Source organism: Sciurus carolinensis, chromosome 4 (genome assembly GCF_902686445.1).
Source record: "Sciurus carolinensis chromosome 4, mSciCar1.2, whole genome shotgun sequence".
Taxonomy (NCBI): domain Eukaryota; kingdom Metazoa; phylum Chordata; class Mammalia; order Rodentia; family Sciuridae; genus Sciurus; species Sciurus carolinensis.
In genome coordinates, this window is record NC_062216.1 from 128,211,615 (window position 1) to 128,283,703 (window position 72,089).

Consider the following 72,089-nt stretch of genomic DNA (forward strand, 5'->3'; position numbering starts at 1 on the left):
AGCCATTCTAATTGGAGTAAGATGAAATCTTAGAGTTGTTTTAATTTGTATTTCTCTAATTACTAGAGATGTTGAACACTTTTTCATATCTTTATTAATCATCTGTATGTCTTCTTCTGTAAAACATCTGCCTAGTTCTTTGGCCCATTTATCGATTGGGTTCTTTGTATTTTTGGTGTAAAGTTTTGTAAGTTTTTATAAATTTTGGAGATAAGTGCTCTATCTGAAGTGCATGTGGAAAAGATTTTCTCCCACTCTATAGGCTCTCTTTTCACATTCTTGATTGTATCCTTTGCTGAGAAAAAGCTTTTTAGTTTGAGTCCATCCCATTTATTGATTCTTGCTTTGATTTCTTGTGCTGTGGGAGTCTCATTGAGGAAGTCTGATCCTAAGCCAACATGATGAAGATTCAGGCCTACTTTGTTTTCTATTAGGTGCAGGTCTCTGGTCTAATCCCTATGTCCTATTCCTTTGATCCATTTTGAGTTGAGTTTTGTGCAGGGTGAGAGATAGAGGTTTAATTTCATTTTACTGCATATGGATTTCCAGTTTTGCCAGCACCATTTGTTGAACAGGCTATCTTTTCTCCATTGTATGTTTTTGGCTCCTTTGTCTAGTATGAGGTGACTGTATTTATGTGGTTTTGTCTCTGTGTCTTCTATTCTGTACCATAGGTCTGCCCGTCTATTTTGGTGCCAAAACCATGCCATGTTTGTTACTATTGCTCTGTAGTATAGTTTAATGTCTGGTATTGTGATACCTCCTGTTTCACTTTTTCTGCTCAGGATTGTTTTGGCTATTCAAGGTCTCTTGTTCTTCCAGATGAAGTTCATGATTGCTTTCTCTATTTCTATGAGGAATGCCACTGGGATTTTAATTGGAATTGCATTGTATCTGTATAGCACCTTTGGTAGAATGGCCATTTTGACAATGTTAACTCTGCCTATACAAGAACATGGGAGATCTTTCCATCTTCAAAGGTTTTCTTCAATTTCTTTCTTTAATGTTTTGTAGTTTTCATTGTAGAAGTCTTTCACCTCTTTCGTTAAATTAATTCCCAAGTATTTTTTTTGAGGCTATTGTGAATAGAGAAATATTCCTAATTTCTCTTTCAGAGGATTCATCACTTATGAATAGAAATGCATTAGATTTACGTGTATTGATTTTATATCCTGCTACTTTGCTGAATTCATTTATTAGTTCTAGAAGTCTTCTAGTGGAATTTTTTGGATCTTCTAAATATAGGATCATGTCATCAGCAAATAGTGACAGCTTTAGTTCTTCTTTTTCTATTTGTATCCCTTTAATTTCTTTGGTCTGTCTAATTGCTCTGGCAAGTGTATCAAGGATGATATTGAATAGAAGTGGTGAAAGAGGGCATTCCTGTCTTGTTCCAGTTTTTAGAGGGAATGCTTTCAGTTTTTCTCCATTAAGAATGATGTTGACTGTGGGCTTAGCATAGATAGCCTTTACAATGTTGAGGTATGTTCCTACTATTCCTATTTTTTCTAATACTTTAAGCATGAAGGGGTACTGTATTTTATCAAACGCTTTCTCAGCACCTATTGAAATAATCATGTGATTCTTAAATTTAAGTCTATTGATGTGATGAATTACATTTATTGATTTCCTGATGTTGAACCAAACTTGCATCCCTGGGATAAACCCCACTTGATCATGGTGCACTATCTTTTTAATATATTTTTGTATGTGATTTGCCAGTATTTTGTTAAGGATGTTTGCATCTATGTTCATCAGGGATATTGGTCTAAAGTTTTCTTTCCTTGATGTGTCTTTGTCTGGTTTTGGTATCAGAATGATACTAGACTCACAGAATGAATTTGGAAGGGTTCCCTCCTTTTCTATTTCCTGGAATACTTTGAGTAGTATTGGTATCAGTTCTTCTTTTAAAGGTCTTATAGAATTCAGCTGAGAATCCTTCTGGTCCTGGGCTTTTTTTGGTTGGTAGGCTTTTGATGGCTTCTTCTATTTTGATGCTTGAAACCGATCTGTTTAGATTGTGTACGTCTTCTTGATTCAGTTTGGGAGGTCTCTAAAAATTTGTCAATGTCTTCAATATTTTCTATTTTGTTGGAGTACAGATTTTCAAAGTAGCTTCAATTATGTTATGTATTTCAATGGTGTCTGTCGTGATCTTTCCTTTTTCATCACCAATTCCAGTAATTTGAATTTTCTCTCTCCTTCTCTTCCATTAGTGTGGCTAGGGGTTTATCTATTTTGTTTACTTTTTCAAAGAACCTACTTTTTGTTTTGTCAATTTTTAAAAATTGTTTCTCTTGTTTCAATTTCATTGATTTCAGCTCTGATTTTAATTATTTCCTGTCTTCTACTATTTTTGGTGTTGATCTGTTATTCTTTTTCTAGGGCTTTGAGATGTAATATTAGGTCATTTAGTTGTTGACTTTTTATTTTTTTAATGTATGAGCTCAATGCAATGAACTTTCATCTTAGTACTGCTTTCATTGTGTCTCAGAGATTTTGATGTGTTGTGTCATTGTTCTCATTTACCTCTAATAATTTTTTTATTTCTTCCCTGATGTCTTCTGTTATCACTGCATCATTCAATAGCATATTATTTAGTCTCCAGGTGTATGAGTAGTTTTTGTTTGTTATTTTATCATTCATTTCTAATTGCATTCCATTATGGTCTGATAAGATACAGGGTAGGATCTCTATTTTTTTGTATTTACTAATGGCTTCTTTCTGGCATAGCATATGGCCTATTTTGGAGAAGGATCATGAGCTGCTGAGAAGAAAGTATATTCGCTCGATGATGGATGAAATACTCTGTAAATATCCATTAAGTCTATATCATTGATTGTATTGTTTAGTTCTATAGTCTCTTTGTTCAGTTTTTGTTTGGAGGATCTATCCAGTGGTGAGAGCAGTGGGTTAAAGTCCCCACTATTAATGTGTTTTGGTCTATTTGATTCTTAAAATTGAGAAGGGTTTGTTTGATAGATGCTCATTGTTTGGGGCATAAATATTTCAGATTGTTATATCTTGCTGTTTTATGCCTCCCTTTACCAGTATGAAATGTCCTTCTTTATCCCTTCTGATTAAGTTAAGTTTGAAGTCCACTTTATCTGATATGAGGATGGAAATCCCTGCTCTTTTACTGGGTCCATGTGCATGGTATGTTTTTCCCCATCCTTTCACCTTTAGTCTATGGATGTCTTTTTCTATGAGTTGAGTCTCTTGAAGGCAGCATATTGTTGGGTCTTTCTTTTTAATCCAATCTGCCAGTCTATGTCTTTTGATTATTGAGTTTAGGTCATTGACATTCAGGATTATTATTGAGATATGATTTGTATTCCTGGTCATTTTGGCTTATTTTTCATTTTTTACTTGACTTGGTTTCTCCTTTGATTGGCTTTTCCTTTAGGGTAGTTCCTCCCTATGCTGACTTGTATTGTTGCTTTTCACTTCCCCCTCACGAAATATTTTGCTGAGAATGTTCTGTAGGGCAGGCTTTCTATTTGTAAATTCTTTTAACTTTTGTTTATCGTGGAAAGATTTTATTTCATTGTCAAATCTGAAGGTTAGTTTTACTGGGTATAGGATTCTTGGTTGGCATCCGTATTCTTTTAGAGCTTGAAATACATTGTTCCAGGCCCTTCTTGCTTTTAGAGTCTGGGCTGAGAAATCTGCTTATATCCATATTGGTTTCCCCTTATATGTAATCTGACACTTTTCTCTCACAGCCTTTAAAATCCTATCTTTATTTTGTATGTGAGGTATTTTCATTATTATGTGTCTTGGTATGGATCTGTTGTAATTTTGTGCACCTGGTGTTCTGTAAGCCTCTTGTATTTGATTTTCCATTTCATTTTTCAGGTTTGGGAAATTTCCTGATATTATTTTGTTGAACAGGTTGTTCATGCCTTTGGTTTCTATCTCTGTGCCTTCCTCAATCCCAATAATTCTTAAATTCAGTCTTTTCATGATATCCCATAATTCTTGGAGGTTCCATTTATGACTTCTTAACATCTTCTCGGTTTGTTCAACTTTATTTTCAAGATTAAATATTTTGTCTTCATTGTCTGAGATTCTATCTTCCACAAGATCTATTCTGTTGGTGATGCTTTCTATTGAGTTTTTAATTTGGCTTATCATTTCTTTCATTTCAAATATTTCTGTTTTTTTTTTCCAGAATCTCTATCTCTTTATCCCATTTGTTTTTAATTTACACCTCCTTGTGTTTAGCCCTGAACTAGAGTGACTTGCAGTTGTTACCTGAGAACAGTATTAACTCCCACCTATTGGTTCTTATATTTAAAATCTGCATTTTAACATCTTAGCAAGTCAGTACCTGCATTCTTATAAGATCTGTCTCTTGGCAAACCAAATAACTCCACTGAGGGGCCTAAAATAGAGTTGTGTTCTCTCACGCCTTTTCATTTTTTATGGTAAACATATGATACACACACACACATGCAAAACCTCCAGTTTGGTCATCTTACTTTTAAGTGTACATTTCAGCAGTATTAAATATAGTCACAATTGTGCAACAGGTCTCTGGAACTTTTTCATCTTGAAACACTGAAACTATCCCCATAGATACTAAGTCCCCTCACCTGCAGTTCTTGTTAACTACTGTTCTATTGACGATACTCCTTCAGTGCACCTTTGAAAGGAGAGGGGTGTGACAGAGCATACAAAAATGTTACCAAAATGACTGCAACAATATTTCTGATCTCACCTGCTCTTTCAAAACCTGTTATTTTCCCAGAAACACATGGAATCTATTTTTCTCCCTTTGAACCTGAGCAGACCTTTGTACATGCTTCAATGAACAGAATATAGACACTGACAGCACATGACTTCCTAGGATATGTCATAAAAATAATGACTTCCAGCTGGTTTTCTCTCTCTCAGGACATGTGTCTTCAGAATTCTGAGCCACCTCATAACAAGTCTAGTTGTTCTGGATTCCTATAGCTGGAGAAGCCACTTTCATATATTACATACTTAGAGAGTTGCCCAGGGAGCCTGCTATTCCAGATTCCAGCTGATTGAGTCTTCTCAGCCTGGCAGCAGACACGTGAGTAACTGTTCAGTTCAGATGATTCCAGCCCCAACCACTGTTGGATTGTAACTACAAGAGAAAAACTGAGCACTTGTTTTAAGCCATATGGTGGTTTATTAGGCAGCAATATAATAGATAACAAGAACAAAGGGCTAGTCATCATTCTGAAGAAGGTTTTGGTGAGATGCCTCACTTTTCATAAAAGCCTATAAAAATATCTCATTTGATTGCCAAAGTAGTGCCACCAGGCAACCAATCAAACAACCATCCTTTAGGTCTTGATAGAGAATTAGGTGCCAACAATCTGTTCCCCATTTAGTAAAGATCTGGTTCAAAGAGGTGATCTCAACAGAGAATTCTTTTTCAACAATTCTTGCACCCCTCTGGATTTTTCTAGATGCATTCTCAGATTTTAAATTTTTAGAAAGCTTCAATCTTGAACAATATTTACTTGGGATCTAATCAAATTGCTTTCAATGAGCTGAGCTATAGAGGTCATGCAACAGGTTTCATTCTGTAGGACATAGCTGAAGGGAAGTTCTATTAGATTTGCTAAAAGAATATTATTGAGGACACTGTTTACCATACTCTCAATGTCTCAGATATAAAGCTCCATATCAGAAATTTCCTTTAGACTTAAGTACCAATAAAAGTTTTAGAAACGAAAGCATCTCTTGCCTTCCTACTCAAGAGAATCATGATTGACCTTCACTTCTTTCAGTAGAAAACTCAATTCATACCTATAAATCAGTTTAGATAATTAGGTGCAGATCTATTGCTAGTTTATCTCATCCTACTCCACTAACTTTTTTTTTGCCTAACGTATGCTTCTAATGATGGTGGCTTTATTTATTGTTTATATTTTTCTATTCAATTATGTATTGCCATAAGTTTCTGCAAATACCTTGCACAAGAGGACACAATAATAATTATAAAGAGGTAGATGAATATACAAGTAAATTACCCTTCTGAGATCCCACCAACATATAGGCCTCCCTGCAAGCCTATCATTCATTTACTTCTAAATATGGATTAAGCATCTACTATGAGCCAGGCATTGTATGAGGGAGGATCAGAACTGAAAAGTATTTTTTAAAACCCATAATCCTTGCCCCTGGGGAAACAGAATGCCTGAGGGTGGTCCAAAAGTTTGGGGGCCAGTAGCAATAAGTAGTAATTTCAAATAGCGGTATCTCTAAGGTCCCGTAGTTGTCACAAAGCCACTCTTGATCATTTTCATAAATAAGCCAGATAGAAGGAGCAGATATTAGATGAATATGCTCTTTAGATTCCTGGCCAGGGACTTCCCCAGGATTCATACCATCTCAAAATTTCCTTCCAGTTCTGGAGAAACTGTTGGCAAAACCTGTCCTCAGACCTGGATTTCCATTTCCATGCTGACCAATTCATTTATCCTCTACTAGGCCAAAGTTTATAACTCTGGTTTGTGATTTGGGTTAATTTTACTTCATACTGATTCTTTGCATCCTCCTCTTTATGTCACCTGCAGCCTTTATTTGTACAGTTAGGTAAACTTTTACACCTGTCTTTCAGGGCAAGCCAAGTTCCTCCAATTCTACAAATTCTCCGTTTCTCCATCTGTCAAGGATAAAAACAGAGGTAATCTACATTATCAACCTTAAAACTTCTAAAACCTAAATAAACTCTCTAGCTTCACTTGCTGTTAGCTGACTTAAAAATCACTAATTTTGGAGGTCACACAGCTGGACAATACATTACTAACCTCCCACTTACTTTGCTGTAGACAACATCTCTGATGTGTGGGTTATGATGATAATGGTTGCCTAGGTTACCATTCGGGGATCTGAAAGCTGTTGCTTTTGCTAAAAACACTGACTTTTCATTTGGGCCTACAGCTATCCAGTGGGTGACTGGAAGAGGATGAAAATGCTTAGGAGCTCTGTCTTTATATTATATCTGCCTCTTTTGTTGCCTTAATCTTTGGGTCAGAGTCCATTCAGTATTGCATGTAGACAAGTTGCTCATTTGAAAAATGTTTTGCCCAAAATGGTAACAGAAGGTTAAGTTGACCTAGACTTGCCAGTCTTTCCCCTTCCCCCTTTTCAAGATTAAAAATACCTACCAGTCACCACAACCAGAAACACCAGACCATGAAAAGTGAAAAGAGGTAGTACCTGAAAGATCTTTGCCTATTCCCAGAAAAGATATGATTATTCTTCCCCTTTATTAGTGTTAGGTTGGAATTTGGGCGACTATGTGAGGGAGAGCAGAGCAACTGGGGCAAAGGGCAGCGTACCACACCGCGACCAATCAAACCGGCAGAAAACTCCACTGACCCTTACCTCCACCTGTCACTCAGCAGGACCCCCGCCCATTCCGGCCTATAAAGACCCTGGGCAGGCCGGGCCATGTGTGATTTTCTCCAGCTCCCTACCCTGACCTGTACCCCAGTGGGCTGGGAATTTCACCGGGCGAAGCCAAATTCCAATAAAGCTTGCTTGGCCGCTTTCTGTCCAATTTTACTTGGCCACTAGCCGTGCCCCCGAGCTTACAATTAGCTTATATGTTTCCTTCATTGTTCCTATCCTATATCTGCACCATCTCGATCTCCTGGAGTTGAGAAACTGATTTCTGAACAAAGCTCTCGCTTCTTCATTCTTTTGCCACTGAATAAAGCCTTTCTTTATCCCCAACACTTGTCTCTTGGACTTTGGCATGAGCTTCTGAACCTGGGTTCAGTAACACTTCCAGTTCTGACCCACATCTTTTCTGACAGGGTTTCTGGGAGTTTCTACTGTCCTTCTTTGCTATTCTTTCCAGCAGGGGGCTCTGTATTCTTGCCACCTGGAGTTCTTCCTGCCACTTAACGATATTCTTGGTCTCTTTTTCCAAGAATTATCCTTCCACACCCCAGCATTCCTGGCAAACGTGGTTACCGATCTCATTACCTTAGGATCTAGATTCCAAAGAAGATGCTTGAATTGCTAATGCACGTGTTCAGAAATACATTGTAATTAAATAATAAATCCCTTTAGCTTCTCTAAAATCTGGGTCCCAGATACTTATTTTTAAAATGCAAATAAACCTGTCCTTTTGTAAGTCTTTGCCTATGGAATTTTAGGAAACTGTAGTACTGTTAGCTAAATTTACATAGGCATAGATTTCCTTAAAAATTGTATGCTCTCTTCCATTTATCTAATAAACCACCTCAAGTAACTTCCCAAATCACTTGTTGAAAAGCATGAGCGCTCTTCCTGGCAAATTGACCTCAAGATGCCTCTTTTTCTAAATGGGAGAAAATGTGTTCTAAAAGAAGAAAGAAATTCCCCTTTCCATATATGGGAAAATCGTTCAGGCCAACGTTAGTAATTGTCTTTGACAGACCCACATCTCCATGCTGTTTCAAGTGTCTGTGCTACAAACTGAAACCACATTCAGGTGAAGAAGACTCTGACTTCAACAGAACCCTCAAGGTTGACATTATCCCTCACCAATATGGTATATTTCATCTGCCCTAGCACTCCAATAATACCACCTACCCTCCCTTTCCCCAACATTTTATTAAAGATATAGCCACCTCTAAGAACTAGCCACAGCAATTTTACTACTGTTTTGAAGAATATGTTTCAAAAAAGATAATTTTGCATCCTCTTGTCTGCCTTGTTGGTGCATTAAGTAAATATTAGAGCAATACCTCAATGCAAAACTTCTCCAGAGAACAATTAGGTCTACTCCATAACCAAAGCAGATTTTATACACAACTCAATGCATTTCTCTACCCAGATTACTCTCTTCCACAAACAGTTTCCACATCTGCTGTTTCCCATTTCTTTAAGTAGCACATTATCCCAGCAACTGGCCAGTACCTGTAGAAGCCATAAGCCATAAGTGAAAGCCTGCAAGAAAGCTGTCAAAATGCAATATGTGCTTTGCTAATGAGCACCAAGGAAATATATTTAAGTAGAGGACATCATGCAATTTACTTCCTTTATGCAGAAATATCACCTGTCCATGCTAAAACTGAGATGGCTGGCACTGGACTTCCATAAGATCTTGAAAAATATTGACCTCATAGCCTAATCAGTTAAGACAATATTTTGTATTGCAAGTGATGGAAAAATCTTTTTAAAATGATTTAAACAAAGGCAAATTGTTACCTCAGGATTCATATAACTCAAAGGTCCAGAGTGAGTCTTGGCTTTAAGGGAGTCTTAGAGCTACAGCACAAACCATGTCATGTCCCTGAGGGACAGATTTCTTACCATCTCTCTACTCAGTGTTGGCTCATCTTCAGTTTCCACACCAAGACTCTGGAGTGGTTCTAGAATTCTCTCATGATAAGATGACTGCAGCAGTTCCAGCACATTCCATCACAACACATTATCCAGGCAGATACAAGAAGTACCTGAAGAATGGAGAAATTTTCTTGGAAGCCCCAGCAGACATTTCTTTGAGTCTGAGCTGTGATTGAGATACATGACCATCCCTGAATAAATAACTGGTACCTAGGGAGCTGAGAGTGGTCAGCACCAATGAAAATCAAGATGAGGAATAAATTTGGGGGAGTAGGAACAACATCCATTAAATCTTCCCACTTATATGCATTTATCCTATCTTCCAGAATTCCCTAAGAAACCCTTGCCTACCTAAACCTATGTAAATTCACTATTTTCAACAAATAAAATCACTTTTCCTGCAGTTTCATCTATTACTATGGCCTTAAATACCATCCATGTGAGGATGTTTCTCAAAACAGCATCTTCAGGCCAGAATGTTAAAGAAATATGTTCAACTGTCTAATAGATATCTAGATTTGTTTTTCTCAAAAGCATTTCAAATCACTTTAAAAATTCTTATCTTTTAGAGATACACATGCTGAAATATTTACAGAAGAAATAATATAATATTTGGGATTTGCTTCAGAATACCCAAGTGGAGGGAGAGGAAGTGGTTTATGATATAGACATAATTGAAATTAGGTAAAGCTGAAGGTAGGCACACATGAGGTTATACTAACCTTTTTACTTTTGTGTGTGCTTGACATTTTTCATAAGAAAATATTTTTGTTTGTTTTATGGTACTGGAGATTGAACTCAGGGCATCACATATGCGAGGCAAGCACTCTGTCACTGAGCTATATTCCAAGCCTGTTTTATTTTATGTTGAGACAGGGTCTCCCTAGGTTATACAGGCTCCTTGTATATGCTCCTGTCTGGGTCTCCTGAGTAGCTGGGATTACAGGCATACTCCACCGCACCTGGTTCAGAAGAAACTTCTCCTCCTCCTCCATCTTCCAACTCCTCTTCCTCTTCCTCCTCCTCTTATTCTTTTTTTTTCAGGGAGGGAATACTGGGGATTGAACCCAGGGGGTGCTTGACCACTGAATACTTCTCCAGCCCTTTCTATTTTTATTTTAAGACAGGATCTCCCCAAGTTGCTGACAGTCTTGCTAAGTTTCCCAGGCTGGCCTCAAATTTGGGATCCTCCTGCCTTAACCTCCCAAATTGTTGGCATTGTAGGCATGTACCACCATGTCCAGCCATAAGAAACTTTTTAAGACACCTTAAACTCAATGTTTGTGAAAGTTAAGAATACAGACTCAGTCACATGAAAAGACACCTAAAATTAGACTTATAAGAGAAAAGATATTTCTCTTATATATAAAAGTCTGGTCCCCACGAGGGGACCAAGTTCCTTCTGCCTCTTGTTCCACTATCCTTTGGTATTCTCATGATCTTTATGGTCCCATATAGCTCAATAGCATATTACATTCTGATGAGAAAGAAGGAAAAGAGACAGGAGGCTTACTACTCTAAGAATACAACCTAGAAGTCATAAACGTCCCTTCCACTCAGATCCCATTGCCCAGGATTTCAGCATATGAATAATCTAGCTGCAAGTAAGGCTGGGGAATATATTGTCTTTCTGGAAGTTATGTGACAATCTACAGATTTTTTTAATACCAAGAAAGAAGAGATATTGAGGGGCAACTGACAGTTTCTGGCCCATTCTCCTCTTCTAGTCACCCAACTATCAATGTGTACCTTTCTTCCCACACATGTATTTCTTCTCTGGGGGCAGAGATCCCCAAAGTCCCATCCAGTTTCTGCATCCAGATTAAAGTTCACAGTCTCTGGTTAATTCTTAGTCTTTTTTACAATGTCCACATGTGATTCCTCATAGTCTGGTAGCTTATACACTAGAAGATAAGTTATCTACTTTCAATCTTCCATTTATAAATTGTAAGATAGAAATGGGAAAGTCAAAGCTTTTCTTTTTTTTCTTTTTCTTTTTTTTTTTTTAAACAGGGTCTTACTGTGGTGCTCAGGCTGGTCTCAAACTTCTTGTCTCAGGTGATCCTCCAACTTCAGTCTCCTGAGTGCTGGGACTACAGGCACAGGCCACCATGCCTGGCCACTGTTCTCTCTTAAGTTTACATTTGAAGAGAAAAAGAAGGGAAACACACAGCAACCTCTGATTCATAGCAATCATCAAATCCTGCAAAGCAGTAATTGCAAAGACTTCCTGCCCTGGAAGTAGCCTAAGTTCCTAGCTTATTCCACCTGGAAATTCCTATCCCTACTCCCTGGAAAGGAAGAAACAAAGACCTCTCTCCTGAGTCCTTGTCCCTTCCTCTCCGTGGCTTTGTAGAATGTGCCCTACTTGGGGCAGCTTAGTTTTCAAAAGAGACTTCTGTGGTACAGGTTTGGAGGCATTTGTATGAATAATCACACAGCCAAAGGATTCCACCAGGCATTCTTTTAAGTCTAGAGGCTGATCTTTTATGGAAAAGGGCATTGCCCCCCATCAGACTTCTGACCTTCAAAAATTTAAGATAATTGATTTGTATTGTTTTAAGCAGCAAGGTTTGTGATAATACATGATAGCAGTAATAGGAAACAAATATAGAGCCTATTTGTTACTATAGAAAAACTGTCATACTACTGAAACCAAAGAAGCAGAAAAGCTGGAGAGATGAGGAAAGGTGTGTTGATATTAATATAATATTAATTACATAAATATTAATGGATTTATAATATTGACATTAATTGATAATACTCAAGAAAATACCCAACATGTTAACAGTAATTACCTCTACATACTGATTTGTTTTTTCTTTTTTTTTTTTTTTTTTTGGTACTGACTGGAGATTGAACTCAGTTCTGTTGCTGACATTTGAATGTACCTTCATGTATCAAAGGGCGGTAAGCACAGTAAAGCAGAATAGCAAACTTCCAAAAAAGTACGTGCATAGGCTCAGACTAGGGACACAGCAAATCTATCTTATGCTCCCTGGCTTTTGTTTCCTAGCACAGCTCTCTGACTTCCTAATACCTCCTCTGTCCTTCTCCATTCACTCTGAAGATCCAGGATTCCCTCCACCAGCTCCTACAGCTCAGCCCTCCGCCTAACTCTGCTTGTAAATCTCTGAGATTGACAGCCTCACCTAACAGACCTCTTTGCAGCTCTGGTGCCACAGTACTCCCTCCACCTGCCTGGGTCCTATGATTGACTAGAAGAAATTCAGGGAAAGAAGATGTGATTAGAGAACTATACTACCAAGGACTTGGCATCCAATAAATCACACATCTGACCCATGAAATATCAAAAAATCAAAGAAACAACTATGCAGTAAACAACTAAGAATTATAAGAAGTGGTTCAAGCCTTATAAAACAAATAAATGTCTTGTCTGCATAACTCTCTTAAGAAGATCAACTATACTATGAAGAGTATAATTAGCAATTATATTCAACATTATTAAACCATAAATTTGACTTACCCAGGGCAATTATGCTAATTGCTCAAATATTAATATAATATTAATTTTATAAATATTAATGGATTTATAATAGCATTGATCTTAATTGATAATACTCAAGGAAATACCCAACATGTTAACAGTGATTAACTCTACATACTGATTTGTTTTACCTTAACCTTTTTTTTTTTTTTTCCTGATACTGGAGATTGAACTCAGGGATGCTTTACCACTGGGCTATATCCCAGCCCTTTTTTTTTTTTTTTTCATTTTGAGACAGGGTCTTGTGAACATCCTGCCTCAGTCTCCTGAATTACTGGGATTACAAGCCTGTACCACCATACCCTGCTATTTTGAACAATATATTTAGCTACATTATTTTTCTGTTCTTTTTTTAGTTCTGTAATTTATTTTTTCCAGATTTTTATATTGCTGCATTATTGTTGTACATAATGGTGGTATTCATTGTTACATATTCATACATGCACACAATATAACAACATAGTTTGACCAGCATCATTCCACAAGGTGTATTATTTTTCTGACAGTGTCTGAAATTATCCAACAGTTCTTTCATACTCCAGAACAGAACTTAGCACAGGATATTTTTATCTATTCCTCCATTAGCACATTGGATTAGATTATCTTTGTTGGTAATACAAGGTGATGAGGGACTGAATCAGAATAATAATACCAGAATAGAAAATATCTGAGAAATACTTAAATGAAAATTCAATAGGTTTGAGACTGAGTGATCCCAGTCTTTTCAACAAATTGCATTTTTCTTTTCAATTTTTTTCAATGCTATCTAATAAATACCCACATCTTGGTTCCAATTGCTTTTACTTGTTTGTTCAAAGATCTGTGTGCTTGTTAGCCACTATAAAAACTATATAGCCTAGCTGAACCCCTACCTCTGCCTTAAGAAAGGATGTTTATAGGCTGAGAATCCTCTGCATGCAGAGTAGTGGAAATCAAGTAGGTCCAAGATGACTGCCTAAGTGACCTCTAATAGACCCCAAACCCATTGTAATTGCGTCTTCAGGCTAAATGACATCTCCCCACCAGTGCCAAGTAGTTGACAATTGCCATGAGGATGGACAGAAAACAAAACAAAAGAAAACATAAAAGAAACAAAAAGAGGTAGTGCTGAATTCCTGGAAAATCTCTGCCTATTCCAAGAAAAGATGTGAATATTCTTCCCCCTCATTTCTTTTACCCTGTCTTTGACTTCCCCACCCCTAACAGGTTGAGAAGTTGATTTGTGAGCTAGACTCCCACTTTTCCATTCTTTGGCCATTGAATAAACTTCTGCTGTTTGTACTCAATCTTAGTCTCATTTTTAGTTTCATGACACCAAACAGAAGTTGTCCCTTTTGGGTTGTCCCAGTCTTAGGAAAGGGGCCATCAAATTGTGGGTAACAAGATGGGACCATCACTGCTCTACCCCCAATCTGTTTAGGAATCAGTTTCCTCTTCTGTGAAAAGAAGAGAATTGAATTCACAGATCCTTTTTAGACCTGAAATTTGTTGATTATTTTTAACAATTCAATTCAGCTACCTTTCACTTAATATTTAATACTAAGGCATTCTTCCAGATCCTGTGGGACTATAAAGATGAATAAAATATGTTCCCTGACCTTAAGGAGTTTATAATATAAGTGTGCTATAAAGATTTATTATTGTCAATATCATCATCATCATCATCATCATCATCATCATTTTATCACCTATGTTCTTTGCTTCTAGACCAATCATAACATTTATGGAGCCCAGTGTGGAGACAACTCATAACTTCACCCTAGGTATTTCTATTCCTGGTTCTATGTAAGTGGGGTAAAGAGTTTCTTGAAAGAGACACATCCTACAGAAAAAAGGAGCCAGCAGCAAGATTAACTTCATTTTCATAGGGTCCATGAAAATGAGTGATTAGGGGATGCAATGTTTATCAGAACTCATGTTCTATAATGACTTACCTAGCTCTTGGGGTTTCCTGACTGTGAGTAAGGGGTACACATTTTTTTAAAAACTGGTATAAATGCTCACTATTGAATGATTTAATCACTAAATAGGTCATGTTGAAGGTTTAACCAGAGTTGAACAAAGCACTTTAATCTCTTCATTCCTGAGCTACAATTTAGAACAGGGCAGATACTAAAGTAAAGCCTACTCTTAAATGATTCATTTTGTGAAGGTCATAGACTCCAAAAGAGTGAATTAAAGTTCTTTGATCCCATAAGTGAACAAGGGAGGTAACAGTTTCTCATTTCTACACTTACTGTGCCAGATATTCTCATTTCTCTCCCCTTTGTTTATGCACCCTTCTCTCCATCCCAAGGGTGACCTTTGTAGACTATACAAATGGTACCTCTTCCCCTCTAACTTTCAGTTGTGTTCAATATATGGGAGACCTTACCAGGAGATTGAAGATCAGGAAGGACGTGATAGTTGGAACAGCTGTCAGGTGACCCTCTCCTGCTGTTACAGATCTTTCTCTGCATGTCAGCTACTGATGGCTCCTTTTATCCCTTCAGGGTCCCTACTGTTCCTTGCCTTACAGAGCTTCACCATCCCCAAGTAGTTTCTTTCTACCCTGCCCACACCCTTATGAATGGTTACTCCATTAAACTCTCCCCCTTTTCCCCAGTGAATGTGTCATCTGCTGCCTCCCAGTTTCTGGCTGACATATCTTCCTAGAGATTTTCAAAGTAATCTCTGTACTCCTGAGTATTACCAGCCCCTTTCCACCTCTCACATATACATATGGGTCATAATTTGAGTTATTATTAGTGAAGCATTTACATCAGGGGTTAGTACATATTACTATGTACTCAACAATTGTCAACTCTCCACTGATCCCCAACCTAATACTCCATTTGAGGTACTATTAGCCCTATTTATTATCTGTTAAGGTTTAGATGTGGCATCCCCCAAAAGTTCACATGTGAGACCATACAAGAAGGTTTGGAGGAGAAATGATTGGGTCTTAACATAATCAGTGAATGAATCTCTGATGGGATTAACTGAGTGGTAACTAGAGGCAGGTGGGGTGTTGCTGGAGGAAGTGGTTCATTGGGGACATAGCTAGGGGTTTGTATTCTGTATCTGGAGAGTGGAATCTCTCTCTTTCTGCTTTCTGATCAGCATGTGAGCTGCTTCCCTCCATCACATTCTTCCGCCATGTTGTTCTGCCTCACCTAGAGACCTAAGGACTAGAGCCAGCTGTCTATGGATTGAGACCTCTGAAACCATGAGCCCTCAAATAAACTTTTCTTCCCCTAAAATTGTTCTGGTCAGATCTTTTAGTCACAGCAGTGAAAAGGCTGACTAAAACATTATCCTTATTTTTCTTCCCTTACTGGTTCCACTGAGGTTAAGTAACTCTTGCCCCTCATGGCAGTCAGTCAAGCATGGTGGAGCATGCCTGTAATCCCAGCTAACAGGGAATAGGTAGACTGAATTGCTTGAGCCTAGGAGTTCAAGTCCAGTCTGGGCAACACAGCCAAACCCCACCTCTAAAGAGATGAAAGCAAAACAAACAGCAACAACCACAAACTATAAAACCTCAAAATGGCACAGTAAGGAAGTGACGTATTTGAGTGTCAAACCAAGATGTATCGCACTGCACCTTACCACACCACTTCCGACTACATCATGATGGAATCTTATTTACATTTGTACCCCTCCCACTGCCTTCTACAGCAGCCTCCACAGAGTAACTGCATTAAAAACATTTGTTGAATAATGGAATGAATAAATGGTCATCGCTTATATATTTACTTAGTTGCTAAAATAAATAATGATTACTAATTTTGAGTCCCATTAGCCTAGAAAAAGTGGTTGTTGATGATGAAAAGTACTTCTACTTTTATTAATATTACTATATTTTGCTGAAGTCCGGCCCCTCACTTGGACTTTACTTTTCAATTTCACCTTTAGTGATTTCCAAAAATAAATCATTAAAAACACAAACACATTTTACAAAACACAAATTAAAATCATTTGTAATAAACATTTTAAGATCATGGTGAAGCCTACTTATTTTTCAAACACATTTTCATCAAGCGTTAAGAAGTGTTTCATGGCAAGCTACCGGGTAGTTCTTAGATGTTTTTACTTTTTAAATCAGGTATGTGACTCACTACGATTGCAGGTTTCTAAATGCCAAGCTCCAGCTTGAGTCCAAATGTATGGCCTCAATGTATAATAAAATTCCAAGTCCCTGTTTTTCTATTTTTAAAAATACAGTTTAAGTTTTTCCTTAGTTAACTCAATAAATGTTAAAATAATATTGAAAATACAGAAATGTGTAAATGAATTTAAAAATTAATTATCCATAATCACACTGCACCAAAACAATAATAATATTTGAATGTATTTTATTCATTTAAAAAAATTTTTTGGCCATTATCTGATCATACTAGGAATGTGTACATGAGCATATAAAATAGGCTTACTGTTCCAGCCTTGACTGAATCTTGAGGGAATGAACAAAAGAACAAAACTCAGTTTGCATGAGATGTCTGCAGGGCTCAAACATGCAACATCTGAGCACTGAGTGACCATGAGTGGTGGTGTAGAGTGACTTCAAATGCCCAGTGGCAATGACGCTAGAGGTGGCTCCCCAAGTAGCTGATCTCTGTGACATGCTCTTGAGTCCATTTTGCCTCCTTTTAGTTTCTATCTATTTCCTAAGCTTCAGGTTCTCAAGATGTTAAGTCAATTTTGTGAGTTCCATTATAGCCTCCCAACAAATTTCTTTATAGTTTGTGTCAATTTGAGTCTGGTTTCTTTAAACTGTGGCAGAATGCATCCTAAACGGTGTTTTAAGGTGAATCTCTGAATTTACCAATGTTAGACTATTTTTTGACTTATAAAAACTTCAATTTCATATGGTTTAACCTAACAATCTGCCAACAGCAAGTGTAGTGCTTGAAAAGTAGACTGACTGATTCAAGGAAAGGCAAGAGCAGATATAATGATGCATCACCTTTCTAGGTTTGGAAGTCTCACTTAGCCATAGTTGGTCTATCCAATTATTTCTAAAGTGGAATATATAAATCTATTCATTGGGTTATGGAAAGGTATTTGCATACTTTTATAATTTTTATTTTTTTATTTTTTATTTATTTTTTATTTTTATTTTTTTACAAGAGCACCAATCCATTTTTATTTTCTATTAGTTTAAATTCTTGAGGGGTACAGCATCACACGGATTCTGTGTCCAATGGCCTTAGCAGGAAGGTTGCTTCGGAATTTGGCCCGAACCATGCCACTGTTTCCATGGGCATGGGTTATCTTTCCCCAGATTACTCTGGTTTTGTTTGGTTTGCCACCAGGAGTCACTGTGTTATTTTTTGCTTTATACACATAAGCACATCTCTTGCCCAAGTAGAATTCAGTTTCATCTCTGGCATAAACACCTTCAATTTTTAGAAGAGCTGTGTGCTCCCTTTGGTTCCGGAGACCCCGCTTATAGCCAGCAAAAATGGCTTTGCACCACAGCCTTCCAGACATATTTGCCTTCTAGAAGTCCTGTTCTCAGCGGGCCTCCACAGGCTCCAAGATGGCGGAAAAAAGCTATAATTTTTATTTTAAAAGTTGAAAAATTAAGCTTCACTAACACTTAACACGTGGATCAGTTTACCTGTCACACGGTTTCATGACAACCAAGGTATGAAACAAACATGAATCCAGGTTTAGTGAGGCTTGATACTTCTGTATTTTAGAGGCTTTCTTACAGAGAATTTTAAAATATTGCCAGGTACTGTGGTGCATGCCTGTAATTCCAGTGGCTCTGGAGGCTGAGGCCCGAGGATCATGAGTTCAAAGTCAGCCTTAGCAAAAAGCAAGGCGCTAAGTAATTCCATGAGACTGTGTCTCTAAATAAAGTACAAAATAGGACAGGGGCTCAGTGGTCAAGTGCCCCTGAGTTCAATACCTGATACCACTCCAAAAAAAAGAATTTTAAAATATGAATACAAAATAAAGTATGAAGTACAGTGATGTGCTGCATAACAATGGTTTGGTCAACAACAGATCACATATGTGATAGTGGTCTTATAGGACTGTTATGGAGCTGAAAAATTCCTATTGCATAATATTTTTTTGTATCTTTTCTATGCTTAGGTATGTTTAGATACATACCATTGTGTTACAATTGCCCACAGTAGTCAGTACAGTAACATGCCCTGAAGGTTTGTAGCCTAGGGTCAATAGGCTGCACCAAAGAGCCTAGGTGTGTGGTAGGCTATAACACCTAGGTTTGTGGAAGTACACTCTATCATGTTTGCACAATGACAAAATCACCTTACAATGCATCTCTCAGAACATAGCTCATCGTTCAGTGATGCACGACTGTATGTAGTTATTTAAAAGAAGAAAATAACCAGGAATTTCAGTTTCATGTGGTTTTATCACAAGGAAGAAAATGTATAGTGAATTGGTAATCTTACATGACCAATTATTTAGTGTACTCCTTCCAGTAGAGACTTCCATTTTGCTTAGGCAAGAATGAGAACCAAATCTTCTGCTTAAAATTTTGCATGTCTCACAATTAAACCCATGTTCCACGGACCAGTATCTGGTTCCAAACATTTTAAACTGTTTCTCTTCCACTGTGCACATCCTTCTGGTACCGTAGCATGGTTGAACGCATTCAGATCATAAGACGACTTCTGTCCTTGCATCTTTGTATCACAGAAGCTGTCAGAGTTAGCATAGTAGCAGTAAAAATATTCCTGGAAACCATTTCTATACTAAGATACCTAAAAATAACTTCCACATAAATATCTTCCAGTAAACCCAAACTAAATGCATCCATTCAAATGGCACTTAGATCCAAAAAGATGCCTGCTGACACCCCATCCCCTGCATGTGTGTTTGGGGGTTGTGAAAGAGGGAAAAGTTGAATAGAAAGAGTGTCTAAAACAAATTGTGGAAGATATTCATTAAAGTGGAAGGTTTTGAATCATTAACTTCTTTAGCTACCTAGAAATTCCTCCTTTGGTATATAGGAAAATCCGAGGGAAAATGGGGGAAATTCCACAATTCAGAGTATTCTAAGGTAATACCTTCCTAAAGATACAGAAAACACTTCACCTGAAATGTATTGTGACGCATGACAGTTTATGTGAGCCCAGATAAATGGACTTATGAATTATGTTTTCTAGTTTTAAATAAGTTAACCATCAAAAAAGGCACAAGTGTCAGCTTGGTGCAGTGGCGCACATATAATCCCAGCAACTCAGGAGGCTGAGTACAGGAGGATTGCAAGTTCAAAGTCAGTCTCAGCAAAAGTGAGGCACTAAGCAACTCAGTGAGACCCTGTCTCTAAATAAAATACAAAATAGGGCTGGGGAGATGGTTCAGTGGCAAGTGCCCCTGAGTTCAATCCCCAGTAGCGCTCCCCCACAAAAATGCACAAGTGTCTTTAAAATATTCCTAAGAAATACTGTTTCACAGCTAATACTAGTAATAAAAGTACAAGTAAAAGATGAGAAAATGACAGAGCCTATATTTCTGATACTTCTACGAATTTTTGTTGACTACATAGTGAAATGAAGATGATGATGTAATCAGATTTGAAAGAGTTGGCCCCAAAACTTCAAAACTTTCAAGGAAACTATTTGAAATGTGGATTTTATCTAATAATGATAATATGAGGCAATTATGATTGGTTAAACATTTTAAAATCTTATTTCATTCTTTAAAATTCTATATTTAGATTGAGTTCATGATATAAAAAGTTAACATAAAACACCATAAAAAAATAATACCTAAGTTTACATATATTATGCTTACATGTTTTAAAATGTTATACTAATAGGGGTGAGTTATACTAATAAAAGCTAAACTATGAGCTGGGGCTGTAGCTCAGTGGCAGAGTGCCTGCCTAGTGTGTGTGAGGCACTGGGTTCAATCCTTAGCACCACATAAAAATAAATTAATTAAATAAAGTCATTCTGTCCATCTACAACTACAAAAAAAATTTTTTTAAAAAAACTAAACTATGAGCCATAGTAATTGGAACGCAAATCATGTTCCCGCAGAGATTATAGCATTGAGCCAGGTATAGTGTTGCCTGTATACCTGTAATCCCTGCACTTAAGAGGTTGAGGCAGGAGGATCCCAAGTACCAGGTCAGTTTCTGCAACTTAGTGAGACCCTGTCTCAAAATTTTAAAAAAAGGGGCTCGGGATGTGGTTTGATGATAAGGCACCCTTGGGTTCAATACCCAGTACCAAAACAACAACAACAAAACAAATAGAACACACACACACACACACACACACACATACACGCGTGCGCGCGCGAGACAGAGAGAGAGAGAGAGAGAGAGAGAGAGGGAAGAAAGAGATGATATCATTGGCTTATTTGAAGTAAGGTGGAATGACAGTAAGTGTTAAATACTTATGGATTTACATTTGTCTTTACTACCCATCATTCCTTAGTTTTATATGTTACTATCCACTAGGTAGAATGTGTTAGACATCCTTTGGGGTGTCTGCCTAGCTCAAAGTACCCATCTTTCACTGAGAATTCACAAAATAGGATTTGTCCACTGTGTTTTGGCTTGGTAGGTTTTGCTCTCCATTGCTTGGGGATCAAGTTAAGACCTTGAACATGCTAGGCCTAGAACAGCTACCACTGAACTATACCCCCCAGCCATATTTTTATTCTGACTGCCTCTAGAAATTTTTGATTGGCCTAAGAGTAGACTCCTACAAAAATTGAACTAAACAGTTGCTTTCTCTTTAGATTTTGTCACTGAAACCAAGACAGTGCCCATTTTCTTGGATGGCAGCTGTTTGAACCCTGTAACAGGTTGCCATTGTTGCAAAGTCACATGCATTAAAAAAAAAAAAAAAAAAACAAAGGAAAGCTCTTTGTACAGAGAAGCAGAGATTGTAAAGAACCTTAGCTCATTATTATCCCCTTTCTTTTCTACTCTTTCAAAATATTTTGATTTTATATTGTTTACATTGCTAGAGTAAGGCAATTGCAGGAATGGGGCCACAGCCAGGTAAAGTAGGAAGCTATTAAAGAGAAGATAATGCATTCTCTCCTGGAGCCTCTAGAAAGAATATAGCCTTGCTGACACTTTGATAGGCCTAGTGAGACCTATTTTGGACTTATGACCTCTAGAACTATAAGAAAGTAAATGTGATTTTTTAAAAAATTGTTTTAGTTTTTGATGGACCTTTATTTAATTTATTTATATGTGGTGCTGAGAATCAAACCTATTGCCTTATACATACTAGGCAAGGCTCTACCACTGAGCTACAGCCCTGGCCCCAAATGTGTTGTTTTAAGCCACTAAATTTGTAGTAATTTATTATAGTAACAATAAGAAACTAATATAGGTGAGCTAAAAGGCAGTTCATTTGCAACATTTAACTTACCATCATTCAAATTCTTCTTAAGGAATATTTAACTTTCAGTTCTATATAGATTTGACTAAGAGAATTTCAAAATTGGGGGACCTAATGAAGAAATTGAGGTAAAAGACTTGTCAAATGTTACTTGGCTAGTCAGTTGTTGAGCCAGGATAAGATCCCAAGTCTCCAACTTCTTACCTATGTACAGTGGTAACCATAAAATGTCCAACAAAGAGGTTGGTTTGTAGAAGGTACTCGATAAGTGCTCAAGTGTTTGTTATTACACATTTTTCCTTGTAATCTACACTAATATTTCATTCTTTTGAAAACTACCTACTCAGGAGGTATCTGGCAGTCACATTTAAAAATGTCAAAAAGCTAAGAAGATAGTGAATGAATGAATCACCTGCCAAGAAGCAGAAGAGAATAGGATGCATTAAGAGTATTTCTGGGGCTGGGGAGATAGCTCAGTTGGTAGAGTGCTTGCCTTGCAAGCATAAGGCCCTGGGTTTGATCCCCAGCACCACAAAAAAGGGAAAAAAAAAGTAATTCTGCCCTAGGGCATTATCATAATCCAAAAAGATGGCTTGAGACAGCTATACTTTTGACATCTAGGAGAACAAAATATGGATGGAGTCTAAAACCTTCCAACAGTGGTGACCCTGATAAAGCATGTTTTTAGGCTGGTGCTTGGAAGTAAAGTTGAAATAACAGACAAGGCTGAAAAGTTGACAATTAATTAGATGCTATAGAAATAAACCTTAATAATTTAACTTAATACTCTAACTAAAAAAAATTTAGTTATAGATGACCCAATATTTTATTGGTTTGTTTTTTTAATGCGGTGCTGAGGATGGAACCCAGTGCCTCACACATGCTAGGCAAGTACTCTACCACTGAGCCACAAAAAAGAATCAAACAGAAATTCCAGAACCTAAAATTACAAAAATAATTGCAAAATTAATATCTCAATAGATAAATTAACATCACAGAAGAGAGAATCAGTAATCTAGCAAACATATCAGAAAACAAGCTACCCCAAAAGAAGTATAGGGAGACAAAAGAATGGGAGTGGGGGGAAAAAGCTAACCAATCCTAATAACTAGTGATTATAGTCCCAGTACTCAGGAGGCTGAGTGGGAGGATCACTTGACTCAAGGTGTTTGAGACCAACCTGGGTAACATATCCAGCCTCTGTCCCTCCCCCCACCCTCCTGCACAAAAGGAAAAAAAAAAAAAGAGTTGTAGAAAGGGAGGGCATAAGCAATATTTGAAGAAGTAATAGCTGAGAATTTTCTTCCTTCTTTTTGTTTTTTGTTTTACACAGCATCATATACATATTTATTCATTTTCTAGAATACAGTCTCTCTCACTCTCTTGTCCCATTACAAGAAAGGGAAATTTCTTCAATGGTTCCATAACCTCTAATTCTAGTTAACATTAAGTTAATACTACAGGCTTTTCTCCTAGAAACTAAAGTGATTCCTCTATCTGGAGAGGATAAAATTAAAAAAGATGACGAAGAATTTTCCAGAACTCATAAACTATGTCAACCCATATATTTAAAACCTGCAGTGAAACTAAAGCATCATAAAAAACACAATGAACCTCCAAATACAATAGTGAAAGAGCAGAAAACCAAAGTCTAAGAAAAAAAAATCTTAAAAGCATCTAGAAAAAAAGGACTAATTGCCTTCAAAGAAACAGTAGACCCACTGACAGCTGACCTTTCATAGGCAACAATGGAAGTCAGAACCTTGGAATGATTTTTGTGTACTGCAAAGAACATAAACTGCTTCTCTTGCCACATCTCCTCTTACTCTATTGTTTTCCTCTTTCACTTACAAAGGACTCTCATGATGACTTTGGTATCACCAGACAATCAAGGATAATCTCTCTGTCTCAAAATCCTTAACTTAATCACATCTGCAAAGTCTGTTTTGCCTTTTAAGGTAACATACACAGGTTCCAGGGATCAGATAGGAACATCTGTGGTGGGCCATTATTCTGCCTACTACATTGCCAACCTAAAATTGCTCTCATTCAGTGGCTCTTTTTCTCCCTAATTCCCCATGGAAGAAAGCAAATTAGTATTTCCAAGAAGCAGAAGAGGGGTTACTTTGCATAGTATCTCATTTAATCGACCATCGGTCTTAGACTTTGGTTAGGTAGACATTAACCAATATTAAAGATTCTGAGACTGAAGATAAGAGTAATTTGATTGAGGTCATCTAACTTGTTAAACATCTGATTCGAAATTTGGACCCTGATTACCAGACTGGTTTCCACTATATCCAAAACAGATGTTGCTTGACTTATTATAGAATTTCTGATCAGTCTGTCTCTGAGGAAACACTCAAATGTGTGGGGTATTCATTTATTTATTTGGTACCAGGAATTGAACCCGGGGGGCGGGGGGGCTTTACCATTGAGTCACATCCCTAGTCCTTTTTTACTTTTTATTTTGAGACAAGCTCTAAGTTGCTTAGGGCCTCCCTAAATTGCTGAGACTGGCCTTGAATTTGTAATCCTCTTGTCTCAGCCTACCTACCGCTGGCCGGCTGGCCGCTAGAAATTAAGGCGGGAGCTACCTTCTCCATCTAATGTGTGGGGTTTTAAATTACAAAGAAAAAAAATGCTTGGGGTGGTGGGTGGGGGTTCAAACTGGAGAGAGATCTTTGACTAAAATATTGGTGGCAAAAAGCTCTTTATTGATTCTGTGATCTCGGCTAAATCAGTTACGTTCCTTTGGGTCTCAGTTCTTGCATCTGTAAAACGGGTAGTTTTGATCTAATAGCACCTTTTCAGCTCTCCTTCGGCTTGGACATTCTATGAGTCTAAGAAAAAAAAAGCCCCCGGCCTCAGGATACCTCTACCTTGTGTAGGCTCTAAGATGAAGTTAGAATCATCTGAACTATGCCAGAGAAGACCAACAGCAGAGCTGAGGGGGAAAAAATACAGGCAAGTGGAGGCAGAGATGGGGGAGGAGAGTTGGAAGGAACTGATGACTATGACTGATGGTAAGAGATGGAAACATAAAAAGTATGCAAATAACTCAAAATAACCACCAACGGGTATGTAGCGCTTACGATGCAAATAAAACTGCTGTTCTGAAGATGCAGGAATAGGCATTGTTTCTGGTCTCGAGGCGCTCACAGAATGCAGGGGATTGCTTTCTATTTAATCGTGGACATATAACCCTCACCTCTAGAAGCCCTGGGTGTGAGAAATGCATGAAAATTTGAGAACGAAAATATTTTTGTAAATGTTTGTGTGATAGAGGCAACGTGAAAGGACAGTCTCTGGAAACAAACGGGACCCACTGGTATGCGGGATGCGCTAGCAGGACAAGGAAACTGTCCCCCAGCTGCTCCGCCCCCGGACTTAGCCCAGACACAAAAGAAACCGGGTCTGAGCTCTGAAACGCAGCCTTCCCCCTCAGCCTCGAAGCTGCTGGGCTGCAGAGCCCCAGCCACCCGGGCCCCCACCCCCGCCCCCGTCCCTCGGGCCTCGGAAGTGACGCAGCGCGCCCCGCCCCCGCCGCTAGATCCGCTGCTGCTGCCGCGGCGGGCGGACCTGCAGGAGGCGGCGGCGGCGGCGGCCGAGGCCGAGGGGAAGATGGCGGACGGTGTGGACCACATAGACATTTACGCGGATGTGGGCGAAGAGTTCAACCAGGTACGTGAGGCCTTGGGCCCCCGCCGCCGACGCGGGCGGCGCTGCGGCCTGGACGCCGACCGGGGCCCGCCGCGGGCCGCGAGCCGGCACGGCTGCAGACCTTGCGCCCTTGCCGCCTGTGGGCCGCGCCGCTCTAGCCCGGCGCGGCGCCCCTCGCCCTCCGTTCTACCGCGTCGTTTCGCGGGCTGCGGGGCCTGGAGCGCGGATGCGGGTCGCGGTGCAGCCGCCGCCGGCCCCTCCCTCGCCGCCGCCTCACACCCCATTGTTGGTGGCGGCCGGCGAGCGCTTCCCGCCGCGCTAGGCCCGGGCGGTGGGGCCGCGTGTGCGCGGAGGGGAGAACGGGCCGCCGCGCCCCCTCCCCCGCCGCGGCTTGAGAGGAAGCCCCGGCGGGGCGCGAGCCCGCCGCCGCCTCCTGCCCGGCCTTGCTGCCCGGGCTCCGATTCCTCCCGTCGCTCCATTTTGTCTGCCTGTCCGCGCACGGTCGCCTCATGGAAGGCCGCGTTCACAGCCCTTTGTATCCCGCGCGCCTAGTCCCCGGGGCTCCTGCTCGCGTTTGCGACAGGTTTCTGCGTGGCGCCTTCCTCCTCCTCGGCTCTCCGGGTGTGAAGGCGGCTTTGGGGTTGGGCACGTCTGCAACAAGTCCTCTGACTTTTGGACCCACAGATGGTTACTTAAAAATCAGTACGCCCGCTTGCCTCATTAATCGAAAGCTTTGTAAGGGCCCTGTCGTTCTTGGCTTTTGACATGAAAATACCTGTGAAGATGAATGACTTGGGCCAAAAGGAAGACTCGGAAGCGCCGTGGTTGGTTGAACAAAAAGATGGTAGCTCATCAACAGATCAGAGTGATTGAAATGAAGAAAGAACGTCCGCCCGAAATTCTTACGGTGTATTTGAAAAATAAAGAGTTGTAGATATGACCCTGTGTTTGAAAGCAAAGTGTTTCCCCTGAGGGCTCTGCTTAACGTTTTGAAAGTCTGGAGAAAGTGACAATGCAAGGTTTGCCCGTTTTCTCAGAGGCCACCGTTTGCCTAGAACTAGCTGCGGAGCTGAGATGTCTCCTGATGCGCATCCTTGTAAAAGCTGTCGTTCGTTACTGGTGTGACATTTAAGCTCTTTACCTGCTGTTCGTATCTTTACCTCATTTTATGTAGTAACATTTAAAAACATCAAATTGTGCCTTTCTACACCACTTAAAAGCTTGTATTTTATTTTTTTTAATTTTTATTTTCCAGGTCCGTTTGAGAAACAATACAATTCCGTTGTTTTTTGTGCTCCCTCCTTCCATTAAATCCCATTTGTAATTAGGGGCTCAAGGTTTTTAAAAATACGGAAACTCAGAAATCCTTACTGTTGTACTTTTCAGGAGTGACTTTGTGCCTCTGGTTCAAATATTAAAAAAGCAATTCCCATAAGCTTTAAATATTTACAACTACTTGGTTAAAGACTGGATATGTTTAAGTGTAACCCATTGTAATAAAATGTTAAGCTTGAAAATCTTTTTGTGCTTGTATTCGAATACCTGATGCCTGAGTTGTGTCAAAATTGGAAAATTTCCTTGACTTGCTACATAGATTTTAATGGTTTTAAGGTTAAAGACCTCTAGGAAATTTCCTTTAATTTATCCAGTATTATCCTAAAGACGACCTTCACTTCAAGGAAAGGAATGATTAAGTGTTCTAGACTGTCGCATTAACCTTTCGTACAAGAGTACAGTGCTTCACTTTTCAACGCACCCAATTTAGAGTTTAGCTTTCTTTAGTACCTATTCTGTGGAATAGTTTTAGGCTTTTACATACTTAATTCGGAAGAGACATTTACCATATTCAGATAAAACTGAATGAGTGATACTTTCTTATCCCTGTGCAGTAACTAGGGCTAAACAGGTTTAAAAAAAAAAAGATTAAAATTTTGTGGACCCAATGAGGAACTACTTTATAGGTTTTTTTAATGTAATTTTTCATTGATTTATACCTACAGCATTATATCTAACACAGTTACATAATTTTACTAGTGAAATCTTTATATGTTTGAATAGATTAATGGGGAGATTAAATAGAGGCATTGTTTTTGTTGTTATTTTGCATGTGATTCACTTAAGTAATCTGCTTCCTGCGCTAATTCCTGAACCAAAAATGTCTGCAGGAGGATTGCTGGTCTTTTTCAAGGTTACTATCATTGAACTATTTTTCTGAAATCTTATCAGGGTTAGAGGCAACCACAAAATTATTTAATCTGTACTCTTATTGGCTGATGACTTTTTCCTCCTAGCTACTATAGTAACCTGTGACTTGTATTTGAGTTGAGTAAAATATTTTACAGTATCATATCATTAGCCAGTCTTCCAAAGCTGCTGTGAATAGTTTTTAAATCTTTGTTTTCCAGTGTGAGCTACAGTTTTAGTTGGATTTGTATACTTTGAAATTCTGTGAGGTCGTGTATTTTCTATTTTCTACTATTTTAATTGGTCATGTTTTTGTTTTTTGTATTTTGGTATTTCACTCATTTCAAAAAGACATTCAACAGTCTTAGAAGGAACTAATTTGGGAGATGGAGTGAGAACAAGTGAAACTATGCAGAATTCCTTTCTTAACCAAATTAAGAATGGAGAATTAAGAACTGGCTATTATTCATGGGTACCCTTTAGTTCTTATATTGAAGGTTTTTGGATGCCATCAAATTGAGAAAAGTTGCTTTAATGGAAGGAGAATTTGAATCACTTCTGACCCTGTCTACATTACTTGCATTTAGAGTTGAGCAGAAAGCAGGTCTGTTCTAGTTTACTTTGAACTGGGATTTGTATTCCAGTGTAGTCACTAGCTTAGTATTTAGTAATTTCAGACTTTTTTTTGGCTAAAGCTGAATAATAATTTTAAATATTCAGTTGTTCAGAATAACATTTCTTGAGTACTTGTTATATGTGCCAACAAGGGTTACAAAGTTTAGATAGTCTCTACACTTATAGTCGGTGGAGTAAAATAATTACATAATTACAACAAAGACAGGTCCTATATTATAGGTATCACTCTTTTATGTATACACTGGTAGAATTTTCAGTTATGAGGGGGAATCAAGAAAAAGTCCGTGAACTTTGAGAAAAATTAAAACAGGTTGTATATATCCCCTACCTGAAATGTTTTAGACCAGAAGTATTTAAGTTTGGAGTTATTCAGATTTATCAGTTGATCATCACTAATCTGAAATTGGAAATGCTCCAGACTCTCAAACTTCTTGAGCCACATGTTGGTGCTCCAAAGTTTTAATTTGGGGATTAGGGATATTCAACTTGTACTCTGTGCCTTGATGTAGAATGTATTTTTCTTGTTTAGGGGATCAAAAGATCTTAATTTAGAATTTAATTTCTCATCTGTCAGACTGTGGATCACTGATAGCAGTACTGATTTAGTAATCTGACCACCCAGCTTTAAGATAAAAGTATATAAACTTGGTGGCTGTAAAAAAATACTCACTTAGGAGTTAAGGACCTAGACATCCTCACAAGTCAACTTTTATTTCATGAATCATTTTGCTTTGCATTTAGTCATTATGTTTTTACTCTAGCCAATAATGGAAAATAAGTTTATTGAACAAATTTCTGATAAATTTGCTTATGCTTAATAGAAAATGGTTTTAAGATAAGTCTATAATGTCCAGAATGGGGTAGGATAGAGATTGATTCAGAAACATGGATAGAAATGTTTAGGGGAGTTAAAACTTTCCACTTTGATTTTGTTATGAGCATAATTCAACTGTCTGTGAATTGCACCCTTTGTGGGTTATATAGCATATTTTATATCAAGTTGACTTCCTTACTATTAGTTGAACTTTTCACAGGGATTACAAACTAATTTTAATGTCAACATAATCTGAAAGTGAGAGTTTTCTAAAAATAAAAAATAATAAAAAATTTAAAAAAAAAGCCCTCTAATAGATTCCACATCCATGGATTCAACCAACCACAGATCTAAAATATTTTGGGTAAAATTTGCATCTGTCCTGAGTATGTACAGACATTTTTCTTGTCATTATTCCCTGAATAATATTTACATATAATTTACATTTTATTATGTATGGGAAGTAACTTAGAGAAGATTTAAGATATGAGAGCATGTGTGTGGTTTATATGCAAATACTAGACCATATATATGGGACTTGAGCATCTGCAAATTTTGATATTCCTAAATGGGTTTCAGGATTGGGATGGTATGCTGGAAATAATTGCCTGCTGATAATGGGGATGACTGTCTTTTGCTGCTGGATTTTGTGTGCAAGTAATTCTCTTCCATGGGTAGAATACATTTTATAACTCCCCCCCTTTATAGTTCCCTAAATGGAAATGACTCTAAAAGTCCATTACATTTTTGTTTCATAGTAGAAGGTCTTTAAAACTGATAGTATTCTATAATGCACAAATGGTATTAACCATGATTTTAGGACCATCAAAACCATTGTTAGGCCCATCAGGGAGAATGAAGAATACTTTGGTAGCTCTGTCCCAATAATGATATACAGTATATATACTTTATCTGTGATACTAAAATTTTATAGGGAGTAATTAGGGAATAACAAGTCCTAAGTGCTGTTGCTTACTAGAAGTTATATGTAATATGCCCCTTTACTAGTGATTAGTTAGCTCCCATGAAAAGTGGAAAAGATTGGGGAACTTTTGGTATTTAAAATAATTAGAGGGATTGTGTTGAAATTTTCTTGTATTTGAATGCCATTAAAAGAAATAATTGAAAAGACCATATAGAACCTTTTGACACTGTTGAGTACTTATCTTTGACAAAGTAGAAACATTCTCAGTGTTTTCAGAACTTGCTTTCTTTATATATGACCAGTGATAGATGTTTTGCATAATTTTAGAATGTGCATATTTTATCACTTGATTGAGGTGGGAATAAAGTGGATGTGTTCTTTATTTTATAATGTGAAACATAGGTATGATAATAATGAAGCTGAAAATACTACTGATACTACAAAAAGTATTGCTTTGAGTTGCGTTTTTAGAGATGGTGGCAAATGTATTCAAATTCATTAATATTCTTTTACCAAGTTCAAATGTAGACCATTGGGGTTAGGAGTACAGACTGTGGCCTTGGAACAGAGTGAAGCTAACTGGTCTGCATGGAGATTAAATCTCAGGACCATGGTCTCATTTAGAATCATACTTCAACCATTTGGAAACAGTTCAACTACCTGACAAAATGGCTGATCCTAAATATTGGTAGAATCATATCAATATGGAAAATTGGTTGATGTCAACATAGGAATTCATGGACTTACAAAAAATAATAAATAATTATAATGTACTAGGTTAGTGTAGCTGCAATTAATGCTGTAAATTACTGTCTACTTATGTAAACATTTTTATAGATTTCCAGCTAATGAAAAAATACAATGTCTTTTTGTGTAAGTGTAAATTTAAATACTTTTTAGTCTTGTTATTAATAACACTTGCGGTTTTTTTTTGTTTGTTTTTTGTTTTTACTCTCCCTCAGACCATATATTGTGATTAGTCTATGCTGAGGAGGATGGAAACACAACTCCCTTTGAATAATAAAAATAATTCTACTTGATGTACAGAACCGGATTGCAAGAGTTTAAAGTGCCCACTCTCTCTTGTGGGAAGCTTTTTAGTATTTTAAGTGTATGGAACCACTGCTGCAACCACGCCACCTGAAGCTTCAGCTACACTGAAACTTCATTACAAAACTTACACTCATTTTTTCTAGTTTTAACTGTCACTGCAATTTGACTATGTTACTTTAACAAAAATTCATTTCTTAGAGATTATTTTGGTATTGCTGTACAAACAATAAAATTAATTGCATTATTTAGTGACTTGTGGTCTTAGTTTCTGCCCAGTGCTAAAGATGGCTTTATTCCATTAATATTTTGAATCCCTTATTAAATAAGTCTTAAACGCTGGCTCAGATTCTCTTCTGTAGTAAAATGAATAGCTCATTATTTATGAAGGTTATGTGAAGATGACATTAGAAATTTGAGGTCCCTTGGGTTATATGTGTGAATGGTAATTACTCTCGTAGTTTTTCTTTTTTTGTTTTTGTTTTTAAAGAAAACTTAGACTCTTCTGAGTAAACAAAACAATAGCAATGTTCCTTTGTGGTCCACAGTAATATCTTACTGTTTTGTTTACTGTCATGTTACAAATGCTTTCTCTAGGTCATTTATTCTTATAATAGTCCCTAAAACTATTAGTTCTTCCTTATATGCCATTCATATGACAATTCCTTAATAAATTGTATAAATGAATAATACCTGAATGATGTCCCAATTCTTAGTTCTCTTATGTTTGTCTTTTTACCTCAAATGTTCTATCTCATAAGAACAAAATAGCTCACATTGATTTTAAATACTTGGGATTGGAAAAGGAGGAAGATAAAAATGGAGATTTTTCTCTGCTACAGGGTTAGTTAAGGTTGTGGCCCAGTAATGGTTATTAAAGGCAATTAAAGTGGTGTTGCATGTTCTACTGAATCCTACATTACATTTTTCTTGTACTTGTTTACAAATGAAGTCTTTTCTTCCATTTTTCTCTGGGTTGTATATCTATTTCTTTTTTGTTTTCCTTCTTCCTCACTTATCATTTAGGCATATGAAACCCACTAGCATTGCTTTAGTTCTAGTGATAATTGACAGCAGAGTTTTACTAGATCCTTATTCTAGTAAATATTTTTCTTTTGCTAATTTACTTGACTAGATAATAAAAAGTCAGGTAAGCACTAACTCTTTGTTGACTGACAATAAGATACTAATTTGAATAGTTTTACCTATATTTCATTGTTTTTTTTAGATCATTTATTATGATGGCATATTAGATCATGTACCTACCCACATTTCTACATCCATTTCCTATAGCTCAACCGACTGTTCTTTTTCTAAAACTAGTAGCTTTCTCAGGATTGTGAAATAAGATCTGAATGTTATAGAAAATTATAGTTATATTCTTCTGTGTTCAGATATTAAGAACTTAAAATGACTTTGGGTTTTGTTAAAGTGTTATGCCAAATATTCTTTTAAAACGTGTCTGCTTGTATTCATGTATTGTTACTTAGATAATTCATCCAAGGAAAGTTTTAGTTATAGTCACCGTTCAAGAATACATCTGTTGCATAGTGTAAGAAAAGACTTGTGTTGAGATCTTTGGGACTTTATCTAGGTTCCATCTTTTTTTTTTTTTTTGGTGGGGGGGGGAGTGCTGGGGATTGAACCTAGGACCCTGCGCTCCATCATATTTTTAAAATAAAAAAGTTGAGTGAATTTGTGTTCAAATCTGTTTAGTATTCTGACCATTGTATAATCTGGAGCATTATTTCTGTACTCAGGAAGCGGAATATGGTGGGCATGATCAGATAGATTTATATGATGATGTCATCTCTCCATCTGCAAATAATGGAGATGCCCCAGAAGACCGGGATTACATGGATACTCTCCCCCCAACTGTTGGTGATGATGTGGGTAAAGGAGCAGCACCTAATGTTGTCTATACCTATACTGGAAAAAGAATTGCATTATATATTGGAAATCTAACATGGGTAAGTAAAGTTAACATATGAACTGAATTATTGGTAATTGTAAACTGCTCTAGTAGTTTGTTTTTGTCCAGATCCTCCTCCCCACACTCCTGCCCCCATAACAGGGATTGAACCCAGGGGTACTTAACCACTGTGCCCCATCCCCAACATTTTTCTTTTTAAATTTTGAGGCAGGATCTCACTAAGTTGCTAAGGCTGACTTTGCCTCAGCCTCCCGAGTTGCTGGGATTACAGGTGTGCACAACTGTGTACATCTTGTTTAGAGTTTTAAAATAAAAATTTGAAGTTAATATATTTGTTTTTCTTTATGTTTGCTTATGCAATGAAAAGGTCAAAAACAAGTACCTTTAAAAAGTCACTGATTCTAATTCTTCCTAGTTTTGAATTTTGTGGTCCTTCATCTTATCTTGGGTGGACATCCTAGTTAATTATAGTTAAATTGTTTTTTGTCTTTAATTATTTATTTTTGGTACCAGGGATTGAACCCATGGGCACTCGACCACTAAGTCACATCCCCAGCCCTATTGTGTATTTTATTTAGATACAGGGTTTCACTGAATTGCTTAGTGCCTCGCTTTTGCTGAGGCTGGCTTTGAACTCAAGATCCTTCTGCCTTAGCCTCCCAAGCTTCTGGGATTACAGGCACGTGCCCCTGCACCTGGCTTTAATTATTCTTTATGTTACTACTCCTACCTTACTTAGGGTGTTGCAGTTTTATTAAGAATAATGTTTAGATTGGGTCTCAAACCAGGATTCACAAATGTAGAAAGAGACATGATACCACTTGAGATTTTAAAATATTTTTAATTTCCCAATTTATATTACAGGCTTTTGATTTGAAATCTGAACATCCATTGTATCTATTTGTATTTTTAACTGGCATTAAACCTGAAATACAAAAGTAATCCTGTAGAATTTTCCCACTTAAGCTATTAAACTTGAAAGTTTAAAAATAATATATCTACAGGTCATAATGAAATAAGGCATTCTTCTCCTTCCTTAATAAAAATAATTATTTTTAATAAAAATGTCTTTAATTTTTATTGAACAGCCTTTAAAACGAAGTGACTGATCTCTCACCACCCATTTTGCTAGTCTGAGCAATCTTTACAGTATTGAAAACAATAGCAGAGTAGTTATGAAAGTGTGGTTGTAAGTAAGAATTTAAATCTTAGCTCCACTATCTTGATTTTGTGACTTTGGGCAAGCTTTTTACCCTCTCTGTTGCATCATATGTAAAAAAAAAAAAAAAAAGGTAATGATGGGACTTAACAGTGTTTAAATTTGTTCATTATCTTGTCTTCTCCCACTAGATTGTAAGCTCCATGGTGCAGAAATTTTGTTGTGTTCACTCTTGTGTGTCTAGCCCTAGGATGGTGCTGGCATATAGAAGGTACATAGATACATAGAAGATATTCATACATGTTAGTTTCTTTTTTCCATTTTATATTTAAACACAAGATGAAATTTATTTCACAAAATATTTTCCTTTAAAGGGAGGAAGTGACAAGTGAGATTGGTTTATTGAAAACTTATAATAGTTAAAAGCTGAAAGAGTTTAGGTTCCAGATTGTTTTGTGGACCTGACTGGTTGTAATTAATTTCTGTGGCATATTAATTTTAACCTGTGTGTACCTTTAAAAACTAAATTCAAGCAATAAAAATCGTGGATATGTCTTAGTAGTTAATAAGGGGAAAATGTCTTGCAGTGGACAACAGATGAAGACTTAACTGAAGCAGTTCATTCTTTGGGAGTAAATGATATTTTGGAGATAAAATTTTTTGAAAATCGGGCAAATGGCCAATCAAAGGGGTAAGTATTTTGTTTTCTTTTTCTAATTTAAGTTAGCTTTTGTTTTCAATGTATGTTAGTTTTCCTTAAGGTTAATGCTAATTACATGTGCTTAAGACACATGATTACATTGGAAGGAGGATCTTAGGCAAAGATTCATACTCTTACTTCATATACCTTGTTATTTAGCACACTAAAACCAGTGGACTTATTTTCAGTGACTTATTTTCATATTTTCCTGAGTTTTCTCCACCTGTGGTTGAAATGACAATTTTAAGAAGCCGTGCTCTTCCTGTGAATTAAGAGATGGGAAGCCTGGTGTAGTGGCCCATGTTTATAATCTTAGTGACTAGGAAGCTTGAGACAGAAGGATTGTTAAGTTCCAGGGAAAGCTCAGCAATTTAGTGAGATTGTCTCAAATTTTAAAAAGTAAAGGACTAGGGAAATAGCTTAGGGGTAAAGTAACTCCTGGGTTCAGTTCCCAATACCAATAAATGAAAGAGAAATGGGGTAAAGATGAATAACTGCGAAGTGATGTAAACTGGATATTTTGCTTTATTTTCTTAATACCAGACTGTACAAATAATATCAGATCTTTTTTATGGGAATATTGGAAAATACAGGCATCCAAAAGTAAGAAAACAAAATGCCATAATCTCACCAACTACAGATAATCACATTTTAGTGAATATACTTTCAGGTTTTAAAATTTCAGGTTTTAAAATTTACATGTTTTATAACATGTTTGATACAAAGAGTAGAACAAATGTTTAGCAATAAATATACATCTTACCTTTTTATTCTTAGTTACTTTGGTTGTTTCCACTTTTATGTATTAGAAATGTTGCAGCAAGCATTGTTTAGGGGAAGATTTTGGGTTTTTTTTTTTTTTTTTTTAAGGATAAATTTTTAGATACAGAATACAAAGAATATGCTGGATTTTTTTGGTTGTTAAGTTATCTAAAAAAAGTTGTTAGTTTATACTAAATTAAGAATATCTTCAAAATATGTAGTCTAATATCACTTCTTATCATCTTTTTTTTTTTTTTTTTTTTTTTTTTTTTTTTTTTTTTTGTGGTACTGGGGATCAAACTCAGGGCCTTGTGCTTACAAGGCAAGCACTCTACCAGCTGAGCTATCTCCCTAGCCCACTTCTTACCATCTTTATCTCCTGTTCCAAGCCACCATCATCTCTCTCTTGAACTTTTGCAGTATTTTCTAAACTGGTGTCTCTACTGTCACCCATGTTCTACACTCCACAGAGTAGAAATATTTTAGTTTTAATGTTAAACTGACATTAATACTTGTCTACTCAGAATCTGCAGATGACTTCTTGTCTCATAGTTATTACCTTGCTCTGTCTACAAAGTGCTCTGTGATCTTTTTCCCCACATGTTAGTCTTCTTATTGTTTTCCAAGTAAGTCCCTACATAAGATTACTCTTAGCTCTTTATTCTTCTTGATCTTCTTTTTCCCCCAAATACCATATGGCTCACTCTAACTTCATCCTAGACTCAGACTTTTTAATAAGAATTACCTTTCCTGACCACCCTAGGCAAAATAGCAACCTTCTTAACCTGTCTCTATTTCCTTTATTTTTTTATCTACTATAAAACATTTTACATGTTTATTATCTTGTCTTTTCCTACTAGATTGTAAGCTCCATGAGAGCAGAAATTTTGTTTTGTTCACTGTTGTGTATCTACCCTAGAATGGTGCTGGCGTATAGAAAATGTGCTCAGTATGTAATCATTAAATTAATTCTTTTGCCTTTTTTTTTTTTGATTTTTGGTACTGGGGATTGAACGCAGGGTCTGGTACATGGTAAGCCCATACTTTACCATTGGGCTATACTCTCAGTCCCAGTTAAGTTGTTTCTAAATGTTGTGACCCAAGTTAATATTAGATTAAGCAACAGAATTTTTTGAGTAGAATAAGGGATCTAGTTAAGGACCATATTGAAAATTAGAAAAGGGCTCTAAGCTTCTAAAAGTCCTTACCCCCAATAATATAGCATATTCTATATTTGTACAAATTGATTATCATTCAGGGTTTTTAAAATTATTTTTATTGAAATATAATTTATACAACATAAAATGTATCCCCATAAAGTGTATAATTCAGTGATTTTTTAAAGTATATTTTCAAAATTGAGCAGTCATGGCTACTATCTAATTTCAGAACATTTCATCACTCCCAAAGAAACCCTGTGCCTATTGGTAATCACTCCCTAATCCCTCTCTCCTTCTCTGCTAACAACCACTAATGTACTTAGTATATCTGGATTTGCTTGTCTTGAATATTTCATCTAAGTGAAATCATAAAATATGCAGTCTTGTGTGTCTAGCTTTTTTCATTTAGCATGATGTTTTCAAGATTTATCCATGTCATCAGCATTTCTTTTCATAGCTGAATAATATCCTGTTATATGGATGTAGTACTTTTTAAATTTTTTTTTATGTTTGTTTTTAATATGTTGGTACTGAGAATTGAACCCAGGGGTGCTTTTACCATTGAGCTCCACCCTAACCCTTTTTCCTTTTTATTTTGGGACAGGGTCTTGCTAAGTTGTTTAGGGCCTCCGCCTCCCAAGTCTCTGAGATTATGGTGTGCACCAGTGCGCCTGGTGATATAGCACTTAATAAAAAACAAAAACACAGCTATACTCCATTACCTGATGAGCATTTGGGTTGTTTCTGCTTTGGGCTCTTAAGGAAAACATCCCTATGAATATTCATATACCAGTTTTGTGTAAACATATCTTTTCATTTCTGTTGGGTTTATGTCTAGGAGTGGAATTATTGGGTTATATGGCAACTCTATATTTAATTATTTGAGGAGCCACTAGATTGATTGCCAAAGTGGTTGCATCGTTTTATATGCCCATCATCAATGCACAAGGATTCTAGTTTCTCTATATTCTCACCAGCACTTGTTAAACATTTTTTTTTTTTTATTATAGTCATACTAGTGAGTATAAAATGGTATTTTATATCATGGCTTGATTTGTACTTCCCTGGTGCATAATGATGTTGAGCATCTTTTCATGGCAGTGAAAAGTGAAACTAGCATAAATGCCTATGAACTGATGGGTGGATTTTTTTAAAAAATGTGATATATTGGGCTGGGGCTATAGCTCAGTTGGTAGAGTGCTTGCCTTGCAAGCACAAGGACCTGGGTTCAATCCCCAGCACCGCAAAAAAGAAAAGAAAAAAAGCGATATATCTATAATGTAATATTAGTCGTAAAAAATGAAGTGCTGGTATATGGTCCAACATGGATGAACCTTGAAAATATTAAGAAGCTGGTCATAAAAGAATACAAAAAGGGACTGGTGTTGTGGCTTAGTGGTAGAGCACTTGTCTAGCACGTATGAGGCACTGGGTTCGATCCTCAGCAGCACATAAAAATAAATAAAATAAAGGTATTCTGTCCATCTACAACTAAAAATACTTATAAATAAATAAATAAAACGATACACATTGTAGAATGCCATTTGTATGAAATTTCAGAATAGGCAAGTCCACATAGACAGAAAATGGATTTGTGGTTCCCTAGGGTTGAGGGATGGGAGGAAATGAGAGTGATGGCTAACAGGTATGGAGATTGATTTGGAGAGTGATGAAAATGTTCTACAATTGACTATGGTGATGGTGATAAAAACTCTCAAATATACTAAAAGCCACTGAAATGCACATTTTAAATGCGTGAATTCTATATTAAATAGGCATGAAAAAAACTTGTATAACTTTAAGAAATATTCTCAGAATTGTTTTTTGGTTTTAGATAAAAGTAAGTTCAAACCACTTTATTTTTAATAATATGACCATTATTTATCCCCCTTCACTTTCTCCCTCTTTTCCTTTAAACACCTTTTAGATTTGCCCTTGTTGGTGTTGGATCTGAGGCATCGTCAAAAAAGTTAATGGATCTGTTGCCTAAGAGAGAACTTCATGGTCAGAATCCTGTTGTAACTCCCTGCAATAAGCAGTTCCTGAGTCAATTTGAAATGCAGTCCAGGAAAAGTAAGCAAACTCTCAGCCCTTTTCTTTCTAAAGACATATATTTTAACCAATGTTTACACCATTTGTTAGGTGTTACATTTAATTCTTTGGAGACTTGTTTTTATAAAGTCCATGCTTTGAATTGATTTAATCAGTTTATGACTGGATCCATACTGGACCCCTACATTTTTCTCTAGATGTCATGGACTCAATACTGTACAACAGTTCTTAGGACTGCCACGCTTGTCCTGTCATTCCTATGTTAGAAAAAGGAAAGCTGTATGAATTTATGTTATGGTTGGTGAGAGACCACTGATTACCAGAAAATATTTATTTCTTTTTGGCACCAAGATCATTTTTCATCAAAGTGAATATAGAAAAGATTTGTCATTTACACAGTTAGCAAATGTTAACATTGGATGAGCATGTGATTAACAGAAATTCAAGTGGTTGTTTCTCTTTTAATGTTTTAGCACTTAACTGAAGAATACATTCCAAAATTTAAATGATCTGTGCTACTGAAATTAAGATTTCTGTTGAAGAATTTCAGTCTTGGCTGCTGCAGAGTACTGGTATTTTGAAAGTAACTCATATTTACTCAGTGGAAATAACATTTAAACCTGGATATTTCAAGATTTCAAAAGAACTTAAAATAGATGTCAATGTTTTCCTAACCAATACTTCTCAAGTAACTTGCACAGGCCCAAGACATCTGCAGGCTAATATATAGTATATTATAAGTGAATTTTAAAATAGAATTATTTGTAATATAAGTGGTTACATTTCAGAGAAATGTATAATAAGTGCTACTTATGAGTATTTGGATGTTTGCAGCTACACAATCAGGACAGATGTCTGGGGAAGGTAAAGCTGGTCCTCCAGGAGGCAGTTCACGAGCAGCATTTCCACAAGGTGGTAGAGGACGGGGCCGTTTTCCAGGGGCTGTTCCCGGTGGGGACAGATTTCCTGGGCCAGCAGGACCAGGAGGGCCACCCCCACCTTTTCCAGGTAAAACTTTTATTAAATTACCATGGATAAAACGTATCTACCTTAATACCTCTTTTCCTTTTCTCTCTTTTTCAAGTAATGCATTATTAATGTGACTTACTCTCCTTGTTATGCTATTTTTGGAATCCAGGAAATTTGATCAAGCATCTTGTTAAAGGAACTCGGCCTTTGTTCCTGGAAACTAGGATTCCATGGCATATGGGGCACAGCATAGAGGAAATACCCATTTTTGGCCTAAAAGGTCTTTATTTTTCTCCAAACTTGCTTGACTTATATATAGAATATTTACATCCGTCTTATTTTCTTACCTCTTAAAAAATCCTTTCAAGACCATTTTTCCTTGTTTCACTTTCTAGCTTGGCATCAGAGTAGAATATAAGGTGGGTGATTTCACTGTAAGAAGTGTGTATACACTGAAAGATGGAAAATATCTCTAAGCACTGTTATCTTTTTAAAGCTTTTGTTTTAGTAATTTTTCTTAAGCATAAATTGAGCTAATTATAAATGTAAGAATAGCCTTCATCTTTATAGTTATTAGTGTAGCGTTTACCATATGGGTTTTATTTAAAAAGAAAGAATCTTGGTCTATAAGTTGTACTTTAAAAGTATAATGTCATATAAAGGTTAAAATACCCTTATTATTGAAGTGTTTTTCTCTCTCTCCTTTATTCTGTAGCTGGACAGACTCCACCACGTCCGCCCTTAGGTCCTCCAGGCCCACCTGGCCCACCAGGTCCTCCACCTCCTGGTCAGGTTCTGCCTCCTCCTCTAGCTGGGCCTCCTAATCGAGGAGATCGCCCTCCACCACCAGTTCTTTTTCCTGGACAACCTTTTGGTCAGCCTCCATTGGGTCCACTTCCTCCTGGGCCTCCACCTCCAGTTCCAGGTTATGGCCCCCCTCCTGGGCCACCACCTCCACAACAGGGACCACCTCCACCTCCAGGCCCCTTTCCACCTCGCCCACCTGGTCCACTTGGGCCACCCCTTACACTTGCTCCTCCTCCGCATCTTCCGGGACCACCTCCAGGTGCCCCGCCGCCAGCTCCACATGTGAATCCGGCTTTCTTTCCTCCACCAACTAACAGCGGCATGCCTACATCAGATAGTCGAGGTCCACCACCAACAGACCCATATGGCCGACCTCCACCATATGATAGGGGTGACTATGGCCCTCCTGGAAGGTAAGTTTGTATATAGCAGAGTATTTGATCAATAAAAGATAAGAACAGTGATTCTCTGAAATTTATTGTATTATAGAAAATGCAAATATATTATTTCTGTCCTCCAGAAAGATGAGGTTTCTAAGTCTTACTTTGTTTCACCTGAAAGATACTGGCATAAGATAATTTTTCTTAGACTTGTGCTTTCTGTAGGAAAAATAGCATCTTCTATCTGGACAGTTAACTATTATCTCTCAGGCATATGTCAAAACTGCTGTTATGAATTGGTTTACACTGTTATGACTGACTAGAAAAATCTGTTGAATGGCAATTTAAGGTATTTTTTTCCCTGTGTAGGGAAATGGATACTGCAAGAACACCATTGAGTGAAGCTGAGTTTGAAGAAATCATGAATAGAAATAGGGCAATCTCAAGCAGTGCTATTTCAAGAGCTGTGTCTGATGCCAGTGCTGGTTTGTATATTTCTCCCAGTATTTAGTATTTCTTATTTATGTTATTAAGAATGATCCAGAAATTTAGGTGCAGTCTTGAAAATAGGTCATTTACCTGTAGTCTTTTCGTATTTTGATGTCATTAGCTCTCATTTATTTTAGAAACACTGGAGGAAGCTGTATGTCAATAGTATAGTGGAAAGACCCCCCAATTTTATTAGGTTTAGATTTAAATACTAACCTTCACAGTTAATGTTTCAGGGACTTTTGACAGCTCATTTGTTCTCATATTTGCAAAATAACTTGTTTTACAGAGCTATAACAACAAATCATGTTGATTTCCTGAATATGAAAACTTGTTGCAAATTTTGAAACACAAAAAGACATTATCATTTAAAAGCACACTGATTTTATAAAATGCTTTATCACTCTTATCCCCAAGTGCTTTGATGGCATTTTGAAAACAAAATTTGTTTGATATCATCTCTTTTCCTTTCCCCTACAGGTGATTATGGGAGTGCTATTGAGACATTGGTAACTGCAATTTCTTTAATTAAACAATCCAAAGTATCTGCTGATGATCGTTGCAAAGTTCTTATTAGCTCTTTGCAAGATTGCCTTCATGGAATTGAATCCAAGTCATATGGTTCTGGATCAAGGTAAAACTTTCCTGTCCCATGTCTTTATAAAACTGCTATTTAATAAAAGGAGAAAGTACTGTGTTTGGGACTTTAAAGTTGGACTTTGATTTTACTTATTGTTCACTCAGCTGCCAGAGTGAATTTTTTAACTATATCAAATGCCAGGTGTTTGCTTAAAATCCTTTAGAAAGTGTCTACTTAGAATAAATTTGTAATCATTGAAGCACTGTATGGCTCCTCTTTACTCTTAGAATAAAACTGTAAATATTGAGGTAATATATGGTGTAGTCTCTTTTTAGCCTTGTTTTGTATCTTTCCCCTTAGTCACTATTCTCTTGCCAAATTGGAATCCCTTCTCTCTACATCTAGTATTTGGCCCATCTTTTTGATTGTGTACTTGATATTTCTTCTGTTGGGAACCCTTTTCCCTATCTCTATGTCTTTGGCTCTATATCCCTTCATGTCTCAACTTAATCTGATTTCTTCTCCCAGGTTAGTTCATCATACCATTCTATTTATTTCTTTCATTGTGCTTACTATAACCTTTTCTTGTTTATTATTAATTCCCCATTTTTTTCTGACTAGAACACATTATGAGGAAAAGGGCCTTAGTTATCCTGTTTGCTATAGTATGATATTTCTCATATCTGAAAATTTCCTGGAATAGAATAAATATATTTTGAATGAGGGAGTTATGAATGATTGATATTATCCTTAATAGACAGTAGTTCCTTTTGAATTAGGTAATCCTGATTTTTGAAAAGTTATCTGTCATTTGTGGACTTTATCTGGAGATAGTCTTCATTAAGATAAAGGAAAGGAGTTTGTCTTTGGCGTGGTCTCCAAATTTATTAATATCATCTTTCTTTCTTTATTTTTTTTTTCCCCTGACCCAATGTAAGGATCTTTGTATCCAAACGGAATTTTCATAGCTAAAGGGCCATATCATGCATTGTCTTTGTTTAAATATAAAGTAAAGACATCTTGATCAAGAAGCTTAGCACCTAATAATGTTTAGATCTAGCTGTTTGGTTCAGAAATACATGATAAAAAATATTCTTATTCAAACTAATAGGTGCTTGTTATTTATTTTTTGACAGTATTGGGAATAGAACCCAGGGTGCTCTACCACCGAACTATATCCTCTCCCTTATTTATTTATTTTGCAGTAGGGCCAGACTGGCCCTGAATTTGAGATCCACCTGTGTCAGTCTCCCAATTAGCTGGGAGTACAGATAACATACCAATGTACTCAGCCAACAATTATTTTGAACTTCGAAGTTCAAAAGGTCTTTTAGGCTTTGTACTCTGGTTAAATTGTCTGTGTTTTTTTGTGGAATTTTTGTTGTTGTGTTTTTAAAGGCAGCTTATGAAACATTTCCATTTATAATATACAGTGTGAATACTATACCAATTCTTTCTACTAGTCATAATTATTAGGCTTCTCCTCTGCCTTCCCTCCTTCAAATACGCTCAAGAAAGTTTCTTAAGGAGGTATAGTGTTCCTGCTAAATCATATTTTGGTTATCTATAAATTTATAACAATTGATAATTTATATACATTGATTTCTTGGCATCTGTGAGAGATTGTTTCCAGACCCTGAAAATACCAGAATCTGCAGATGCTCGGGTTTCTTACATAAAATGGAATATTTGCATATAACCAACACTCATCCTCTCCTGTACTTTTTTTTCCTCCCTCCGACCGCTTAGTCCTGTGTACTTTAAGTCATCCTTATCTTACTTATGATACACAATGCAATGTAAATGCTGTGTAAACAGTGGTGTTATACTGTGTTGTTTAGGAGATAGTGACAAGAAAAAGTCTGTGTGTTCAATACAGCTGCAACTTTTTCCTTAGATATGGAGGACCAACTATAGGTTTAAGTAACGTGTTCATAGCTGGTATTCTTTATGTATTTAAGCCCCACTGTATGTTAAGTGGTTTTATGAATTTTTTTATCTAAATAATTAAGTTAAGATGTTCCTTAGCTTGAAACACAAGTGCTTTGGTATTTTCTGTCCTTTACCATTTTTATTCAGTAATCACTATGTGTTTTAAGCTACTAGTTTAAACAGGTGTGATATATTCTGTAATTTTACTTCTCAATTTTTTGGTGAATATTTTTAAAAATTAAATTTTTGGTTCATATTTAATCATGAGTCAATAGATAATTGACAGGTCAGTATAGTAAATCTAGACTATATTTACAAAGAATTTTTTGCCATAGAATTTTTTTAAACACCAAAATACAGTTGTCCCTCCCTTATTCACAAAGAATATTTTTCAAGACCCCAGTGGATACCTGAAACTTAAGATTGTACCGAACTCTCCTAATATGTCTTTTCTGTTGTAATTAAGCACATATCAAACACTGCGTTTGTAACTTGCATCTTCAGATGGATGGAAAAACAAATTTCTTCTTCACAATTTCACAGGTTCTTCCTATGGAACTTAGTAATCTCAGCACATTATTTTTCTTTCCTTATTAAATCAGTAACTTTCACCTTTTCACTTAACCATATTTGAATTGTTAACATCACTACTTTTGTACTTTTGGACTATTATTAAATAAAATAAAGGTTACTTGAACACAGTGCTGCAATACCATGACAGTTGGTCTGATTATTGAGACAACTACTAAATGACTATTGGGCAGGTAGTATATACAGTTTGCATGTTCTGCATAAAGGTATGATTCACATCCCAGTTAGGATGTAGCAGGACAGTATGAGATTTCACAGTATTTGGAATGGTGTGCAGTTTAAAACTTAAAAGTCATTTATTTTATATATTCGGACTGTGGTTGACTGTGGGTAATGAAAACCACAGAAAGTGAAATCACTTATAAGGCAGGGGGACAGCTGTACTATATTTTTCAGCTATCCATTTATGGAGAGCATTAATCCAGTAATTTCTTTTAGAAGACGTGAACGATCAAGAGAGAGGGACCATAGTAGATCACGAGAAAAGAGTCGGCGTCATAAATCCCGTAGTAGAGATCGCCATGACGATTATTATAGAGAGAGAAGCAGAGAACGAGAGAGACACCGGGATCGTGACCGAGACCGTGACCGAGAACGTGACCGAGAGCGAGAGTATCGTCATCGTTAGAAGGTGGGTATTCCTTGTTCCTGTTACATTTAGCATGTGTATTATTAACAGTCATTATAACTCCAAGGCTATTGTTTATACAGTATATATCTACATTTTAAATGGTCCAAGTACTTGTTCTGAATTTAAACTTCTGGAAACATCTGAGACAACAGGTAAGTGATCACAGGTAAAAATTTTGACCTTTTATCCTTGAGTACGGTATTATTGTTAATCGCTTTTAGATTTCAGATTATTAATGGTATTAAAGCAAGAAAAATAATCAAGAGGACTCATTGTGTACTTCTAAAATCTAAAAATTGGGATTCTTGTAATCACATAGTTTGCATGTGGTTTAAAATACTAAAAATAGAAAATAACAGGGAGTTGTTTCAGATATAAATATTACATGCTTGGATTTTTAAAAATAAGGTTTCTGTTCTTCCTTGAACTAACTTCATTTGTCCCAAAAACTTTTTAAGAAAACCTAACACCATAATAATTTATAAAAGGATGTTTTCTCGTCATTGAAAAGCTTTTCTCCTTAGAATTTCTTTTTTTTTTTTAAAGAAAACTTTTCTGGCATCTGGTTTTTGTTTTTAAAAGAAGGAAAACATTATCCTTTAATTTGCAAAGAAGATGGAAAAGTTATTCAATTAAAATGGGGTTCAGGGTACATATACCAAAATTTTTAATTGTGTCACACCATACATTCCAGGTTAGAATAATCTTAAAATAATTTCTTTTGATGTTTCATTCATGAATCATAATCATTGTCTTTTTTCTGTATTTTAAACTATTTCTTGTGTACATTTTTCATAAAGTGAGAAGAATTGTCTGTTTATGCTTCATTTTCACATGTAATTTTATTTTTATATTTGTGAATAGCATTTTATTCATGTGAAGAGTGGGGGGAGGTCACTATAAGGCTTGTGCTTATGACACAAAGGTTTTTCTGTAAACAGATATTTTTCTTCATATGTTCGGGGCATATCCAAATTAAATTAGGCTTAAAACAAACCCCTTATAAGTAAATAGCTGTGCAATCTGGGAAACTTACTGAAAATTCAGCAACGGTAATTGTTAGTATTTAAATTGTAATGGGCATATATCAGAGACTTTATCAAGTGTATGTAATTCTGTAACAGAATAGCAGTTTATTTAACCATAACAGATGTATATTAGCAAACGAAATCATTTTTGAATAACCTTGTAGAAAATAAGCATTTGAATCGTATTTTTATGGAACACAGATAAGCTATTAAACTGTTTGCAATTTTAGGAACTTTCAAAGAGAGAAGGCCCATTTTAATACCCTTTTCCTTGCATTTTGAATATGCAGCTTGAATATTTTTCAGAACTTTACTTTTTGTATAGTTCTCCATGGTATTAAAAAACTCAATATGTCTTTCTCAAAGCATTCCTTTAATATGAGACAAAACATGTTTCATTTTAAAACTAAGCATATCGAAATTGATATTGGTTTTGGATGTGAAAATTGAATGTTGTGTCTTGTAAATCTAAACTCTAAATTTTAAAGATGTAGCTCCCACCCCCCCCACACACACACACATATAATACATCCGATCCTGTCCTATGAAAAATTCCTACTGTCTGGTAGTTAAAAGGAAGGTAATTTGTGGCCAGGTTATAACTTGAAATGTTTAACTATATTATCCTTTTCATTTATAGAAAGGTTTAGGTTCTACAACTTTAGTCTATTTTTTTAGGCGTTGTAAGTTGTGACCAGTTTTCTAGTTACTGAAGGCATGATAATGAAACTTGAGAACATTTTTAGTCATTTTCAAAATCAGATGTGCCCATCAAGGGTGCTTTAAACCAGTTTATACTCTTAAGTGATAGTTTTCATACTGGTTTTAGTGAAGCTAGTAAAGTCAACCACATAAATTCCCTCTGAAAATTCCATAGATTTTAAATATTTTGAATTTATATTTCAGTAATGAGTGCACTTAAACAGATCATGATTTGAGTTTCATAACATTCGGACATTAACTATGAATTCCTAACGTGCAAACTATTGTTGACATTTTTCTTAATCACTGATGTACCATGCCAGAATTCCCGTGTTGTTTGTACATTAATCAGAATTGGGTTGTAATATTGTAATGCTTCAGTTGCTTCATCCAAGCAAAACTTTACGTAAGCATTTCCAGTGCAAAAAAATTCTGTTATTCTGGATTATTGTACCTTTGCTATACCAAACAGTATTTATTATGGAAGTAGCCATGAATAAAGGGAATGGGGACTGGGGTTAAATATATTCAAGTGAAAAAATTTTTAAACAAAAAATGATTCACAGATTTCGTTACCATCATAAGGTCTATTGTCGACCTCTTTAGAAGTTTTAAAATATGAGTCCTTTTGAGCTTTCATGTAAATCTTAAATGGAATAAATGGAATAAAAGTGACTTGAAAGCTTAAGTGAATGTGAGTAGTAAGTCTGTATACAAATAAGCAATAATGTAATCTATTAAAGAGATGATGAATGACTAAATGGGCAAGTTCTTAATTAATTGGAAACAATGATGTTGGCAAGCTGTTAATGTCTGTCCCATCTTGATTTTTTTTTTGTGTTTAAACTGTTGGGTAATGTTAATTGCATTTTCATTTTTAAAATGTATTAGTTTTTTAAAAGCATTTAATATCTAAGTTCAAATAGATAAAATTTCAATGAGAAAATATCAGTATTGTAAATTTCAGTATGTAAATTGTGCTTCATATTCTGTAATTTTTGCCTCTATTCTCAGACCACTCTGAGCAAAATAAAAGTGATTTAATATTGTACACTTCTTACAAAGATAACTATATTCATTAGTTATTTGTTTTAGGTTTCATTCCTTATTACTTGTTTGAAATAGGCCTACTCATCAAATTTCTGTTAATCAGTTTTTGCATACTGAAGAGTAATAAAAGCAAATTTTATTTTTAAATTCTCTTTATTTAGCTTTCCTTCTCAATTTATGAGGTTTTACATATTCTCAAATAATTGTCCATTTCCTTAATAAAAGTTTTTAACATTTGTGTATCAGGTCTGGATTAGTAACTATACTTTTCCTCGACTGTGAGATTACTATTACTTCTACCACAAATAACATGTTCTTAGATTTTATTGCTGCACAGGAAGTAGGGTGCTTTGCATTGCTTATTCAGCTTATTATAGTTTTGTTGTTAATTTGGGGAAAACAAAAAGCCAAAAGAATAAAAAGTTCTTCCTTAATGTTAAGATGTTTTATCTGCTTAGGAGTTAGTGAAAAGTGAACCATTTGTGAAAATTAAATTCTCTTGGTTGCCTGGTGAATGATAACTGGTTGTAATAAGATGTAAAAATTATTTCTGAAACTCTTAGATCATCTGAGATCTGTCTAAATATTTCCCAGCCCTGTGTTTCCTTGTGTTTTCCCAAATAGCCTAACTGCTGTGCTTCATCTCGATATGCTAGCTGTCATTTCTTTAGTTCTTATTTCTCTTGCTTTAAAAGTATTATTTGCAAAACCTGTCTGACTGCACAGCTATCTTACTCAAAGTGATGAGAGGGTAGGAAGTGATCCCTTAAATGGATGTATAGTGTGTTTTGCTCACTGTGGTTTAAGAATATACTTTTGTTTATAAATGAGTAATGTTCCTTGTTAAAAAAAGATTCAATGCCAGTGTGAGTCACCTTGCTCTCACCCTCATCTCAGTGTGAAATTTACTACCATTGTTTTAGTTTGTAAATTAGATTGTTTTGAATAAATAATGTGTTGAATGACTATTTAGTTAGCATTGTTTAAAGAAAATTAATAATCAGTTGGGGTAAGGATGTCATTTACGCTATTCAAGTTTATGAATTTGCCTTCTGTGGTAGTATGTTTTAACTCATAGTGAACTCTATATAACCAAGCAGCTTGTTTTGAGATGTCCATTTTGTGAATCTTTGGGACAAAGGTGATTTTCTTTGTGATGGGGTTTATTTCAAATATTCAGTGGATTGCCTAGAGCAACAATTGTGTATATGTTTTATAGAGTAGTAAAATGTTATAGTTGAAATGAGGTAAGTACCATGTCCAGAGGTAGAAAGGTAAAAATAATGAAATGTGGTAACAAGGAACTTTTTGTAAACATCTACAATAAACAGAATGATTTTTGTATGATGTTCTAGTCACTATAAGAAGAAATTAAATATCTTTTAAAAAGTTAACATGTATTTAAATACTTCGCTTGCCCTCCTCATCTTCATTCCTCACATTAGAGGATAGAGAATAGTATATTTTATTTTGTTGAGTCAAAAATAGTATATCTCTAAGATTATGAGAATCCTTTTAATTAAATATATTAACGTGGAGACCTATAAAAGTGCTCTAACAAATACACATTAGAGCCTTTTACCTAACAGTTGAATTTACCACGAGTTTAAAATACTAACAAATTTGCTTAAATAAGTTTCTAACAGAAACACTCATAATTATGAGTTGTTAATAATAGCTTGATTTTACACTATCTCAAAATGCACATACTTTTGTGTATTAAGATATTACTTAGTGATCACTTTAGTTTGCAGACTTTAATAAGAGTGGTAGCTTCCATTTGTCTTTTTTAGTTGTTTGAACAACTGTTTACGTGGTTCTTTTTATAGCTGGTAGCTAAAGCAAGTAATTGTGTGGCTTTGACGATGCAGATTTGACCAGATGCTATTCTGAAAACATGGGCATTGAATGTATTTGTCACTTTGAAACTTAACTTTTTGATATCTTTGTTTATGTAGATGTTTACCTAGACATTTGAGACTATAATATGAAATTGGATTATTGGAAATGGGTTGTGTTGCCTTCAAATTTGCCTCCGTTTGAGATTGTAAAATTTGTATTTCCAAGTGGATAAATGTAAAGTGTTTAGGAATAGAAACAAAAACTTCTAAACTATCCCCCAAATTTTATGTCTGTATGGTAAAAATTAGAGACTTATTAATAGTAAGACTTAATCTCTAAAGTATAACCAAGCAAAAGATGAGTGCATTAATTCTGGCTAAAGATATGTATTGTAACTTAAATGAATTATCTATAATAAAAGTAGTAAAATTCTCCATTTGGCAAAATACTGATATAAAGTTGCAGTATATGCCTCCCCCAGGCCCCTGAAGTACTGGGGATTGAATCTAGGAGTACTCTACCACTGAGCTACATCCCCAGCCCTTTTTATGTTTTACCGTGAGATAGGTTCTCACCAAGTTGTCCAGGTTGGCCTCATACTTGTGATCTTCCTATCTCAGCTTCCCAAGTAACTATATCTGTCTTACTCCATGTTTTTTGGAAGTGTTGAATATTTTTGTTTTGCTATGATTTTAAATAATTTTCCCTTAATGCTATTGGTTTTATTTTTGTTGTTCTCCTTCTTTATCCTTTTCAACACACACACACACAAAAAAAAAAAAAAAAATAGGGAGATAACATACTTTTACAGTAAGATTTATGAATTTCTAATGATCTTGTTTTGATAGGTTGCAGGGCTGGGGATATTGCTCATTGGTAAGGTGTATGCTTAGCATGCATGAGATCTTGGGTTCAGTCTTCACCCCATCCCCAAATACATTGCAAGTAATAAAAATAAAACTTTTGAAAGTAGACATTTTATATTTTTTCTATTAAATAATTCCACTAAATAAGCTTCATCAGCATATGATGAAGGTGCAGTAAAAGCTAACATTGGAAATGGCTTATGTCTATCTAAAAAATATAGGCATATAGATACTTTAGGAGAAAAAGATCATAATTATAACATCTGGTTTTTCTTTTTAGTTTTAAGATTTAAGTTATTAAATAGCTAGGCAATGTGAATACATGCATACTAATGTTCTTAAGGTACTTCCTAGTTAGGGAAGAAAGGACATAAAAAGACATAAAGATAAATTCATAGTTGTGACAGAAATTAGTTGTAGAGCAAAAGTATTTTAAAATTATTTTACTTTGTACTGAACATTGTGCCCTTTGGACTCTTAGATCACTTAAAATTCTCTCTTGAAATTTATATTTTAAATATAAAATTTTGTTGTTTTGGGGAACACTTAACTTCTTAAGTTAAATGAATGTTTCTTTTGTGAACCTCTACATGAAGTTTGCATACATATGTATTCTTGAGACTTCACTTTATCAATTTTATTGTTTTTTTTTTTCTTTATGTGAGTTTACAATGAAGTTTATCATTGTAGATTCCCACTTAGCTTGTTTTTGGTTAGTTTATACTACTATATTAGATATTTCAATATAGGTGGAATAGAGTGAAAGTAAAGTAAATGTGTCAAGTTTGTATTATGTCTAAAAGATTTGTACGTGGATGTCATATTTAAATGTCCATATTGAACTATTTATAAATTTTGTATCATGGAACACCATTTGATTTATAACAGTTACAGAAGTTCCTGTATGCTGTCAAATAGTTGATTTGTAAAATTTATTGCATTTTATGTTCAGTTTAGCATTGTTAAATGAATTACTATAGAATTGATATGTGAGTGAATGAAAAATATCTACATTAAAATCATCCAAGCATTTTTCCATTTATTTTTGTAGTATACATATTTTAGAAAATGACTTATGACTGTTTCCATCATCATAGAAACAGTAGCTGCTGTATTTTAATTTGTATCAGTCATTAAATTTCAAAGGCAATAATTTCTAAGAAGAATGGAATTAATGTCTCATTTTTTAATCATCAGATAAATTGGGAGCATTTCTCCACCACACAGGCAGCTACTGTTTCATTTAATTCTTATTTTGTGCTAGAATACATAACAGTGAGGTAAATGCACGACTTGTGTTTGTATAGTTAAGCCAGCGTTTTTCTGTGTATGATGGGGAATAGCAAAATCTACATCACAAATTTTGACACATTACAGCTGAAGGAAGAGGAACACCTTCCAAGACAAAACAGTCTTCATGGGGGAAAAATGACGCTTGTCCAGCAGTTTGCTTCTTGTGATTGAACTGAACCTGTAAGGATTCATGGATAAACTGAACAGGAATAGATCTGAATAAAGCAAATCTGCATAAATGGTAACCAGTAGCTCTACTTTTATTTTTTATGTTGCTTAACTGTTTTATTTGAAGGAAACCTGTGTGATTTAAAAAGTTAATAGCTTTTGCAACTTTATTACTGGTTATATACATTTGGCCATTATAATGTGCAAGCAATTGGAAAAAAAAAAGTCAAGTATATGCTTGTTTTTATAGTAGTTTGTTCTTGTTAAAAATGTTCATATGATAATGTCTGTAAACAGCACCACTTTGATTACAATAGATGTAGTGTTGTAATAAACTGTTTAATGGGGCTGATGTGTAAAGCTGTTCAAGTTATTTGATGTTTACACCTCAGGGAAAGTCTTGTGTTCAGCAATATCTAAAGATAATGTTACTATGACAACATTTTTACTGTCCTTTAAAAAAAGCATTGCAATAGCGGTTTTTGGATATGCATCAATCTGATCTTGCGTTCAGTGAATTAAACATAACTAATTAAGTGTCTCTTGCCCTTGATTTTGATATTAGAATAGGTGATTAATATTTCTATATTCTGCTTTTCTAGCTGTTTTTACCTAGTTAGCTTGTGACTTTGCTGAATGGTATGTAAACTTGTAAAAACTGAAATTTGACAGACAGCAAATCCCATCAATGCATTAGGGGTCGAAAAATTTTGAGGTTTTAACATTTTAGTAAGACTCACATATTTGCTACGGTAGTGCTGCTTTAGTTACAACACAGGTGTACTGAAATACTTAATTGTGAACTGCTAGCATTGAAGTGAGATTTTGAATTTGATTTGATGCTGTAGTGATTTACTGATTTTTATTGATGGTGCTTATGGTTTAAGTTTGAAGCCATAGGCAGTGTAAATACAGCCAATGCAGCAGATAAATGTAGGGAGAGCCTTGGTTTTATTTTCCCGTTGGTACCAGTTTCTGAAGGATGTGAAGTTTATTAACATTGGGTTGTATTCTCCAGTGTAAAGGGAGATTATAGGTGTACCTGTCTCCACAGTTCAAGAAATTCTATATATTTTTGTGCAGCCTGTTGATTCAACTTGTTGATTCATGCTAGAGTAAATCAAAGGTTTTTTTTTTTTTCCCTCAAAAACCCGCCTTATACAAAGGCCTACATGAAAAGCATCTGGCTCGAGTATGTTCTTAATTGTAAAATTAGCAGAGACAGATCATCAACTGGATATTTTTATGGAAAGATAATTCTGAATCACTACTTCAGAAATTTGAGTTAAAATTCTTATAAGCAAGCTAATTTGTTTTAAAATATATTTTAAAGATCTGATATCTTTGAGAGATCTTTGGTAGTACATATTGGTTTTTAAAATATGGCCAAATTTTAGGACAATGTTTAAATGTATTTAGGTACCATAGATATTACATAATGTGCAACCATAGAAGCCCTCTAGAAATTTGCATTGCCTTTCTTCAGTTTTGTCTTGTCTGCTTTTCAAACTGCTCACAAAATTAGCTGTTTCAAATTATTATTATTACTGCTAGTTTTATTTTTAAAAATTTTGTGAGTGGAATATTTGTGTATGGGATCATTGGTGTTTACCAGAACTGTTTGCTCTCAAAAATGATTTTTAAATTATTTTATCTTGTTGAAAATGCAGTTGCCTTTTTAACATTTGAAAATTGTATCAAAATCTGTTTTCTTGTTTTATGTGTAGGTGTTGTAAGTTTTTATCATTTCTTAAGCTTTTTTATATTTTAATTACAATGCCCTAATGTGAAGAAGTTTGGACATACATATATTACGAGGGAAATTAGTTTATAGTAAGATTAAAAGGTAAGTAAAATGTCCATGAGAATAAAGTTTTCTCTGAACAGTTTAAAAATGAAATCACAAAAATATATACTTGAAGTGAAACTGGAACTTTTGTATTAAATTAATCCTTCATCTACCTTTTCATTTATCAGTGGAACCTTTTTAATTGTTCCTTCTATATTACTCTTCTCCCTGCTTGACTGATTTCATTACAAGACTTTTGTTGCAGACAATGTGAGTGTACTAGATTTGTTTGCTTCTAGTCCATTGTTTTAAGTGTTGTCAGGAGGAAACAACTTTTTGATTTGAACAAGTAGTTTTGCAAAGTCTTTCTCCACCTGGTAACATATGAGTGTATAGCAGTAAAGCTATTTTATTTGTCATACCGCTTCTGTTGTTTATGAATTGGTGTTATTTGAAAACTTTTTTATGTGTAAAAACAATCCAAAGAGAGAAATCTTTGCAAAGACACCAAAAAAAAAAAAAAAAAAAAAGTGTCTCAGAGACCCTTTTATTTTTTCTTAATTTATAATAACTAGTGGATATGAAAACAAAACTTGAGTTGAATTTTAAACCATAGCATTTGTTAATGCTATGAAGTCACATTCCTTTTCAGCTAGTAGTAAAATTATGGACGAGTGATAACAGCACCTGAGTGGTATTGCTTCTGAAGCAACACTTTGAATTAAATGTGTTTGCTTTTGGTTAAAGGAAATATGTTGTGGAAAGGATATTCCAGTGTGAATCTACAAGTGTTTATTTCATTTTGTCAGTTTTCTTAAGATTTGGAATAACTTGCCGTGGCTATTGATCATAGGTTAACCGATTTCAAGGCCCCTTTACCAAATTATTCTTAAGCAGTTAACTACAATTTGAAGTTCACAAATTACTTGTAGCTTAAGGTATTATTTTCATTTGATTCTCCTGTGGAGAATGTTGCTTTATTTTTTTTTTTTTTAACTAGTTTAAGGTCAGTTCTAATAATAAACATTGAAGTTTTAATGAATGTTGTATAATATTTTATAGTGAAAGGGGAAAATTGTTGAAAAGGTAAAGACTTTATCTTTCCCTTATGTATTTAAATGTGCCAATAACCTAAATATACACTGTTTTATATAATGAGATGATACTACAAAACTTTTCTGTTGGAGTGTTCTCAACATTTTGGTTTTCATACCTGAATGGTTATTGCATTTTCTGTATCTTATAAGGTGGCTCCAATTTTGTGTTTTAAGCTTCATCTTAATTTATTTTAAGAGGAAGTTTATGTTCTAATTCTTTATTGAGAATATAGTATTGAGATTCTCATTGTTTTACAGATAATTGCTTTTTAAATTTTATTCATTAAGTTCATTTGCATCCCATAGTCTCTGTAAATGTTTTCCTCAGTTGTATGTACTTAAATGCACGCTTATCCATTGTACATATTAGTCATTTTTTTGTGGTAATATATGAGTGGGATTTTTGTAGCAAAGCATTCTATTTTTCTGTTCTTAAAGTGTGTGTGTGTGTGTGGGTTTTTTTGTTTTGTTTTTTAACATTAACCTTCAGTTTAAACACTGGTGTACTTATTTTTTAGCAACTTGACTCTTAGAAGCCTTAGGCTAGTTTTTTAAATACATATTCAACCAAAAATTATAAATTTATTAAGATGTGGCCTTACATATGGCATTCCTTGTATTATAATGTGAGATGTTTTATTTAGAGAAATCAAGATGCAGGATTAAAGTTTCATTTTAAGTTGAAATGGAAAATGTGTTAAAATGTCTAGGCTTCTGGGAGGAAGTTCTTATAATCTTCTTTCTTGGCATTAGAAAGAAGCAATATGAATTTTTATGAATATTCAAAATATTCAGGCAATTGTTTTGTCAGATTGATTTGTCTTAACCAATGTTTCTTTGAAATTTCAGGTTGTTGGCATTCACTATCTGGGTATATAGGTACTATGATTTTTGTATGGGATGTATAAACACTTGATTACATACAGATAGATTTCAGTGTTTTAAAGACTTCCTGCTACATTAATTAACACCATATTGGGAGACTTTAAAAATACTAGGTAGAATTTAATTGAAGTCATACAAATTTTGATATGGTATTTGTGGATAGTGAACACTACCAGTTTTTCATGTGGGAGTATCCTAAAACTCCACCATGGGTGTAAATGTTTTACATTAATTTCATAATTGGACAGAACCCTGCATTTAGGAAAAAAAAAATTCATTTTGAAGGTGTGTTCTTTGTCACACTGTTACTGCGTAACACTTCTCAGCATTCTGTAAGTTAAATTACTTCAAAATACAATGGTAAATTCATGTTTGTTTATTTTTTTACTTTGAAAATGTAGTACTCAGGTGGTATTTAATGGGAAATGATCCTTTGGGGTAAATCATAATGTATTCTAAGGAATGCATCTATAACATTGATGACTTTAGCCTTAAAAAAAGGTTTATTATTCCTTCTTCCTCTTCATCCCATGGTGTATTAGCAAAGTAGTTTACAGCCCGGTACAGCCTTACAAAGTTGTTTTATAATTTTTAATGGAAAGTCCTTAAAAAACAAACAAACAAAAATTGTATCATATTACCAGTATCCATGGATTACTGAATCAGTTTGTAAATAATTTGTCTAATATCAGAAGGCCAAAGAAAGTCTTAAAATTTTAGCTGTTGACTATGGTGACTTCACAATAAGATTTCTGTGCAAAAGGTAAGGTGATTTTTGATCAAATAGACATCTTTTTGATGTCCATGAAAACTATACTTCCATATTAGCTTCTATTAAAAAGCATCTTCCCATTTTATTAAAATGTTTGTAATTGCAATTTTGTGTTTAATGTTTATTTTTGCCTTTTCTTTTCTTTAGCATTTAGGTGACTGTTCAGCAGTTTGCTATATGGCCATTGTTGGCCTTAAACTGCACTAGTAACAAGCATGGTATTTATCTTGTACTGAAAATAAAACAGTTTTGATAATACAGTTTGTCCTGTTTGATTTATGATTTGTTAAACATTGTCTATGGGGTATGTTTTGGTTTGGGTATCAGGGATTGAAACCCAGGGGTGCTTTAACCCTAAGCTACACCCTTAGCCCTTCTCCCATCTTACTTTTTGCTTTGAGACAAGGTCTCACCAAGTTACTGGACTATCTTCCACCTTGCGATCCTCCTGCTTCAGCACCCCCAGTCATTGGAATTACAGGTACCGTACCCAGCTACCATTGTGTATGGTTTTGAATACTGTCTATTGGTAATATGAAGGGTAACATAAATTAGACTATTATATTTTGTCTTTAAGGCAACCTCAGTAGAGACTTTTTAAATTTTGTGCTGGCATTTTGATGCTCTTTAAAACTAGATGGTATCTGGTTAGAATTAAGAATTCAGAAGGAGTGTAAACTGTTTTATACTAAAATCTAAGATTCAGAAAACATTTGTCCAATTTTAAGGAATTATTAAAATTATTAAGAGTTTTAATTAACTAAAAATGTTTCAGAATCATAGCAAGTCTATTTTACCAGTTAACTTGGAGATCCTAATAAAGGGTATTTTTAAAACAGTAATAAATTTATGTTATTTCAACGTGTGTGTGTGTGTGTGTGTGTGTGTGTGTGTGTGTGAAGTATTAAATCAGGACCCAGATCACTCACCTGTAGGTTTCAGAGTATGTTGAAGATCAACTCTGAACCATCAAAATTATCATGTGAGAAAAGAAGCTAACATTAGTGAAGTCTCTTTCAGTGCTTCCATCAAAATTGTGGTTCAGGTTTTGTTAGGTTCTGTGTAGTCTTACAGGTTCACATTTTAAAGATGGTGTTCATTAATCCCTCTTGGGTTGAATTGAGACTTTGTAGCGTACAAAGAGGTAGAGAACATTTAACCACACGAAAAGATGGCTGAGAACAATTTTGACCCAATGCCACACCAAACTCCAGGAGTTAGTCAAGGCCTGATACAGGATAAGAATACACTTTTTAAATTTTGGGAGTTTTTTTATTTATACAAGGAAACACCTTTTTTTTTTTTTTTTTTCCAGACAAAGGATTGATAGTTTCCCCAGTCTTCCTAGTTTTTTTTCCCCAGCAATTACATGAAACAAGAATTGTTGTTAGAAGTGTTTCCAGTGCTGTACTGGGTCTTTGTCTCCCTTTTCTATTTCATTAACAGAGTTCTTGGATTTTTAAATGACACATCAGTTCTGATTAACCATTGTCAAATGCTAGATAAAAGATACATACATTCCCGTTCATTACATTCCCAGCCATTTTCATTTGATACAGGGTCTTTTGCTGAGTTGCCCAGACTGGCCTCAAACTTGGGACTCCCCTGCTGTAACCTCCCGGCAGGCACCAGGCACCATCACACTTTTTTTTTTTTTTTTTTAAACATTCTGTACGTTCAAAAAGTTCATTCCCTACTTACCCGAAATAATGTTTACTGGGTTCTGAATAAGACTTGACTCTCAGAAAGGGAAAGAAGGTACATTCTAGGCAGAAAAGAAACTTGGAAAAAGACCTTTTGACAGGAGTGAGCATATTAGTAGGAATTGCAAGAATGCCAGTTTGAATGAAGCAGGGAGTAAGGAATATAGGCTGAGTAAGAACTCAGAATTAGGCAAGGCCTCTAAGGCTTAAAAGTCACATTAAAGACTGTCCTACGAATGCTGTGATTCATTGGAAGTGAGTGAAGCATTTCAAGTAGATTAATTGCAGATTAAATTGAGAAGAAAGTAAATAAGGTAGTCCAATGAAACTTTTGTAAGTTTTGTAAGTCTTCAACTAGCAGGAAATGGAATAAGAATAGAGGGGAGAATAAAGTTGATTGAAAGACCTAGAAGGCAAAATCAACAGGATGCAGTGAAAGTTAGGATATGAAAAGGTAAGAGGATGACTTAGAGCTTGGGTGATAGTATGCCATTCACTGAGAGGGGAGATACCAGAAAAACATTAGGCAATGGTGTGATTTTAGTACATTTGAGTTCTAAGAAATAGTAGTCATAATAGTCATGGTTCTGGAGTGGAGAAGAAAGTATAGGTTAAAACCTTAACTTTATAGCCTGATACAGGGAGTTAAAAGATAAAAAAAACATCCAAATATGGGAAGAGTTTGTAAAGGGGAATCGTGAAGAATCTAGTGCAGCATCCATGTTTGGTGGGAAGCAAACTGAATGATACTGAGAACAGTAGTGTCAAAAGTAGCTTTGGGTACAAAGAGAAACATCCCTTCTTAGAACAGATAAGAAATATATGGAAGGTTGTGGGCTCATAGGTAGGTGGTAGAAATTTTAAGATGCTCATATTTGGTGACTTCTATTTGGAATAGAAATTGAGAACATTGTGATGTGAGTATGGCTTAAGTCAGTCTGTAGAATTTGGGGACTCGAGTATATCTAAGGTTAAAGCACTCAATTTTTGTGATGGCAGTCCACTTAGCAACATTTCTTGCAGGAAAGGGTGGATGAATCAACCTGTGGAACGAGGAAAGCAGTAATTATCTTCCTTATGTTACAATTTAGTGATTGTCAACCCGTATACAAAATAGAATCACCCATTCCCTCCCTTTTTGGATAAGATTGCCATTAGCATTTCTTAAAAGTTGATTTAGCTCACTAGTTAGATGTTAACTCACTAGTTTCTTGATCACTGTAAAATAGGTAAGATAATGTTCTACTTTTACAAGGCAACTTCAAGGGATTGGCAGAATTGTAAGTAGAGATTAGAATGATTTTATGATGCCAATTTTTCAGTTAAACTTTTTACTGGAACTGTAAACCCTTAGGAATATATTTCTTATAAATGTTCGTTTTCACATATCTTGAACACCTACTCTATAGGGTGCTCTTAGATGCTTACATGTATATAAGACCATAGCAACTTAATGGTTGATCTAGGAATACTGGCAGCCATTCTACCCCAAGTGGGCAAAGGAACTCTCAGGTTTCACATCACTTACAAATATGCTATATGTATTTGCACACCAAGAGACTGCCTATCTACAAAGTTCCATAGCAGCCCATTTTACATTGTTCTCAACTTACTAAATGATCTAAATACATGAATAAACACTAAAAGGAAGAGGAGCATGAATGGTCTAACCTCTTTTATTACCTAAAGTTGGCTTCTATGAGTTATTTCCTCAGCTTACACACAAAGGACAGAGAACATGCCCTCTTATCAGACTTAGCCAGACTGATGGTTTATCAGTTAGTGGGAACAGTTAAAGCAAGGAGTCATAAATGCAAGTTGAAATTTATATTCATTTCTTACACCATTGGTATGTTTTGTTGTATCTCTTCCCTAATATTTTTAAAATTTTTTGGGCTACTTCCAACAATTCAGTCTCCCTAAAAGCATTCTTTGGTGCTCTTATGCAGTTAAGTCTTATCTATATACTGTCAGTTTCCACATATATAGAATAATAGGCATTTCAAACTTAAAAATGTCAAGGCTGAATTCTTAAGTCTTTTACCTTCCCACCCTCTTAGCCCACTGCCTTCTCCTATAGCTAACATCAGTACCTTCATTTCAGTGACTTAGGCTCAAAATCAACGTCTTGTAGGTGTCATCAGAGAATGACACTTAATACTATTGCCAATTTTCTGTCCTTATTACCACGTACAATCTGTTCTCAGCACAGCTGTCAGACTTTTTTTTTTTAATTCCCTATTTCAGAGTAAAACTGAAGTCCCTATCAAGTTCTTCCATACTCAGTTTATCCCAGCCACTGTGACTTCCTTATTTTTCAAACAGGCCAGGCTTCTCCCTCAGAGCCTTTGCATGGGACATTTCACCTACCTGAAGTGGTTGTGGATATCTGTATGACAAGTATCTCAATGAGATTTATTTTTACCTTTCTATTGAAGAAAAGATCCTACTTAACTTTCCTTTTTTCTGCTTTATTCACTTTTCCAACTTAATATATATTGGCTTTCTCCATTCAAATAAAAAAGCTCATGAAAGTAAGGATCTCGCTTTGTTAAATTACAGTGTCTTTATCAGTGTGTGACACATAAATAGCAAATATTTTGAAGAATGAATGCCTTGTTCTACCATATTTTGTTACCTTAAACTTATTGCAATTTTAAGAGCGATAGTTTTGGAGTTTTGTTAGTTTGGTGATGTTTGGGCGCATGCTAGGCAAGCACTGTACCACTGAGCCACATCCTTAGCCACCTCATTTTTTAAGTAGTAAAAAAGATGTATTTTAGCTTGTGGGGATGGGCAGGGAGCTGTGAATTGAACCCAGGGCTGGGGTACTAAGTTGCCCAGGTTGGCCTCAAATTTCTGATACTCCTGCCTCAGCTTCTGGAGTACCTGGGATTACAGGTATGTACTACCATGCTTGGTACGCTTTTAACTGTTTAAGTGTACAATTCGGTGGTATACCAAGCTTATTCACTCTGATACATAACCATCAGTGTTACCCATTCCCAGAAGTTTTTCATCATCCCAAACAGAAACTTTGTACCCATTAAGCAGTAATTTCCCATTTCTACTCTAGCCCCAGTCCTGGCAACCTTGATTATACTTCTGCCTCAGGCTACTTATTCTAGGTGCCTCATACAAATGGAACCTATTTGTATAGTAATTGTCTTTTAGTGTCAGGCTTATTTTGGTTTGTATAAAGTTTTCATAGTTCCTTTTGTAGCATGTAAATATAGAATTTAATTCCTTTTTATGGTTGAATAATATCGTATGCACCACTTTTGTTTATCCATTTATCAATAAGCATTTGGGTCTATTCCATCTTTTGGCTGTTTTGAATAATGCTGGTGTATAAACTACCTTTTAAAGTCCATTCTTGATTCTTCTGGGCATATACTTAGGAGTGGAATTGCTGGATCATAATGGTATTTCTGTATTTTAACTTTCTGAAGGAATCAAAACTTTTAAATAGCAGCTGTACCATTTTACATTCTGATAAGAAGTCACATTTTCCTTTTTTCTGATAATAATCATCTTTAATGGGTGTGAAGTTGTATCTCATTGTCAACAGTAGTTTTCAGTGACTCATCTTTATTGAGTGTTTCCAAAGTATTTAACTTAGTTCTCATGGAGTCAGTTCTCTTTGCATTCATGTTCTCTTGGTTTATATGTTATATATCTTGGTTTATGAGATCACAGGAAGTAATACTATACAGATGCAGCCTCTCTAAACATAGCTTAATTAGTGGGATTATGTTGGATTCTGATGCTGCACAAATGTTTTATAGAGAGAACGTATAGGTAGCTCGTGGGGGACTTGGGCTTTTAAATAGCGACTTTTCTTATTAAATGGTCTAAAAACTTGATACTAAAAGTTTGGTCTACAAACCAGCAACATAGGTACCAGCTGACCTTGGAACTGGATTCAGAATCTGCATTTGAACAAGACCAGGTGATTTGTATGCACATTAAAGATTGACAAGTTGAATTTTTTAGACTAATGTCTAAAACCTGGTGTTTTGATTTATACCATAATTTAACTAGTTTTTGAGTATTCAGGTTATTTCACTACATTTTTGACTAGGATAAAGGATCCTACAATTAATATCATTGTAAGAAATATTAGTGCAGATCTTTTTTCTGAAATTAATTTTTTTGACTGCTTCACTCAAAATGTGAACACTTGAGGGTTTTGGGTTTTTTTGTTTTGTTTTGTTTTTTGTGGTGCTGGGGATTGAACCCAGCGCCTTGTGCATGCAAGGCAAGTACTCTACCAACTGAGCTATATCACTAGCCCTACTTGAGGTTTTTGACACTTTTAATTGCCTGAGTTACCTTTACTACAGCTGGAGGTAAAAATACCTGTTTCTCTGCATTTCTTAAGTAGACTGCTTTTTAAAATGTCAATTTGGGATATTAAAACTGGTATATTAATTTTACATATTTTGTGATTTTTATAGTGGCTTGTTTATGCTGCTGGGGATTGAACCCAGGGCCTTGCGCATGGTAGGTAACCACCCTGCCAGGTTTTTAAATGTTAGTGCTATGCTGCCATCTAGTAGTAAGTTGGTATAAAAGTGAAAGTAAGTCTTGGTTTGATATTTCCATTTTATGATAGGAAACAGTTCAGTGAATGTATTCAGGACCTAAGTTATACAACCAATAAAGGGTAACCCAAGAACTGAAAGATCTAAAAGATTGTTTTCTAATCAAGAATACCCATTATGCAAAAGCAATACAGTCAAATTCTGATGAGTATAATATATATGCTGACTGTTGTGATGAAATCAGCTAATCACAATCCATTTTTTCTTTTTTCTTTTTTTTTTTTTTTTTTTTTTTTTTTTTCTTTTTATTTTTTGCAGTGCTGGGGATTGAACCCAGGGCCTTGTGCTTGCAAGGCAAGCATTCTACTAACTGAGCTACATCCCCAGCCCACAATCCATTTTATATCCATCCTTATATTGAAAGTATTTCTAAATTTGTTTAAATGCACACAATAAGAGTCATTTAAAAAGAAAGTATTCTGTACTTAAATACATAGTTCATTCCTTAGGGAACACATTTAACATTTTTTAAAAGGAGTTTCTAGTGTCCTAACTTGCTGAATTGTATTCTTACAGTAGGTACCACAGACTGGAATTAGTTTTACACAGCTATATGATGCTGATTTTTGTTTTTAACCCTAAGTGAAAAACCTATCTTTTTTAGCATTTGGGTGTCCATTCTTTGCATGTGGGATTCAGAAAAGGGATACAAAGTCAAGCGGTGTACTTTCTATCCTCTGTACATCCAGTACATAAAATGGTTTCCACCCAATCAGTATCAATTATTGCATCAAGCAAAATACCTTGAGCACATAAACAGTTGACTGTCTGGAAGAAAGGAATTAGACTAATAAGATTTGGTCACTTTCCCATGTGCTATTTCATATAAGCATCAAAACAATCCTATTGGAGCTCCTTATTTTACAGATGAGGAAACAAGGAAGTTACAGTAGTAAAGCAGTGATCCACCTTATCTTGGAGTTAGAAGAGCCATCCTAGAGAATGTGACAGCAGGGTCGATTCTTAGTAGTCATTGTGTGCAGATGATGTATGAAGATACCATGTGAAAAAATCTATGGATAAATTAGAATTAAAATTTGAGCAAAATCAATTTAGAAGCCTGATACAGTAACTTCAGAAGGCTGAGCCAGGAGGATTGCAGGTTCAAAGCCAGCCTCAGCAACTTGGGCCATAAGCAACTTAGTGACACCCTGTTTCAAAACAAAAAGGTCTGGGAGTGTAGCTCAATGGTTTAGCACCCCTGGGTTCAATCCCTGGTACCAAAAAAAAAAAAAAAAAAAAAGCTTCATTGTAGAAAATCTTTGAACTTGTATCAAAGATATTAAGATAGATCCAAATCAATAGACATAACTATGTTCATTGACAGGAAGAGTTAGCATTTTATGTTCCAAGTTGACCCATAGCATCAGTGCAAATGGAATGAAAATCCTAAAAGAGATGTGTTTTTTGATGTGGCAATCTGGTTCTGAAGCTTTTATGGAAGTCCAGAGGCAAATGATAACCAAGGAGAAGAAGGTGGGGGAAAACTTTCCAAATAGATTCCAATGACCTGCAATGAGTAAGGTAGTACAGATTTTGTGCATGAATAGACAAGGGAACCACATGTAGAGAATAGAAGCTGCGTATGTATGAAAACTAGATTTATGATAGAATGGGAATTGCTATGGGTTGCATTGGGATGGCAAGATTTAAAATAGTATCTTAATGCTATACATTGATATCAATTCTAGATTGGTTAAATATGGGCTTAATATGAGAGGCAAAGAAAGTATAGGAAATAATTTATGGCCTTGGTTGGAGAAGCATATCTTAAGACATAAAAATAATAAAGATAAGTTTGAATATGTTAAGAACTAATGATCATTGAAAGTGAAAAGAGAAGTCCCAAACTGAGAAGATACTTGAAATGCATATAACCAACAAAGGACTACTATCAAGAATAAATAAATCACAAATATGAAAGAAAAAGAAATCTGGCATAAAAGTGAGCAATTGATATGAACTGCCATTTCACAGAAGAAACACAGTCCATAAATAAATGAAATAATTCAACTCCGTTAGTGATCTGGAAAAAGCATATGAAAGTTACTGGTGCCATTTTACATTTGCAAGATTGGCCAAAAAATCTTTTAACTTGTTCCAAATATTGGCTAGGATATGGTACGTTAGGAAGCAGGAGGGAGAGAGTGCAAGTTTGTACAACCACTTTGGAAAACAGGTTAGTATTTTTTTGTAAAGTAAGCATGCATGTATTTCCTAGAAAAACTCTTCCACCTTTTCACCAGGACACATTTTCAAGAATACATATAGCATGGTTATTACTTCTAATAGCAAAAAAGGAAAAATAGCTTGAATGTGTGCCCATAGCAAGGTGTCAGTACATGCCTATAATGTCAGCAACTCAGCAAGGCCTCAACAATTTAGACCTCGTCTTAAAATAAAAAGGACTAGGGTTGTAGGTTGGTGGTAAGGCCCCTAGGTCAATCCCCAGTACCCCACCACCACCACCACAAAATATATACATATATGCCAGTAGACCAGATTAGTAGGACATTCATAAATGAAATACTATGTAGCCTGAAAACAATTCTAGCTACATAAATGAATTTTTAAATTATGTTGACTGGAAGAAAAGAAATCACTGAAGAATTCATACAGTATTCCACCTTAGCAAAGTTTCCCCCAACAAGCAAAATTGTGACTTGCGCATTAAAGATTCCTATTTTAGGGAAATAATAGAAAATCAATACAAGGAAATTATTAATACAATTCAGCATTTTTCTGGAAGCAAAGGAATACAATTGAGATTCCAGAGGAGACTCCTTCTGTGAATGTAGCTGTTGGTCACAATGTTGATACTCATGTTTTTACCCTGGGCTGTAAATGTACATTTTAGTGCACATATATGATGTATTTTACAATAGATAAAAATAGTACATACTGTTTTATAAGTCTGTCTGGATTCTAAACCATTTAAGCTACTATCATACCTAGAAAAATGATCATTAAAAATATTTCAGCTGGGTTTGGGTACCAAGGTACTTGCCTGTAATCTCAGCTACTTGGGAGACTGAGGCAGGAAGATCACAGATTCAAGACCAGCTTGAGCAACTGAGCAAGAACTTTTCTCAAAAATTTTTTTAAAGTTTTAAATTTGTCTCAGTGGTAGAGTACTTAGCTTGGCATACACAAGATCCTGGGTTTGAACCCTAGTGGAAGTTTTTTTTAAAAAAAATTTAATATATTTAGATATTTCTCCAAGAACATGACTTGCTACTTTAAATTTTTTTCTATTTATATCTGAAATTTTGTTTTAGGATGAAGTGGGAGATAACAGTCTCCTGCTCCATCAGAGAATTGCAACATGAAAGACATGTATAACTTGAAAAACATTTTTAAAACTCCATTCCTTTCATAAGCATAAGGAAATTATTTGAAGTGAACTTATGACACTGCTTTCTCTCAGGATAGCCTTAAAGTTAGTCTACACATAGCACTGGGTAGAGGAAGTTCCTGGTCACCATTGTCCCAGGTACTGAACTGAGAGTTGGGAAGAGTGCAATAACCAATGATGGTATTTGTAGGTCAGTAGCAAGGTAAACAATCCGAAACATTTGGTCAGGTGATGCTACACAAAGTGCTTGTATTCATTGTCTTAGATGGGATAACAAATCAGTACAAGTTATATAACTGTTTAGACTTAATAACCATTATCTTCCTTAATAATCATTCTTTGAAGCAAACTGCTCTGGAGTTTTATCCATTTTGGATCAGTATCCAAGCTTAATGACTTTGTACCCCACACTAACCATCTGTGCAAAACCATTTCTTCCCTTATGGTGGTGTGGTGCATCCTTTTTTCTAATACTATTTTGAGTGCAACAATTCTCAAATTTTGGAATCTTCAGTTGGAGTTTGCTTCCTGAAGAAATTGTCCAAGATGAAGGTCACCAGAACCAGAGTCCTCTTGGGACAGAAGTGTCCTAGTACAGTGTTGAAAGCAACTTCCATTAGTTGATAGGCCAACATGGGCTGATGAAACTAGGATTTGGTTGGCAGTGAATAAAGTCTTGGAATCCTTCAAAACCTTAATTAACAGTCAGTGTGTGTTCATCCCGAACTACTGATTTACCTGTTGGATGCCTGGCACTGTTCTAGGACTAAACCAAATAAATTCTCATCTCAAGATTAGTGAGAAAATGGGAAGTTTTTCATGAAGCTGTGGATACATTTCAGTGAGTTTGGTGGGTTCCCAGTCTACTATGATTGAGATTTTAGATATTACAGAGATAAATATGTTGAAGATATAGTTCAAGAATGTCACTTTTGAGCTTTCATATATGTAGTTTTCAGGGTTGCCCCTCCCCCCCACACACAAAAGGTAGTGCTGTTGTATTAGGGATGTCCTGAAAAAGTATATGGTGTCAAATATGGGGTCTGAATTGGAATAGTTCAGTTTAGCATCTCTCTTGAGGTAGAATGCATTCATTCAGTTAAATATGTTGACCCCAGACTTAGCTGCTAAAAATACAACAGTGAGTATAATAGATAGCATTTATTTCTTCTCTCTTGGAGCTCATTTTTAGTGAGGAAAGACAGTAATAGAATATATCAGTTTTTGTTAAAAGCCAAAGTATTATAAAAAGTTTTCAAGTATAGGTTTGTCAGAAATGGTTCTTAAAAGGTGTGACATAAAAGATAGACATGTGACTTTCAGGGAGAACACTCTTGTAGAAGGAATGGTAAATCCAAAAGTGCAAATGAGACTTCAGAAGACTGATAGAATAAGAAAAGGAGAATGGCTAGAAATATGTTCAGGAAGATATTTAGGGACATGACCAAATATAGGAATGGTAAGGATTTTAGCTTTACTGTGGTATGAAAGAAAACTTGAAAGGGTATGTGCAAACAAATTATATAGTCTAACATTTTATTACTGGTTGCTATTTGAAAAATAAGCTTTTAGGGGACAGTGGTGGAAGTGGTCATATCAGTTGGAATGATTTTACATTAATATAGGTGAAACATTATAGTGGCTTAAATTAGGGTAACTACAGTGGAGAGACAGCACAGTTAAGATTGTGTGTCTGTGTGTGTGTGTTGTCAGTACTGAGGATTGAACCCAAGAATGCACTATTAGTGAACTGCATCCCCAGCCCCTTTTATTTTTTATTTATTTATTTATTTTTTGGAGACAGGGTCTTTCTAAGTTGACAAGGTTGACCAATTTTCAGTCCTCCTGCCTCAGCCTCCCAGGTTGCTGGGATTACAGGTGTGCACCACTGTATATGACTAAGTATATTTTAAAGATAAAGCCAACTTCCTTTGTTGCTAAACAGCTAAATGTAAAAGAAAGAAATCAAGAATATCTCCAGGGTGTCTGACCAAAAATGGAACTGCCTTAACTGTGGTCAAGAAGACTGGGGAATGGGGTGGGATCTTTTTTGAGGGGGTAGGAATAAAAATTTTCACGTGAATATATTGAATTTGAGAAAACTATTAGCCCATCAAATGGAAATATCTGGATTCAGGGTCAAGGACAGCACTGGAGACAAAATTGTGGGAAGTATGGGTATATATACAGTGTTTAAAACAGTGGGACTAGATGAAATCACTGAGAAAATGGTGATGGACAAAAAGACCAGAACGCTGAAACATTGGATGATTCCTATTTAAAATAGGGAAACTAAACTGAGAATGATTCAGTAAAGACTGAAAGGAGGTAACCTGTGAGATAAGAGCTGGGAAAAAAAAAATGAAAGAAGGAAGGAAAGATGGGATGGAAGAGAGGGAAGGAGGAAGGCAGTGTTGCAGAAGCCAGGTTTTACAACAGGGAGCGATAAAATGTCACCTAATACTGAGATTGACTAAGATGAAGGTTTGACTTGACAATTTTAGTTCACTAGTGGCTGAGTAGTATTAGTGGTGTGGTGAGGACAAAAAGATCACTCAAGTGAATTCAGGAAGGAATGAGAGGGGAGGAAATAGAAATAGTCTTTTAAAAACTGTTGTAGGACATCAGTACGATGGTAGAACATAGGCCCTCCCCAAAACAGAAATGAACAGAGATACACAGACCAGATGTCTTTGTGAAAAATTAAAAACCCAGTTACAGGTGAGGCTGAAATCAACCTCAGTGAGGCTGGGGTAGGAAGATTAAGGGCAGTGTCTCTTGCCAGAGCCTCCCAACACAACCCCTCTCCCTGCACAAATGGCACAATTAGAAAAACCCCAACATGTCTTTTCCTTGGGGGAAAGAAAGGTATAGAAAATGTCCAACATTCTTCTGCCAGAGGGACTGGTTCTGTTGTTCCTGAATCCAATAACTGATATGAACAGGATGGGTGAGGTTGGGGTCTCTGAGAACAAAGGAAATTTGAAGTACCTCAGAGTTTGTAGTACACACACACTAGGTGGAGATCAATCATGATTACCTTAGCACCAGAGAGGTCACCTTATCACAGACACCAGGAACTCCTGAGTTGACCAGCAAACATCTTCAATTAGTTGATATACCTAAGTCAAGAGAGAATGCATTCCCAGAAAAGGCCTGAGACACCTCCAGGGTCTCAAGCCGGACTGGGTTAAGAAAGTCTTCACTGTATAAAACCAGATCACAAAATCTGGGAGAGATTGTTCAATGCTGAAATCCCAGCAAAAATTAACAAGACAAAAAGGAACAGAAACATGGCACATGTAAAGAAACAAATTCCATTTCCTGAAAGAAATGGAAAATATGTGTTGCAAAGAATTCAAAAGTAAATCATAAGGATGTTTAATGAATTAAAAGCACAGATGATATCAGGAAAATGATAATGAACAAACAATATCAATAAAGAGGAACTGTAAAGAAGAACCAAACAAATTCAGGACTATAGTACCTGAATTGAAAAATTCACTTTTGCTTTGGGCCTCTGTTGAGGGTATTGAATGGTAATGGCAAGGAATGCCTGTTGAAGGAAACTTTACATCATTAGCCAGGAAGCAGAGAGGACCAACTGGGATCCTGTAATCTTCTTTAGGGACACAATCCCAATGGCCTAACGACCTCCCACAAGGCCCCAATTCTCAAGATCCCACCACCTCTCAATAGCACCACACGATACCATGGACTTCATCAGAACCATAGCAAGGTAGAAGAAAGAATCAGTGAGAACTCAAAAACAGGACTTTGAAACTACCGAGGCAGAGGAGAAAAAAAGATTAAAAAAAATGAGATCCTAAGGAACTTATGGGATGCCATCAAGCAAAATATACACATTATGAGAGTTCGAGAAGGGAAAGAAAAACTTCTTGAAGAATAATGGCTGAAAACTTCTCAAATCTGAGAGAAATAGATACACAAATGAAAGAAGTTCAAATAATGCTACAACTAGGATAAATCTAAGGAGACCACAGCAAGACACATCATCATCAAACTGTCAAAAGCCACAAAGAGAACATCTTGACAGTAGCAAGAGAAAGGCAACTCATGTACAAGATTGCTTTCTATTGGATTATTAGATTTTTCTGTAGAAACCTTGCAGACTAGTAGGGAGTGATGCAATATAGTCAAAGAACTGGAAGAAAAAACTGCCAACCAAGCACACTATCCAATGAAACTCATCTTCAAAAATGAACAAAAAATGAAGACTTTCTCAGATGCACAAAAACTGAGAAGTCATTACCATGCGACATGCCCACAAGGAGTACTGAAAGGAGTCCTTTAAGTTGAAGAGAGAAGATGACAAACAGCAGCATATGAAAGGACATAACCATACAGAAATGTAAAGGCCCCTATAAAGGTAAATATACAATTAACCCTTTGCATCTACAGGTTCCACATGCATGAATTCAACCAGTCATGAATCAAAATATTTGAAAAAAAAAAACATTGAACATGTACAGACTTTAATTCTTGTCATTATTCCCTGAACAACACAGTATAATAATTGTTTACATAGCATTTACATTGTACTAGGCATTATAAATGAGAAGATTCAAAGTACCTAGGAGGATATGCATAGTTATATGCAAATACTGAGCCATTTTATTTAAGGGATTTGCGCATTAATGGATTTTGGTATCTGTATGGGGTCTGGACATTCACCCCCAGATACACAGAATTACTATATATATACAGTAATTCTTATCTATAATATTAGTGTAGTTATGTAATTTTAAAATCCAGCATAAAATTTTATAAACAAGTGAATAAAAATTAATTATAAATCTATGTTAATGGGCACTCATTCTAAAAAGAGATCATTAGTGTCATCAGTAAAGTGGAGAGAGGACATGTTAAGATTTTTTACACAAATGAAGTTGGTATCATTTTTAAAATGGATGGTTATATCTTTAAGATGCTTTATGGAATCACAATGGTAACTACAAAGAAAAGATCTTCAGAATATGTACAGAGGATAATGAGAAGGGTATCAAAATGTATCACCACAAAAATCAACAAAAAAGAAAACAGCAAGAGAAGAAAGGGCGGGGGAAGGCTACAAGGTATTCAGGAAACAAGTAAACGGCAATGGTAAGTAACTACTTTAAATGTAGTTTAAAAGAATTAAAAAATTAATTAAAGTAGAATTAAAAGAATTAAAAGTCATAGATTGGCTGACTGGACTAAAAAAACAAGATCCGACTCCAGTTAGGCATTGCTTACCAGTGGGGATATGTTCTGAGAAAATCATTAACATAAAGTGTACTTACACAAACTAAGATGGTTATAATGTCACTAGGAAATATAATATAGAA

The 72,089-nt window shown here is 35.6% G+C and overlaps 2 protein-coding genes across 5 annotated transcripts; one reads left to right on the top strand and one right to left on the bottom strand.

Moving 5' to 3' along the window:
- Positions 1 to 17,957: 17,957 nt before the first annotated feature.
- LOC124983692 (60S ribosomal protein L35a-like) lies at positions 17,958 to 18,355 on the bottom strand. Its single transcript, XM_047551153.1, has one exon. It carries the CDS (start codon positions 18,308 to 18,310, stop codon positions 17,978 to 17,980), a length of 333 nt encoding a protein of 110 aa, XP_047407109.1. The 5' UTR covers positions 18,311 to 18,355; the 3' UTR covers positions 17,958 to 17,977.
- A 7,346-nt stretch (positions 18,356 to 25,701) lies between these two features.
- On the top strand, positions 25,702 to 54,887 carry Cpsf6 (cleavage and polyadenylation specific factor 6). Of its 4 annotated transcripts, none has more exons than XM_047549123.1 (11): positions 25,702 to 25,851; positions 33,200 to 33,409; positions 35,119 to 35,222; positions 39,081 to 39,226; positions 40,040 to 40,213; positions 40,344 to 40,454; positions 40,890 to 41,394; positions 41,731 to 41,846; positions 42,331 to 42,484; positions 45,392 to 45,584; positions 52,450 to 54,887. In XM_047549123.1, the coding sequence occupies exons 1-10, from the start codon at positions 25,792 to 25,794 to the stop codon at positions 45,579 to 45,581; spliced, it is 1,770 nt and encodes a 589-aa protein (XP_047405079.1). In that variant the 5' UTR covers positions 25,702 to 25,791; the 3' UTR covers positions 45,582 to 45,584; positions 52,450 to 54,887. The 4 variants fall into 4 exon arrangements, with proteins under 4 accessions (XP_047405079.1, XP_047405081.1, XP_047405082.1 ...); XM_047549125.1 differs by having other exon boundaries at positions 45,395 to 45,584; XM_047549126.1 differs by lacking the exon at positions 40,344 to 40,454.
- The last annotated feature ends 17,202 nt before the right edge of the window (positions 54,888 to 72,089 follow it).

Coding starts and splice junctions, on each gene's coding strand:
- LOC124983692 (XM_047551153.1), bottom strand. CDS start 18,310: ATGTCTGGAAGGCTGTGGTGCAAAGCCATTTTTGCTGGCTATAAGCGG.
- Cpsf6 (XM_047549123.1), top strand. CDS start 25,792: ATGGCGGACGGTGTGGACCACATAGACATTTACGCGGATGTGGGCGAA. Junction 40,214..40,343: donor GCCACCCCCACCTTTTCCAG/GTAAAACTTTTA, acceptor TTTGGAATCCAG/GAAATTTGATCAAGCATCTT. Junction 40,455..40,889: donor ACCCATTTTTGGCCTAAAAG/GTCTTTATTTTT, acceptor TTTATTCTGTAG/CTGGACAGACTCCACCACGT.